This window comes from Amblyomma americanum, chromosome 3, assembly GCF_052857255.1.
Source record: "Amblyomma americanum isolate KBUSLIRL-KWMA chromosome 3, ASM5285725v1, whole genome shotgun sequence".
Lineage (NCBI taxonomy): Eukaryota > Metazoa > Arthropoda > Arachnida > Ixodida > Ixodidae > Amblyomma > Amblyomma americanum.
Window position 1 is genome coordinate 207,512,908 of NC_135499.1, and position 60,948 is coordinate 207,573,855.

The 60,948-nt window shown below is 45.8% G+C and overlaps 3 protein-coding genes across 4 annotated transcripts; all 3 read left to right on the top strand.

Moving 5' to 3' along the window:
• The first annotated feature begins 7,180 nt into the window (after positions 1–7,180).
• On the top strand, positions 7,181–26,214 carry Pex11ab (peroxisomal biogenesis factor 11ab). Its single transcript, XM_077659778.1, has 4 exons — positions 7,181–7,485; positions 7,562–7,677; positions 9,822–9,993; positions 19,275–26,214. Exons 1-4 carry the CDS (start codon positions 7,406–7,408, stop codon positions 19,615–19,617), a joined length of 711 nt encoding a protein of 236 aa, XP_077515904.1. The 5' UTR covers positions 7,181–7,405; the 3' UTR covers positions 19,618–26,214.
• A 139-nt stretch (positions 26,215–26,353) lies between these two features.
• LOC144125946 (uncharacterized) lies at positions 26,354–48,938 on the top strand. 2 transcript variants are annotated; one of them, XM_077659776.1, is made up of 7 exons: positions 26,354–27,339; positions 34,802–34,954; positions 39,107–39,178; positions 40,398–40,725; positions 44,514–44,855; positions 46,855–47,136; positions 47,378–48,938. In XM_077659776.1, the coding sequence occupies exons 2-7, from the start codon at positions 34,875–34,877 to the stop codon at positions 48,215–48,217; spliced, it is 1,944 nt and encodes a 647-aa protein (XP_077515902.1). In that variant the 5' UTR covers positions 26,354–27,339; positions 34,802–34,874; the 3' UTR covers positions 48,218–48,938. The 2 variants fall into 2 exon arrangements, with proteins under 2 accessions (XP_077515902.1, XP_077515903.1); XM_077659777.1 differs by lacking the exon at positions 26,354–27,339 and adding an exon at positions 28,258–29,129.
• Positions 48,939–51,474: 2,536 nt separating this feature from the next.
• tsu (40S ribosomal protein S12 homolog tsunagi) lies at positions 51,475–59,858 on the top strand. The gene is made up of 6 exons (XM_077659779.1): positions 51,475–51,631; positions 55,309–55,368; positions 55,459–55,536; positions 58,137–58,273; positions 59,198–59,325; positions 59,744–59,858. The coding sequence occupies exons 1-6, from the start codon at positions 51,571–51,573 to the stop codon at positions 59,793–59,795; spliced, it is 516 nt and encodes a 171-aa protein (XP_077515905.1). The 5' UTR covers positions 51,475–51,570; the 3' UTR covers positions 59,796–59,858.
• Positions 59,859–60,948: the final 1,090 nt, after the last annotated feature.

The following is a 60,948-nucleotide window of genomic DNA, read 5'->3' on the forward strand; positions in this document are numbered from 1 at the left end:
TACCACTCCTCCTCTCGCTCCTTCCTACTACAGACCACACCGCAGATCTCGGGACGTTTGTCGCTTTAGATTAGTGCAGCAGTGAAAAATAGGCTTGGAAAAGGAGCATCACCCTTCCTTTTTATTTCGAGGCCTCTCCTCCAGCACGCTTTCCCCGAGGCGGCTCAGGATGTAGGACCCGCATCGTCAGGCCTGCGCTGCGCCCTTGTCGGCAAGCAGGACGTTGACGGTGGTGTTGGCGCGTCTCCACCGGGCGTATGACGAGTAGACCACGTAGAAACGGAAGCATCCGAAGCCCACCCAGAACACGGAGAACACGAAGAGCGCGGAGGCCAGCCACGAAGTGGGCAGCCACGTACTGGAGCGGTACTCGAACAGCACGTACATCCACGCCATGCTCAGTACGCCCACGTTGCCCGCGCTGAACACCAGGTTGACGGCGAACAGCGTGGCGTCGTCCCGCGACTCCTGGTCCCAGAACCAGCGCCACAGCGGCTTAGTGCGGCGCCGCACTGGGTAGTGAGCGCCGCAAGCCGGGCACACGTCGGCACCGTCCGCCCATCGGAACAGCTGCTCCTCTACGCAGGACCGGTGCACGAAGGCGTCCGGGCAGCGGCACGGACTGCGGAACAGCGGCTCATCCACGTCGCCCCGCAGCCCGAAGCAGAGGAGGCAAGACAGGCCCGACCCGGCCTCCTCTCCCGAAGGCAATGACGACACGCTCCCGCTGCTGGTGCCTGCGCTGGTGGTACTGGCAGCGTCGATGGCAACTTCGCACTCATCGTCGACGGCGTCGCTGTGGCAGGGACCGCCTCCTGTTATTTCGGGCTGGCTCGTGGCGTGTCGCATGCCCGAAAGACCGGTTGTACCTCGACTGGCCTCGTCCGAGGAATCCTCAGCGCAGCCACTGGTTCGCATGAAGAGAGCCATCGAGATCGAGGGCGGCCGTAGCAATGCTGCGACAAGGGCTGGAGCAGGAACCTCTGCGAGGCTATGGCCAACGAACAAAAGGCTTCTTTGGCTTCTTTGGCTCGCGTTCCTTTTTCCTCGGTTCTCGGTCCTCGTGCTCAAGTGCACACGCTGCGCATCTGCAAAGTGGCTCAAGAAATCACGAGCGAGGGCAAAAAGCAAAAAAAAAAAGCGTTCATGTTACGGATCCACATTGTCTTCGTTGAGTGAATGCGCGCGTTTAATACGCGTCCAATTTAAGACGCGTCTACTTTAAGATGCGAGCGCAACGCGAGCTCAGGTCTATTGAAAATTCAGTGCATATGCTGGTGCGGATACGTGGCACCCAGACGCTGGCAAACACGCAGGAGATTCCTGCCTAGCGCTGCAATATGACGCGTTGGAGCTCTTCGACGTACTCCATTTACTTCTGGCAGACTCATTTCTTCGTCGACTGTACGCGCACTCGAGGGAAAACCTCAGCGCACCTAAAAGGTCCCCAAGTGGTGGAAATTACTCCGAAGCCCTCCACAGCAGCACCTATTACTCACTTCCCTCTTTCATTCCCTCCATCTCTCCCCTCAGGTCGCGGTTGAGGTCTCCACTGTCTCCAAGAGGTGAGACAGTTACTTCGCCCTTTCCTTTCCTGAAAACCAATGGTTTGGTTTGGTCTGTTGGAATTTAACGTTCCAAAGCAACTCAGGCTATGAGGAACGCCGTAGTTGAACCTCCGATGAAATTCGACCACCTGGGGATCTTTAACGTGCACTCACATTTAACGTTCACTCGCATTAACGTGCACTCACACAACGTACACAGGCCTCTAGAATTTCGCCTCCATCAAATTGCGACCGGCGTAGCCGGGATCGAACCCGCATCTTTCGGCTCAGTAGCCGAGCATCATGTCCACTGAGCCACCGCGGAGCCCAATGTTCGATTTCAGCTTGAGTGCAGTCAACTGCCCATCGCTAGAACATTTGTTCTCTGCGAAGCTACTGCGTAGAAAGCTTCTCGTATAGAGAATAATCTGAAAATCATGAGAGTACCACTAGATGGAGAGCCTAGCTGTGACCCTAATTAAATTGACTGGTAAGCTTGTCCAAAACAAATTATCGATGCGGTCATTGCTATATGCCGTAGAGTGCCGGCTACTGATCAGGAGTATCCGGGTTCGAACCCGACCGCGGCGGCTGCGTTTCGATGGAGGCGAAACGCGAAGGCGCCCGGCCCGTGTGCTGCGCGACGTCAGTGCACGTTAAAGATCCTCAGGTGGTCGAAATTATTCCGGAGCTCTCCACTACAGCACCACTTTTTTTCATTTCTTCTTTCACTCCCTCCTTTGTCCCTTCCCTTATGGCGTGGTTCAGGTGTCAGCCGATATGTGAAACAGATACTGCGCCATTTCCTTTCCCCAAAACCAATTTTTAATTTTCAGCCTCAATCCGACCTCGGCGGCTGCGTTTTTATGGAGGCAAAACGCTAAGGCGCCCGTGTGCTGTGCGATTTCAGTGCACGTTAAAGATCCCCAGGTGGTCGAAATTATTCCGGGGCCCTCCACATTTAATACGCGTCCAATTTAAGATGCGTCTAGTTTAAGATGCGAGCGCAAGGGGAGCTCAGGTCTATTAAAAATTCAGTGCATATGCTGGTGCAGATGCGTAGCACCCAGACGCTCCCAGGACCCAGGCCGTATGGACCCAGTAGCACCCAGGACACCTCAATCGCGCTTTCAGGTACATGGTGGTGGTTCCCACCTGCAAAAAACCGTGCTTTCATGCAATATTTCGTGCCTAGCAATGCTAAACCAGCAGCCATTTTTTGTTTTTGTATATACATGTTTATATCTGTGTTTATTGTGCGTGAGTCTGCATGACATAAAACTGTGCACTTCTGCCGTGTTGAGTGCACCTACAAATGTACTTTCTTAATTTCATCGTAATGCTGCCGAAACGATGTGCGTAAAGAAGGCCTTGTCAGGCTCGAAGCCTTTAGCTTTTCCTTCACTTTTTACTGTATGTATAATAAGCAGGAAAGAAACCAAAAAACATAGGGAGACCTAACTACATTATGTGTTGGCAGTGCAATGGCATTCGATGCTGTTGACGCCTTTACCAGAAGTGACTGGCGGGGCTTGTCAGACCCAGGCTGCTTTTTCCGAGCAATCCGGAGAATAGCTCTCGCAAACCTCCTTTTTGCACAGAAAGTTCTATATGCTGACTATTCCGCGTGTAGACCTGCTGTTGCCCGAGTCATTTTCTTGTTAGTCATTAGTCAACACCACCTGCCACGGCGGAGGCTTCACAAGGACAAACCTGGTCTGGCGACGTCACGTTGTGGGGTTTTAAATAGGAGAGATAAATACGGTCTCCCTGTTTAACCGCCGCTGACACAGTTCAAAACCGCCAGACCCCACCCATCATAAGTTACCCTGTGGTCTGTGCTTGAACACAAACATACCAGTGGTTTGCGCAGGAGAATTTTTTACTACCCGGACAGATAAATACGGAACACCCTGTATATGCCTCGTCTGTCCTGTCAACCTAGAGGTCTTGTGTTAAAATATTCCCACGTTCAGTTTCCTGGGGTAGCCGTTTAGGGTCTAGGGGTTCTGAACGCCCTCCGCTGCGTCGCAGGTCTGACCGCCGCCTTGGTCAGTTGTTCCGCTGGGGTCTGAGGGAGGGGGGGGGGTATTTTTGGAGTAGTCATGCAGGAGATTGTGGCCAAGTATGCTGCACCAGGGTGACCAAATGCTGTTCTGGTGAGGGTGCGCGTTTTCGTTGTTCCTTCAGTGAGCCTTCTAGAGTGTTGAACCTAATGGATTGACATAGTATTACTGGTCTTCGGCTCTATTCGTGAAGATCAGGCGGCAACTAAGGCCTGGTTGGTCAATTCCATAAATACTCGGACTTTTAACCGATCAAGAATGCGGCAGAAATGTGATAATAGTCATCTAAGCTTGCTGTATAACGCGTAAGGGGTCAAAGAGATTACCAGCAGTGTTTGTGCTTCATAAAATCTGGACACCAGGAAGGTTTGTCCTCCACGCTATGTATAGGAATCTGGATTGCTGGCAGTGCCTGTAATACACAGGATATGGACAGTGAGAGGTACAAAACTTCCCATTATTTCTTATAATAAGAATTCAAAATACCTTCTAAAGCGATGACACGTATCGCTGATGAATGTGTACGAGCTAAAGCAAGATTTAAAAAAAAAATCAGTAAACCTAGCAGAGTGCGGTGAGGGGCTAGTTGGTACGACAATATGAGAACAATGAATACCTGCGCAAAAAGACGGTACAAGAGAGAGAAGAATCACACGGGACAAGCGCAGACTAACGACTGATTTATTGCACCAACGCCTCCTTCCTTCAACAACAAAGCGCATGCGCACCAACCACGAAGACAAAAGACGTAATCATCTCGTCAAACCAAGAAACTCTAACTCCCTGCGGTATAAGTGTGGATGGAAGCATCGCTAACACATTTGTCAGGCCCTAATCTCGCGATTTCCAAGGCCTCGATAACTTCACGTTCTTTCCTATCCCTTGCACGTCCGATAACCTTAGTCCTGCAGAAAAGCGCAGTGCATTATTTGTCACCATACTTGCAGGTCTTTCAATGCTTAGGCAGATGCTGCCCCCGTGAATCAGCTAAGGAACTGGCATGCTCTAATAATCTAATGTTGATGCAGCGGCCAGTTTGCCTAGCGTACACCTTACCACAGCTCAGCGGAATTTGATAGATTACATTCGATTTACAGTGCACAAACTTGTTCCTGCGGTTAGTGCCACACTCAATCTTCTTTTGCATATCTGGCCTAACTAAATTGCATAAACTCGACAGCTTGCAAGGTGCAGAAAAAAAGGACCTCTACGCCGAATTTACTGGCGACTCTCGTAAGGCCGAGCGAGACCCTGTGAACATATAAGGCATAACTGCATACTTCCGCCTCTCCTGTGCATCCCCCCCCTCTTCCCGCCCGAGGCTTTGAGTTTGGGCGGAAGGACTTCAACAGGGACTCAGCGACTGCCTGAAGAAGGGCCAGCAGAAAACCAACAGACCGAAGGCGATGAACCTGAGCATCAAAGCTAACCTGAACAATATGTGGACAGGACATGGCTAACGAAGCCTTGAGGCAAGTTGACGCAATACCCCTCTTGACCAGCTTCGCATGGCACGAGTCAAAGGGAAAGAGTGCTTTTTTTGACCTAGGCATGTACTTTATTTATTTATAAACGAGTTAGCGGACCTTCCATGCACTTATACCGCAAGGTGTTGGAGTTTCTTGGTTTGACGAGATGATTATGGCTTGTCTTTGTGGTTGGTGCGCATGCGCTTTGTTGTTGAAGGAAGGAGGCGTTGGTGCAATAAACCGGTTAGTCTGCGCTTGTCCCATGTGGTCCTTCTCTCTCTCGTCCCGTCTTTTTTCGCAGTTATTCATTGTTCTCATAAAGCAGTATACACAGGATTGTCCTCGGAAATTGCTGCAACTAAGGGAAATCGATTAGCAGGAAATCTAAAGCGGCGCATGACTGCGAAAATAGCACAATATCACAGATGATCATAAATAATCAGGGCGGAGAATATAACCTGCATTGAAAGTTTTGTGAACATCGAAAAACTCCGAAGCCTCAGTAGGACGAGGTTAATCCGGAGCTCATTGACTAGGCGTTGCTTTGACACATTATTATTTTGTCATCAATGCAACCAGTGCTTCAAAGCGCTGCACTTGGTTATTTGAAATTTAGCGCCAGCCCTGCTCTTGTCTGTATTTGAGCGTGAACTAATTATTTTTTATTTAGCAGAGGAATCTCAATAAGAGTTCCTCGTGTGACGGGGTCCTGTTGCGGCTGCAAAAGACAGCGTTAATAATAGATCAGACACCGCGACGAGCAATGACTAGATTTATTCCCTCTCTGCTGAACTTGACTGAAAGCTTATTTGATCCGCCAGTTCTTGACCCAAAAGTTCGTCTATGACACCACTGAATACGCACTCGACTTCTTCAAAAACACCACTTACAATGTCACTAAAAATGTCCTTCGTAATGCAGTCAACAGCAGTCCACGGGTCGCCCATTGCGTTATCTGCAAGCAGCGGCTTCCACGTAGTCCTTCCTTCGACCTGTTTCCTGTACGATTCTAGTTCAGCAGTAAGACCAGCGGGCACACGAAGCAGCAGCGCGGGACTCTTCGAACTAGTCTTTTCCACTTTGTGCTTGTTCACGTCCACGTCACGGTATGCTTGGGAGTTTTTTTCCGTTTCACGCGTGGCATTCGAGCTTTCCCACGTAACGTGTGGACGACTGCCGTCCGACCACCTGAACACCCGCTCTTTCCTGATGACGGAGAACCGTTCGTTTGGGTCCGGATTCAGCCTCACGCGGAATCTTTCTCGGGTGTCTTCGAGCACGTTGGCCTCACGGCTCTGTGAAACACGTTCGCGAGATACATGTACGGAAACTGTCTGCGTTTGCGCGCTCACAGTCAGGACTTTTTCCTCGCCGCTTGCAAACGACTTCGAAGATTTTAGCCTGACAACAGAACCCGAGTCGTTTTGAAGCCGCTCCAGTTCGCGGTAATAGATGCCCAGCTGATCTGACAGTCGTCTCAGACAGAATGCAGGAGACGAACCGCTCACTTTGCGCGTAGGTGGCTTGCGAGGGGTTGCACCGGCTGCACCTCGATGCGTTGCTGCCGACGATCTTGCCGGGACGCTGGTAGCACGTTGCCTGCGCCACGGGTTCTCGACAATGTTGTGTCGAATGCAGTAACTTTCCCATTCCTGTTGCTCTCTGAGCCGAAGTAAGCGGTTTTTTAGCCTTTCGTGATAGTTTTGCAGAACAGTTAAGGTCTCTGGAGACACCGAATAGTTCATTTCGCTGACTGTGCATTTGCAGAACAACAAAATTTAACTCCAGTTAATGCGCGAACTTCGATACGTCTCAGCAAATGTCTTGGAACGCTTTTGATTTTTTTGAACTCTGTTGTTGCCGTGGGAACCACCCGCGTAGCCTACGTTATCATCAGACTTGGAATGCACATTTTTTACATTTGCTGCTAGACGGCAGTGGTAGCTTGTTAAAATTAGTAGGTTTTGGTTAAAATGTGCTCTTTTATGCACGAGCATAAAAAGTATAAACTAGTTGCCGCTTATTTAATTGTGCAATTTAATATACCTAAAGATAAATATTGTACTTATAATATTAATTTTCAACGGAGAGGAGGCTTGGAGGTGGCGGAGGTCTTTGGCCAACAACAAGAACCGTTTTCACAATTTTCCTTCCTGCCTGCAGCATTAGTTGGTCGATGTCTTCGGGCTGCGCATGTTTGCTCAGCAGGAAAACAGCGAGGCCCTTCATGGAGGTTTCAAATGAAAGAAGGAAAACGCGCTAAGCGGCTGGGCACTAATTGTGCAAGTCTGACTTTAAACATTTTTCCTCTGTCGACGGAGTCATGGATGCGAACGTACGTGATCTCTTGGCAGAAATATCGAAGTTTAACTCGCAAACTGCCGGCAGAGACAAATTCTTCCGGTAAGGAATCAGTTGTCAATTACTGCTACCTGGTTGGCAAGCATTACTAATTGTGTTCGTGTGTTTATGGTCTCAGGCTCTTGCAATACACTAGTCGGTTCCTGTGGTATTGGCTGCAGAAAACGTCAAACCGCAGAGACACCGTGGCACGTCTTCAGAACCTGGAGGTGACATTCAGCTCGGGACGAAGGCGTGAGTTTTCTGCCTTACTATGATCAGGTTTCGTGCAGAGATTTATTGACGGTGTACTGGAACTGCGAACTCGAAACCGGTGCCAAAAGGAACGGGACGACAAATTTGTCTGTACTTCAGACTCTGTTGCAAAGGTTACACATAGTTGAGGAGTCTGCAAAGGGGGCGACGCGCTGATTGGAGGACACAGCCGAAATAACTGCGATAGGTGGTTACGACCTTTACTGTCTTAATGTGTAGTGGCGCCCACATCACTTATCACTTATCATAAGTTATCAGCTAACATCAGCCTATAACGTATATGGGTATTAGTGTGCAATGGTTGCATCATCGTTAATTTGATTCGTTGTCAATGCCTTTTGTTGCTACCTCTGGTGCCATCAAGAACTAAGTATGGACTTCAGATTCAAGGCTCATACACAAAGATAGGACAGCAGTGTTTGCTTGTCATGACTACAGGGGTGCCTGGGAACGAAATCTATGCACTCTGCATCCACCAGCACTTAGTTGGTCGAGCAAGGATGCTGTTGTTTTTACCATGTTCAGTCTTCCTCTGCATTACTTTAACTTTCGAGTGTGTATATGATTTGGAAATTTGCTGAGAGCTTTCAACTGACTTCTGCATAACTTGTGTGTTATACATATTCGTCACAAAGGAGTGAGGGCTGAAATTTCATTGACAATTCTAAATCTGCCTGCTCTCTGTATGCCACAAAACCCAATCATTCACTGTTTGTGGATCAACATGACAGCAATACAAACAGTATAGTTGTGAGCAATGTGGGGGGGCGAACAAATTTTGAACATTTATTTATTGACTACTCCTTAGTTATATGTGACAAGCACAGTGTTTTATATTTTCTAACTAGTTTTTCTCTTGGCCCTTGACAGCCAAAAGTCATTTTCAAATTTAGTGGAAAAGTAACTAGAAAATTTGTCTTTTTGTGAAAAAAAGGTAGGGCTGCCCATATGGCCACCGTATGGCTAACCTGGGGCACAAGATTCTGCTCAGCTTTGCGCAACCTATCATGGTGGAAAAATGGGCCAATCACGTGACCTTGTCACATCATCCTAGGTTGCGTGACCTTGTGGCGTCATCACAACCTGCCCACCATGGCAGGTAGCAGTTAAATTAATGATTGCTCGCGAGAGGTTGCTCCGGAAGAGCAGCCTGGGTTGCACAAGTTCCACCGATGGCAACAGCTGCCATTGCAGGGCAGTGGCACGTACATTGCTTAACTGATGCACCGTTGTGCTAGCCATGGCAAAAGGACTCCCAAGGATCTATGAATGTTATGTATTAAATGGGACATTAACCCATTAACGCTTTTGCATTATACCCTTAAGGCAGAGTCTAAGTGTCTCCTCCAATTTTTTGGCTCTGAAATGCAAAATGCTCCAACCTGTCCATGCAACTAAAGTACAGTTCACCGTTCTAGTCATCATTAAATGCAACTGAAAATTATGGCATGAAAGTGGTGCCAGCTAATGCAATTTCACGTGCGGGGCTTTGATGTGTAGAGTGTAGCGGCCCTAAAAGCACTTTCAGGGTGAAGTTATGGAGGTGTTTACTGTTTAAATCACATTTGTCCTGACAAAATTGTAATTCTAGTGACTTCGAGTGCTTTCTAGCACTGTTCAAAGCTAGAGTTCATGGGAAAAAGAGTGAGTTAGTGTCTACAACCCTCTTTCCTAGGTGTTTGCCCATTGGAGCAAACTGGCTGTATTTCTACCCCCTCTCCCAGGCCCTGATGCATGCTAACAGCCATGTGGCTGCTGCGAGTTCACTGAAACCTTTATGCTGGCTTGTTCAGCTTTGACCGAAAAGCTATCATTTGTGACCCGCACCGGTAGCTCAGTGGTTGTGGCATTCGGCTCTTGAGCCTAAGACTGTGGGATCAAATCCTGGCCATTGGGGCCACGTTTCAAAGGAGACAAAATGCAAGAACTGCCTGGTGCCGTGCATTGTCAGGGTGCGGTAAAAAGCCCTAAATGCTCAAAATTGATCGGGGCCCTCCACATTGAAATCTCTCAAAGCCCACGCGCAGCTTTGGTGCATGAAACCTTGCATGTGCCTACCTTCTTATCCTGTTTTTGTTTCTAGCCAAATATTTCTTCATAGTGTATACATGTGTGCCTTTCAGTGCTGCGGCTTGGACGCTTCGTGGATGCCCTTCATGGTGCAACCCGCACAATCAGCATTCCTGACTTGTCACTGCGCCTCAGCCTGACCATGGCCCGTATCGGCAATGCCTTTTACATTTTGACAGACAACTTGGTGTGGCTTCACCAGGTTGGCTTGCTGTCATTGCGCAGGTGAGCTTGTGCACAAACTTACATGCTTTATTTGCAGCTGCAGCTGTACTTGTTTGAGCATGAGTAAAAATCTCTCTGCGCAGTGGTTGTAAAGTTTACTTTGCTGAGCTTTTGGATGTGTTGAAATAGGTTATTATTTGTTGGTTTTCTTAGCTTTTTATTATGCTTTGACAGTCTGTCAGCAAGCTTTCATATTTTATAGTTAAAAATACTTTCAACATCACTGCGAGTGATGCATGCACCATTGTCTTCACCCCCTTAGCAGATGTGAGTCTTTGTAAAGCTGCTTTTAGGGGACCAGACAGGTCTCTGTCCAATAGCACGAGATCAGGACTGTAGAGAAATGCTCCAGCACCTCAAAACGAAGTTTTCAATAAGTTCTAGCAATGTGAACAGTGGTGTGCATTGTCATGTAATCGCACAACACCCTCGGATAACAGCTCTTAGTTTTTAGTTCGAAGTAGAGTCGAAATTTTCATTGAACGTTTGAGTGTAATGAGCAGTTTTGACTGCTCAGGCATGCTCTTGGGAATGTCAGCAAATAGTGCATGGTAATTTTCCAACAGATGGATGCCTTTTTATCATTGGCATATTTGGTGATTGAAGGTACTTCTATACCATACTCCATGCTGCGTGATCCACTCTCAGGCTTGTAGTGATAAATCCACACCTTGCCACTGGTAATGCTCGTTTTCATGAAGCTGTCCTGTTTTCTATTCCAAGTTTTATTTGTTGACGTCTTTATCACTATGTTTTTGCTATTTGGTCAATTCTTTTCCAGTGCCTATTTTTCACAGGTTGTAAGTTTCTCTTTTATAATTGTGCAGGGAGAGTCATAGCTGGTTTGCAGGTAATTTGTGGCATCGTCATTTGTCACTCAACAGTCTCAAAGTTCAGTTCACTTTATACTCAGTGCTGTCGTCATTCATAGACTTGGACAGGCTGCATCTTCTTGGCTAAAACCTATGCAGTCTTCCTTGAACCCCTCTTCTATGCAAACTTAATCTTTAGTATAAAAAGACAGTTCATCTGTACTCTGAACAGACACACTACCATACATTCCCTTAGACTACATAAACAGAGTTACTGCTGGGGTGGCCACTATTCTCACACCATAGTAACAACTTAAACTTATGTAATCTGCTCAAAATTTTGCAGCAGGGACATGAGAGAGCTATCGTGTGTAAACAGTACTGACAAGACAGTGGTGTCAACTAGATTTTTAACATAGCTGTGTTATGGCTGATTTTTTAGTTGCCTTAGTATATGTCTCATGCCACAGTGTCGTTCCTTATTCATTGAAATGCAAGGGATACGTTGAAACTGTGCGAGATGGGCTTTCTCGGAAAGCAGTGGGCACCTGTGAGAGAGACAGTTGCAGTATGGCTCTGTAATCTGAGAAAAGATGCAGGGTTGTAAGATATGCAGTGTCTCACCTGAGTAGATGGAAACGCTTTGGAGCTGTGGGCATCCTTTATTATGCATAGGAACTGTTATATATATGATTGCTAGCTCTAGGAGAGGATTGATTGATTGAGGATCGATAGAGTTCTTGTCTGCGAATGTGATACATTTGTGCATGCCTGTGTTGTTCGTGTTGCTATGTGTACTGCCTCTCGCATCTGACAGACACATATTCAGACTTATAAACTCATCACCTTCACTTGACTTTTAAATTGCAGCTTCGCAAGGCTTGCGGTGATGCCCATTTTTTATGCTCAGAAAAAAAAAATGCAGTGCCTTCAATTGTAATCTGCACCAGATTTTCATGCTTCAATAAGCAAAATGAATCATTTCGCTCGGAACAAATAACCTTTATTGCAACCACTCTGTTGTCATGATGGAATTAAATGACACCACCACCTCAGTTGCCTTTCTAGCAGGTGCCTGTTTGCCTCCGAAGCAAAAATTTGTGCCTTGCCACAAAGTTATTAATTGAGCACCTGCTAGGTTTGAACTCCATCCGCCTTAGGCCTTTCTGCCTCCCCAGCTGCATAGCCCTAACTTCCATAGTCGCAGCCCTGTGGTATGCTCGCTGTGGTTGCACGAATCTGGCACTCTCTTCTTCATTTTCTAGACATTGGCCCTTCTGCGGCCCTCTGAAACCCTTCTAAGTCAACTTGTTGGAAAAAATCCTGTCCCTCTGCTTCTGCCAGTCATGCACATAAGTTTCAGGAATGCCAAGTGCATGTGAGGCCTTCTATTTACCACTTGTCCCCGCACACAAGATCACCTTTTTTTTTTTCAACCCAGTGGGTTATAATTGAACTCAGCGTGTCTTCGCAACCTACGTTTTCATGTTGGCTCAAATCTGGGTCGGACCCTTACTGGCAAGACACTTCAGATGCTTGCGAGGCCTATCAGTATTCGCGACTATAGTAGGCTAGGTAGATGATATTGACATGCAAAAATATCAAGCCACCAATTTGGGATGTTGAGGGTGTTGCTGGCTTAGTTCCATTTCATTACTCGATTCTAACGCACATGTCATTTTCAGGTAACATTTTATGGAAAAAAAAGATGCATGTTAAAATTGAGTTAATATGGCACTTATTCTAGCCAAACAGTCCAGATCGAGCACTGTCAGAATGTAGTTGTTTACTTTAGAGTGAGTTATGTAAATAAGCTTTCTAGTAGTTTAAGATGCATGGAAATTTAATTGTCAAGTGAGGGCAAATCAAATGAAGCATCAATATTGAAAATATGTTGTTATTTTGGCTTCTTTTGTGTCCAGGATGCATGTCTCATAAAGCAGTGAAGCAAAGGCCAGTTGCAGCTGCTGACATTTTGTGCATCACTGCAGCTATGAAGCTCTCACACATCATTGCAGTGGCCATTAGCACTGCAGAGGCCGATATGCGTCGCAAGCTTGAACAAAACACTTGTGCTGCAAAACAGTTACTACTGATATCATAGTGAGTAGTAGAAGTAGGCGCAAAAAGCTTTGGCTGGCACAAATTTCAGCCTCAAAATGAGTGAGTGTGCACATACACGCGTAAAGAGGATCGGCTTTCATGCACTTATTCATTGTGAGCTCATTTCCACCGTATTTGCCTTTCTCTCTGCGGCATCTTTGTAATTTCATCTTCCTTTGACACATGCTGCTTGCTAGACAAGGAGCTCATGGTCTGCACGCGTAGTCTGCTGGTGTGGCAGAGTTGTTTTCAAGGGAAAGGAAAATGTAGCTGGGCTTGGCTAAGAGTCAGGTTAAAAAAAGGTAAGGAAGCTTGTGGGGATGAGGTGGCCGCTGCTGCAGCAGCACAGAGATTATTGGAGAACATTGGGAGAAAGGTTTGTCCTGCAGCTTACGTAATCTGGTGGCTGATGATGATCACGACGACGATGATGGCAGTGGCTTTGGGGGCATTTGTTGCTCCGAGTAAATACTGGCACTATTTGACCTCGTGGCACATACTGTTTTGCAGCTATGTTGGTGTATATGGAATTCATGATTCAATATCAATTTCTGTCTCAGTCACTGCTACGTGCCTTTTTTACTGAATCACTTTACTGAATCACCATACTTTAATGGATCCAGAATTAGTTTCACCTCATTTTTCAACTTCTTGACATTCTCATAGCTAGTGGGCACTTATCTTCAAGAGCTTGATAAAAGTAACAGGCAACACCAGTGTGCTGCTGGCTGGATGTATGCGGTGATGCATGACCAATGGCAGGCTTCCCCTGCTTTTAGTTCCTGGGAACAGGTGTACACGGATTGCAGTAAGAAAGAAATGGAAGCCTTTCATTTTCATTTGCTGCCTCTCAGTCATGATTGACAAGCTGAAAGTTTTCTCTCAGTGCTGTCACTTGCTGTGGTCGACAAGTTGCAGCACAAAGCTTACTGATAAAATGATTTTTGCAGCTGGGCATGTTCTTTTGGCTGAGGTTGGTGAAAATGTCTATAAATAGGCATTGAGTGCTGATGGAGTGTACCCACATGTTTCTCGCCCCGCATGGTGCATGACCTTTTCAAACCTGTAACAGGTTCACAAACAGAAGGCTGTTAGCTGGGAAAGACAGCTGCTTAGTTCAGCTTTGGCATTTCGGCAGCTGACCTCTCCTAGAGGGTACATATTTCGAGGAGCATTCAAGTTTTAAGGTTGCCTAATCTTTTTCACCATAATGAAAGCAGGTACCACCGTGCAGGTTGTGTAAAAAAAAATTTGACAGTCATTAGGGTTTTAGCTAGATAGCAGCCTTAACTAGTTTGCAGAAAACACATGACCCAGTCTCATGCCAGGAGCATTTTAGATATTGAAACTATCAGGCTTTGGCTCCAAGCACAGTGTGTGCTTATCCAATCTTTCCAGTTTTATAGAGTGACACCGATTAGAATTTATTTTGTTATGCGTGTTGAACTGCATGTGCTCACCCATACTTTCCAGTTTTATGGAGTGACACTGATTAGAATCTATTTCGAAACACTTGAATGTGAAATATGGAATGATAGCATGCTTGTAGGGGGGACAGTCTAAAAAAAGTCAGACATCTTGTTTTGTTTTACTATTGTGAGTCTTATTAAAAAGAATTAAAAGTAAAAAGTAAAGCGATACAACCCGTGCCAACCAAACATCATGTGCAAGCGAACCATAGGATCTTCAAGCATGAACTAGTTGGTCGAACAACATGGTTTCTGTGCTGGAATAAATGGTCACGGTAGACCACTGACTGACAGTAGGACAGGTAATATCAGCAACGCTTCTGCCTCCATAGGATCTGTGCACACTGCCCATCATGAAGGCATAAAAATGGGGGAAGTTTCTTCCGTGTGGGTTCTGGAAACGGTAGCGAAGGAACACTGGGCTTCATGCGTCCCAATGTGCTTTGCAATGTTGACACATGATGACAGTATGAATGGTGCTTGCAATTCATCAGCTGTCACAGTGGTTGACAAATGAGTTCATATTTCCTTCCTGAAGCCTACCAGTAAACAAATCGGTGGATGCACACAAACTCACCACCACCACCGATACACTACCACCAGTAAAGAGTTATTGGCAGTGAACATTACGGGTGTCATTCTTTGGGACAGTGAAAGCATTACACTCACTGCATTCCCAGGAACACAAATGTGATGGCTGGGGTGCAGAAAGACGGCCAGGCTTGTAAACAAACTTTTTTTCGGAATTCAGAGATAAACAGCCTGGAAAGACTGCTGTTTTGTGCTTTCATCAAGGGCAGTACATGTGCCAAAGCTTTCTTATGACAAGACCTTGGTTTATCGTGCTGCTTACCTACTTGGCCTTGCGCTTAGTGATTTTTGGCTTCTTCCTTTGCAGAAAGAAAGACGCGCGGTCTAGCTGTTCCGCTCATGCATCAGTGATTTTCCAATAAGTGAAACAGACTCCATAAAGGCATTCAAAGCAGCTATACAATCACAGCATCAGTACTGCAAATTATGTGTGTCTGTCCAGGGTGATTATGTTAAAAAATGAGCTAGAATTTCCTGCAGTCAGTTTTTGTTTTCTTTGTTTCAAATAAGTTGGAGACCTTGAAACTTCAATGCACCTCGTACTCCTAGCGTTTCAGGTTCAGCATTATTACACTATTAATGTATGTGATAAAGCTGATTGGGTAACTCCTGGTACTTAAATCCCTGTATATTTCAGAGCTGGTCACAAGTAACGCCAAGAGCGAAACTGTATCTCGATGAAAGGAGAACAACTAGTATGTCTCATTGGCAGCAAAGTCGGTTTGCTATGCTCTTTACTGCAGTCAGCCTGAGCAAATTACATTTTCTCATGGGATTGCGCACGTATGTTGGCAGAAAAATACACCTCATCTAAAAGTGATGCAGGATGTAAAAAGCACCAACTTTGGTTTTGGCTTATTAATATTTTTACGTGGCGACCAGCCGAAGAATGAGCTGAGCTGAACTATGGCAGTGAGATGAAGTTAATGGCGGCTTGCCTAGCGCGAGCGCTCCGTTCTGCGCCACTGCCAGCTTCGTCGTCTTCGTGACACTACCCGGGATGCAGAGCGATCGTCCCAATCGTGAATAGTAGAAGACACTGACGAAGAGATGCGCTCGATGGTGCTGGGTTCAGAGGACGGTACAACAGAAATGGCATGGGGGAAGTGCTGGCTGCCACGATGAAAGATATATGGCCGAATGAATTCTGGTCCACGAAGATTCCGGGCCGCTGGTCGCCAGGAGCCGACGGTCGAAGCCCTTGGACGCACCGAATGGCAGGGGGGCTGTGTCCTCACGTGTGGGCAGCGTCTCGGGTTGATCGGGTCATGGGGTCGGGTCGCTGCAGCGTTGTTGTCATCGTGTCTTGTGATCAAGGCTGGGGACGGGGCTGGGGTGTGCGGTGAGGTTGGTTCGGGCTTGGAGGGCTGGGGCACGGCCGGGCGGCACAGATCAGGATCTCACGGCCGACGACCTCGGCTGACGGAGGACGCCGAAGCTCCAGAACCAGGATGCAGGATGATACCCCACACCTCCAGCCAAAGAATGAGGCGAGCTGAACGATGGCAGTGAGATGAATTTAATGGCGGCTGGCCTAGCGTGAGCGCTTCATCCCGCGCCACTGCCAGCTTCGTCGTCTTCGTGACAATATGTACATCATTTGGCCAAATTTTGTCACAGGCACTCATAAAGGCCTCTCCACGCCTTCAAACATGAACTTTGTCATGCTTGCAATGTTTGTTCTGTAGGGCCCTTAAGAGCGGAGCTAAAAATGTAGGTATGTATGTGCACGTGTGCGAAGTAACCAGTTTAGCAAACCTTTTTTTTTTTTTAGGAATGTGAAAAGACAAGGAGTTAGTTTTCATGGTCTCGCTTTAGCGATCAAATGATGATGTCATGCTTTACCGATGGGAGCTTGGCAAACACACGCACACCTAGAGAGTCATGACCATAATAGGCAAGATAACCCAGTTATCCCTACTGCCTACTCACCTTTAACTCTCGTCACTTGCTACATCTGTGGTGGATTTATTAAAGGGCCACTGGCCAGGTTTAGAAGCTCTGAGCAAACAAGCACAGCATATAAGACAGGTACTTGTAATCATTTTGGCTAGTTATAACTGGTATTCGTAGCAAGCATACGAATCCAAGTGGCATGTGTGCTCGCTGGAATGGCGCTGATCTCCCTTCTTTCTACTTGTCATGCAAGGGGGGTGGGCTCTGCCTTATTGAGAACATGCTGGCATCAGTTAGAAGTTATGTCTCAGAGCAGATAGTTCCACTTCAGCTGCGGCATGCGAGACCACGGTGGTAATGTGCCATGCTGCGAAAAAAAAAAAAAAATGCAGATGATTACGATAGCTGGCAATGTGAAATTTTAATGCAGCTCTTCACACGCCACCTGCCACCGCTGGCAGGTGGCGTGTTATGCTGCTAGCTACCTTCTTGGATATTCCCGTAGCAGCCACCTGGAAGGTGGCGTTTCGCTCAGCTACTAGGACAGCCGGTTATGGGGACTACGTCGATGACTACGACGTGGAAGCCAGGAATGGGCACCTAAGAGCTGCAGTCTAAAATTAGCATTAATGGGTTAATGCCCGTATATGCAGAATTGGTCATTCTCAACTTTACATTTATAGATCCCTGGGAGTCCTCATACCCCTTTTGGTGCAGTGGTGCAGCGGTTAAGCGATGCACTACTGCCCTGCAATGGCAGGTGCTACCACCAGTGGGGCTTGTAGTACACAGGTTGCTCTTCCTGAACGACCTCTCGCGACCAGTCATTAATTTAACTGCCACCACCTGCCATCGTGGTCAGCTTACTCACAATCCAGTGGGCAGGTTATGATGATGCCACAAGGTTACATGACCTAGGTAGCCCACCTAGATTTCTTCTCCGGGGTTGCCTGTGATTTTTCGCTCGCAACACTGATGATGCCAGATTTTCTGCAGGACGCGAGTTAACACTCTTGCGTCAAAAGCTCCTAGGTTGTTTTTTTCTTCCTCAGGGAATAGCAAGGGACAGCAGTAGTGTTGCCCTGCTCACCCCCTACCTGCCAGCTTGGGGTGCTCACTCCCAGGCTGTAATGAGCCAAGCCCTACGTCGAACACTCAAGGCAACTTGCAGCTGTCACCATAGCACACAAGAATTGGATACCTTCATAAAACGTGAATGAAGTCTCACTTGATTGAGATAGAGGCCGTTGCAGCTTGCAAGGGGATATAGCAGGAATATATAGAGACAAGCATCGGAGTTTATGTCATGTTAGGACAGTTTTATCGACTTTTGAGCGGAATGCCCACAGCAGTGGTAATGGCGATAAGTTTTATACCATGTGCTTTTATATGAGTGACCTCTGAGCACATCAACAACAAAGCATGCAGGTGTCATAAAAATCTCATTGCATTTGATGCCTTTGCATTCCCTGATGACGTATCGACTGTCAGATCACACATGTGTACAGCTTAAAACAGTGGGATAGGAGCTGGAAATGTAATGCATAAGCGTCCTAGAAATTCCGCTAGAATGGAGTGCCTGTGTTGCGATAGTTGGAAGAATGAACGTGCAATATATCAGCTGCAGCTGAAATGTACTCTTCATGACACCTCTTTTTTGAACTGTGTGTCAGTATTGGCAGGAATTTCGTTGTCAGGTTTGTTTTCGTGAAATGCTTACTCGCGACGATACTACTATGGAGTAGCTTTACAGCTAGCACTTGATTGCAGGCTGACCTCTTACATGACAGAGTGCAGAAGCATAAGTGTAGATATGAGGTAGACATTGAATCCAAGTGATGTAGAGCTATCTGGCGTCACCTTTCAGGCCGCTGCGGTAGCTCAGTGGTTGCGGTGCTCGGCTGTTGACCCTAAAGACGCGGGCTCGATCCGGGCCACGGCGGCCACATTTCGATGAGGCGAAATGCTAGAGGCCTGTGTACTGTGCGATGTCAGTGCACATGAAAGAATCCCAGGTGGTCGAAATTATTCGGAGCCCTCCGCTTTGGTGCCCCTCATAGCCTGAGTCGCTTTGGGACATTGAACCCTGTGAACCTGTCACCTTTCATTCACTCGAAAGACCTTTGAATGCCCATATGACTTCTTTTTGCTTCTTTACTATGCAATGATACACATCAACATAAGCACCCTGGTTTACATCTCTGACTGTAAATTTTTGTTACTAGAACACCTTCACTTCTCTGTCTGTAATATTTTCTGTGTTGGGAAAGCATGCATTTAAAAATTTCACCTTTGTTTCTGCATTTGGTCGATTTCAGATTGTGGAAATGCTGTGGAACAAAGCCACTGGGACGTTTGAAGTGGAAACTGGAGCAGTACGCAATAGAGCCATCCCTTTTCTTTTGTACAGGGATGCCTGGAGTCGCACGAGCAACAAGTTCTGGCTGCTGGCCATTGCCGCTGCGCTCATACGTGACCTGATCGAGCTGTACCAGATACTGCCCGTGCTGCTGGCCGCACCATCCAAGGCCCACACCCTGAGGGCCTCGTTGCGTATGCTATGGGCATCAGCAGCCTTCCACAAGCCACTCCTTCTCGACCTGGTCAAGAACTTTGCAGACCTGTGGATACCTTACACAGCACTGGGCCATGCCAGCCTTGAACCGGGAACAGTGGGACTGCTTGGGGTTATCTCCAGTGCAGCTGCCATTTTGCCCATGTTTGACACGTCTTATTCCCTCAGTCCTGCATGAAATGGTGGCTGGCGAGTGTGTCTACTACTGCAGCAGGAGATAATGGTTGTGCTTCATTATACCTCTACCATTCAATGTTCACGGCATAAGTGGCTGTCACAGGTCTTAGTTACACATCACGTCCAAAATGGTATTGCTTTCTGATGAAACGGCACAAACAGCTTGCCTAGATACAGCCAATGTGCATTGAGCAGCGAACAAACTAGTGCAAGCCAGTAGATTGGTTTGTTTTATTTATTGCAAATGGGCCCATTTCTGAGTCCTGCTATGCTATTTCTTTACCTAAAAAGGAACCAACAAACTTGAGCTTCCTAGAATTGGGAGCTGGTTCTTAGTGACATTACATTCAACAGTGGTGGGTTCACCTGCTTTTCTTGCGATACACAGCCATTGATATCGTGATGTAGCAAATCCAGTACACCTCTCTCTACATTGTTGGAACAGTCTATGAATAACCGCTGTTACGGCTGCAATACAGCGCCACCTTCCAAACTGTGAACTGAAACACCTGGCTGTCATTTGCTGTGTTTCCAATAATTGAAATCCGAGCATGCACACCTGCTGATAACAGCAGCATGTGTTATCAGGGCTGGCAGCTTTCAGGCCTATTGTCCTGATGTCTCAGAAAGCTTGCTAGATGTTGCGAATGCATTTTCATTGTCGTGATGACATGCCATAGCAATGGCGCCTCTTCTAGCAGTGTTGCTCCAAGTGACTGACATGTAGTAAACCTTCTACGATTCTACTGCACATAGATCACACTGTATACCATTTAAGGCCAGTGCTCCTGACATAGAAATGTCATCTACTGTGTAACATACACAGGCCACTATCGTCATTATAGGCAAGGCTAAGCTTGGCAACTGAGCAATGACCATAATTACAGCACTTGCATATTGACAGCTTATCACCACCTGTCTCTAAATAACTCAGAATTCCAAAACTTGCTTGATATATTTTTGAGCTGTGACAAGTAGTGGCTGCAGTAGGAAAATAAGTGAGCTTATGGTTAGCACCTTGTCTTAAACGAGCATGCCTCATTTGTCATGCGAGCTGCTGTGCTTGTTATTGTAGTGGGCTGTGTTACAATTTTGGATCAATCATGTCATTCATCTGCAGTTAGGACCACAGGAACTATGAAGTCATGGTGCCGTGGCTGTGAGAAAACAATGTTTTGGCAAAGCAAATACTTCTATTGTGCACATGCAGATGTGCTGTGGAACCAGCAAATTGTTTGTGAGATTCACCTGTATTTAGTATAGTGTGGTTGCACGGTGCCCCATGTTTCACTAGCGCACAACAGCTGCATGAAAGCTTAATGGGCAAAGTTGCATTACCCCTGGCATTATTTACTGACCACTTGATAATTTGTCACATGTAGCATTCCAGGTTTGCTTAGAGTACCATGCTACTTGCGAAGTCCATCTTTGCTGGAAATAGAAAATGGCAATGCTAAGCAACGAAGAAACATCCCAGGACACCCGTATATAGTCTTGCAGCACACAGTGTTGATGTTGTCAAACCGTACCTGGTGTTGAATTTTTTGTCTTTGGGATAAAATCTGTGCACAAGAAATCTAATACATTACAAACATGACAGGATTAGGCTGAATATGTGGCATTTATGTATTGAGTATTTATTTTGCAAAAGGATGAGCTTTTACCGTTTTTCTGAATTTGAACTAAACGTACAACAATATTCTAATTATGCACATGACTACATGGCTGATTTAGTGAAAGGTGTATCAGAAAAGGTGCTTTTTGTTTGTGTTTATTACTGAAAGGTCATAGCGCAGTAACCAATGGTTTAAGCACATAAGATCAACTTGTTTTTGTGGAATTGTGTGAACCATGGCTTCTCAGGGTGTCGGTTGGTCTGTGTTTGAAAAAAAACACTAGTTAGAGTTATTGGTTATCATGATCAAGTCAGACGTGCTGTTAGATGTTATAGTACTTTTAAAGTAGCATCCATAAGCACGAGCTGATGCCTGTTTATATTTTCATATAATGCCAACAGACAGACACATGCACAAAAAAATATGAAATTTAATGATTTGAGACATGCAGGCATGTGCTTGTGCATTTCAAGAGCAGATTTATGGGCCATCTCTTAGAGTGGCCTTATAGTGGGGGGGCACTCCTTTTTCCACATTACATTTCTTCAGTTTCATGAAAAAAATATGGGCGAAAAAATGGCTTCAGCATGTTAGATTTCTTGCTGGGGAATGGTTTATCTGTTTATGTTCATTTTTTGCTTTTTCCTTTGTACTTTTTTACTTGAAGAGTGTGCTGAAAGCAGCCATTTTATTGCTTATTTTAATAAATGAGGCAAGATTAATAGACAGCTGGCACATGTACAGTGTGTCCTACAGGTCATGACAGCTGTTGTGGTTGTGTGCTTCAGTTTGTTATTTGACTAAGTTGGGGGCCATGGTCTCGGACTCTCACTTCTGGTAGTACTTTCGCATTTGCATTTTGAAGCATACAGCACAGTGCCTTGCTGTAACAAAGGTCACCTGTCTATGTATTTCTGCTGGCTTATTCCATCTAGCTGTGTGTGCCTGGCCCACCTGATTGTGTGGGCTTAGTCTGCATTCTGCTTCAAAATCAAAATGCTTATTTAGGCAGTCAAATGAGATGTAATGGCAACTTGACTGTCACTTCTTGTCAGCAGTGTAGAAACCTACAGTGCAGGTTGGATCTAGAAACAATTATGATTTTCCAGGTGCTTTAAAAAGAATTTGCAGGAACTTATTTCATTGTTTTGCTTATGTCAGCACACTCCATGACCAGGTAATGTCAATTTGACATTGACAGGAAGGTTGTGTACCCATAAATTTTCACTTCTGGTTCCACTATTGCAGACAGTGGGCCTGCTCTGAAAGTGATATTGCCAAAAGTGATATTTTTAGGATGCTGCCTGAGAAATGTGGGGACATTGGGCCCTTCTGCAAAAGTATGTTTCACATGGCTGGCAGCAGGGCTGCCAGGGGCAAGAACAGCTTGGTGTGATGAAAAGTGGTATTTGCTGCATCCAGTAACAAAGTGTTGAGTGATGTGCAGAAGAAAATACAAAGATGAAAACGAACACCGGTTTGTGCTAGTGTGTTCGCGCTACATTCATGCTATCAACCTGTATCGGCAAGCCTGAGCCTCAAAGCTAATCTGCATCTGCTGTTTGCATTGTAGTTAAATTTGAGGTAGTCAGTGCCATGGTGATATGGAGCTCATCACATAGTTCAGTCAGTTGAGCTGAACATCTGACATTTTGTGTGGAGCTGCATGCATAATTTCTCTGTAAGCTGTCTTTTTTAAGCATCGAGTGAGCATTGCGCATATGCTACTTGCCATTGTTGTCTCGGTGATGCTTTACAGCAGTATAGCAACCCAGTGAAAATTGCTCCTAAAGCAGATGGAGCTGTTTGTTACAGAAAGGCTCAAGAGGAGCTGCTTGACTGCACAGAAAGTTTCTGCGCTGGAAGTTTGGGCTGCAACATGACCTTAGTTGTAGGTTACTTTCTTTTTTCTTGTTTTGAATTGTGTGAATGTGGAACTGCTAACATTGCCCAACATTAATGGAACAATATGTGTTTTATGTTTTGTGGCATTGAATGCATACCAAGTTACAAAGCCTGTTAGTGTGTGGAACATTGAGTGTGGCATTCTCCAACTTAGTGTACCATGGAATGTGATAAATCATTTGGCAATGTTCAAATGATGGGCTGCGCATTATTCATGATCACTTTAGTCGCATTGTACTGCAATGCTTTGCTTTTTTGTTTTACACACTTTTACCTGCAGTTGTGTTGTATTCATTCATAAGCTGAAGTAGTGGTGCTGGCTGAATGCATGAGGTAGTCAGTGCTGCAGTAATATTGAGGTCATTACAAGATCAGTCAGGTGAGCTAAACAACCCACATTCTTTGTGGAGCTGTTTGCATAATTCATCTGCAAGCTGAGCCTCTTTTATCCACTGAGTGCGCCTTGCTCGCATATGCTCGCACATACGCTCGCATGCCATTGTTGTCTCAGTGATGGAACCACACTCTCGCCATACTAAACCAGCATTAAGCTGAACTTGGCTTTCCTGTCATGAACATATAAAGTGTGATTGGTCACCTCTCTCTTATCGTAAACAACCACTGTGTGTGAAAGGTTCTGAAAATTATTTTTAAAGCTGAGCACTTTCTATGTATTGTTTTCGAAATTCTCGGTGATAGTATTTCAATGTATTTATGGGAATAGGTCCAATAAATAGGTGGAGTAGATTTCAGTTGAGAGAATAATTACTGATTAGCAGTCACCTGGGCCAGGCCTATAACTGCATAAGAAATTTGTACACCATTCCTTTGTGGCTGCTAATGAGTAAATCCCGGTGATATGCATCTCTCTACTGTGATTGTAATGTAGTTCAAAGCCCGTTTTGTTAGGTTTCTACCTCCTAAGTCTGTGGTTACAGCTAGAACCTGCCACCTGTTTGGGCATGTTGGATGAGGCAAGAAAGAAAGGAAAACACCATTTACACAGTGTAAACATTACTGTAAGGAAGGTGATCCCATTTAGATAATTTCACTGCTTTGAAGCTTTAAATGCTGCCCCATCTGAAATGTGTTTTGATCCTGTCATTCTGATGGGTAATGTTAACGTGTCTAGTGCAAGAAATTCGTTCAAGAAAAACCTGTAGTGTTTGAAGACAAATGGCTGCTTGCAGTTCACTTTCTTCTGCATGAAAGCCACAAACACAGGTGCACTCACAGATAGAGGAGTGCATGCTCACGAAATACTTTGCTGTGCATGTTAGCAACACTGAGAACTGGACAAAAATGTCTTGAATTTTAGGCAGATACACTCCGGCTTCAAGAAGGTCAAACAATGTGGCCCGCCTAACTAGGAATAGTTGATCAATATTCCTGATTGTATAAATGAGTTAGTGCGTGTTGACACTGGTATCCCCTTCCAAACTTTATTATGTGCAACAAAATAGCACTCCCTTTTGAGAGTGGCCAGGATAAGAATAAATATATGTGAGGTGAAGAATTTCAGCGGACTACAGATAGCAAAGATGCAAGACATTATTCGATAATGTGAAACAGACGAGACCTCTGTGAATATGTGCGTACAAATCCAAGTAACCATCGTCTTTGATCAATACATACATTTTTTGCCATTTATACTGAAGCTGTGTGTCATTCATTGCTTGGTCATAACAAGATACTTATCTCAAGTTTTTTTTAGCTAACATAGATGGCAGTGGCATATGTCACGTTCGTCAAGCTTCAGGAACTTCATGACAAGGCCTTTACATGATGAACTCATGCCAGAGCAAATGTCTTGGCAAATTGTCCCAGAAAACTAGAGGTGTCTCAAGGTGTTTAGGAAGAGATGGGAGATGCTACTGCTCGTACTGGCATAATCACTGTTACAAAAGCTTGCCTTTGGTGCGCTCTACACCTTACATCTATTAGCTGCATGAGGATATTAAATAGCATCATATAGCCGCCACTGTGGCTCAGTGGTTATGGCACTCGGCTGCTGACCCAAAAGACGCGTGTTTGATCCCGGCCGCGGTGGTCGAATTTCGACGGAGGCGAAATTCTAGAGGCTCGTTTACTGTGTGGTTTCAGTGCACGTTGGAGAACCCCAGATGGTCGAAATGTCCGGAGCCCTTCACTACGGTGTCGCTCACAGCCTGAATCGCTTTGGGACGTAAAAAAAATCATCATATGGTGTTGCTCAAAAGTTCCATTACTATAACTCTTCCCAGTAGTCTCATTTTCATTTTGAAATACAAGTGCTCAAATTGTGGTACTTGGCATATTGCATGCTACTGGACATTTAAGTAATGCAAATATGACTTTTCTGTGTGCTTAGTGTTTTATTTAGTGGAAACCTAAGGTATAGGATTACATATGTTCAGAAGTATGTTTAGAGTGAAGTTTTTCACCAGTACCTTTCTAATGTTGCACATACCAATGCTTTTGTGCTGCAGTCCAAACAACATGGTGTAAAATGTAAACCTGCTGTACCTGAAGCATGTTTGCAATGCATATTATGTAGTATGCAGTCTTTAAAAATGTTTGCTCCATGTATTGTGCACATTGTAGCATGCGGTAGCAGCACAAAATGTGCGTGTGTGTGAGCCTAGGTAGTGGCGAGTGTGTGTTGAGAGGTCTCAACACACACTCAATAACACACACATGGAAAAAATAATGCCATAATGGTGAGCGTACTCTGTACAGCCATGAATGCTAGTTTTTGTAAAGCACTGTGCGCAACACCAGTGCAACTTGCAGGTCCTCATGTGTCACTGTGCAGGGGCGATTGCAGGAGTCTATGTGCAGCACTAAGTTGTGCAGGTGTTGTTCACAAGAGATGACACTGCAAAGAACTAAAATTATGTGGCTCACTCTCCCAGCCATGACAACTAGCGGCAACAAAATTGACTGTGGACCTTATTCACTTCTGTATAATTTACTAAATTAAATATTTTGACATTGTTGCAAGTTCCTGTGCCTGTTTTGACTTTCAACATTGCGTGTACATTACTGAACCAGCTTCTGTATAATTTTCTAGATTAAATATGTTGATATTGTTGCAAGTTCCTGTTTCAACATTTAACATTGCTTGTACATGATTAAAGTAGTGTGCCTGATTTTTTTTTTAAGTTCGAGACATTTTGACATTTCCAAATATTTGCAGTTCTCAGTCATCGTAGCGTCGTAATTCTGGCTACAATCGGGAATTTGCTAGGCCTGTTCGTGTATTCACGTGATGGCATCCGGAGTCGGCTCAAAAAATCGAATTAATGTCGAAGGAGATGTTTGATGGTTCGCTTAGCTTATTAGAGACGCGTATTAAAATATTAAAAATACCTAACTTGGGCCGAACCCCCCCAGCTCAGGACTATCGCCAAAATAAACGTATTTGCGAGACTGGCAATGGTGGTTGAAATCTCCGCGCAAAGAATTTCCGTACCGAATATTTTATGCGGTTAATTAGCCGTCTGACAATATGCTGTCAGGTAAAATTATTCCGCAGCGCACGAATCATATCCTAGAGACCACCATTAAGGAAAAGAAATGTTAAAAGAGCCACCGCGGAGCAGTAATTTCGGAGCGCTTAATTTATGCCTACAAGGTCAAGAGCGGAGAGCACGCACGCTCGGTGCGGAACGCGCCCCCTACGAAAGGAAACAAAAAAGCCGTCCGATCCGAGACGCGGGAGCGAAAAGCCTTCCTCTCTCCAGAATCTCTTGTCGCCGTGGGCGGCGGCCATTTTGCTGGATGTTGGCCTTGTTTTTTACTGGGCTCCGGCCGCAGCGTCTGGCCGCTAACCAGCAGTAACCAGCACAAACCTAAGAAAGCGTAACCAGTGGACCGGTCACCAGGTCGGAAGACGCTGCTGTTTCGGGCATCTAGACGTGGCCACGCACGGCGCCGGGCGATTTCTTGTGTCCGTGCGGCTGAAATAGCTGTCGCGCCGGGAACTGTCCGTCAGCGTCGAATTTTCACCGGAGCCGGCGACCCGGCGCCAACGGAACGGCACTCCGGGCATCCTCACAATCAAGTGAAAGCTGTGCTTGTGCGACATCGGAGTTGGATTTGTGCTGGCGCATGTGCCGCCGACTGCGCGACAGACCACGACTCTGACCTGGGATAACCGAGGTCGGCTAAGCCTAAATGTGTTGACTTTTGATCTGGATGCCGGCGCCGAGCAGATGGAGGTAAGCGGCCACTTTCCTGACTCCGGGGTCACCGCGGTCTAACGACGGCCGCTGCGCGATGCCGTTGCATTCAACTCTGGCTGGGCATCTGCCAGCAGTTGCTGGACCTGCGATTGCCTCTGCTGTCGGCCTAATGGAATGCCGATTTCATACTCCCAGCTTTTGAAATATTGGAGCGCTGAAGAACGTGCTTTTTAGTTCTCTTTTCTGCACTGTGGTGCTCGTTTAAAACAGCTGAGCGCTACGCTTTGCGCCGGAAAAATAAAAGCGCAAGTTGTGTGCCTGTAAATGTAGGCTGCCAGTCGTCTAAAAAAAAAATGCTCGTGATAGGCGAAACAATAGTCGGATCGCCATGTTTGTCTTTACTTGTTTTTTGTGCATGTTTGCTTTTCGGGCTCGCACGTCTCGCCGGTCCTGAGGAGGCGGCGCTAGGAGTGGGGGAGGGGCGCCGGAGGGGAAATTAGTAGTCATTGCAATTGGCGACGAGGACTTCGATCGAAAAAGACTGCCGATCGAAGACTGCGCCGGCGCCGCTGGTGCTTTCGAAATCTCGAGTTTAGTGTTTCCGTCACCGGCGGATAGCTCGCGGTCACGTCTGTGGACCGATTGTCATTCCGAGAGCGTTCCTGTGCCTAGCCGTAGTTTCTGGCCGCGTGCATTGCTTCAGGACTTAGGTGACTTAGGCGCGGTTGCAGGGATGTGAAATGAGACAGAATATGGGATTGGGTTGTACGAGGAATTATTTGCGCTCCTAATCCTTTGGTTCCCCAGTTCGCTTGCGCCTCGATGGAGAGAGGAAATAGTATACCGTGCGCTGTTGGGTGGAATTAGGTGGAATGGGTAGGTGTCGCCATCTACTCGCGCGTAGAGCGGCGCCTCCGTCGTTTTCTGATAGTGATAGGCTTGTTGAATATGTTTGTATTTGACGGCTGGAGGTGCGGGGAGGAGGGAATGAACTCGCCGGCTCCATTGGCATGGCTCGGGATATGTCTGCTTGGGAAAGGAAGGATCGGCGGCAAGCGTAGCCGAGCGGCAGCATTGTTCTCTCCCCCCCCCCCCCTTTCCGCGCCGCTTATTCCCTTTCCTTCTCGTTTCTTTTTTTTTTGTCGTTTTGTGGCTCTCTCCCTTCACGGCATCTCTTTGTTCGGTGCGATCCATGTGTTCTAAACCCAGCTGTCGGAGTTGTACGACTGCATTGAGTGTCTGTGCTAAGAGGTCCAAGCCATTGTTTTAGAGCCAACGTTACGTGTCGCTGCCGAGTCGCGCCGAGGGCGCCGTCCGTTCAGCCAAGGAACCTATGCGATCGTGTTGCGAGAGATGCTATCAAGAAACGAACTTCGCAGATTCGGGGATTAATAAAGTTATTTATTAACGACGTCGTTACGCGCATGAATCTAGCGATCTTTGCGGTGCAGATACGGCCTGCGAAACGTGCGGTATGTGAAAACGATAAAGAAAAAGCAAAAATGATTGAGCAATAAAACGAAAACAAAAATGTTCTCCCGCGGCGGCGTTGTCCATCGCCGTCGTCGCAAGGCAGCTAGGTAGCAAAGAGAAAGAAGGGGCGGCAGACGAAAACCCGAGACGGTAATTAACGAAAAGTTCGCCATTTTGAAAACGACACGGCGCGTTGAGGCATGATTGGGGTCCCGAATTGTTATTTTTTGGTCTCTTCGCTTCCATCTTTTTGAAGTTACTTTTCTAATATCGTCGTTGTGAAAGATGTGTGGTCGGCGGAGACGAGTGAACCTGCACGTCCCGGAGCGTCCGGCCGACGGAGCGCCATCCAAGTAAGCCGATGGCTGCGATGCCTTTAATTGAAAGGTCGGCTCGTCGGTTAATTGTTTTGTCGCACGAATTTTATCGGTTGTGTGTCGTTTGTCGTATGCTTGGTATGCTGTGAACTAACTTCGAGTACTTGATATGCTGTTTGACAGCGCTTGAATAGTTCGAAGCGTTGAGGCCGTCCGTCCGGCCGTTTTCTACGCCAAGTGTTCTGGCGCTGATAGAAATGACCGGTCGGGTCAGCGACCGACGATGGCTCGGCGTCTACTGTCTGACGCTGTCGGCGTTAAGAGGAAGGTTCTTTTTAACCAGAGGCAGTAGCGTTAATGCAGGAACTGGGCCCGTATGTATACGTCCGATGGCACTAGGTTTGCAATACACGCGCTGTCGGTTGTATAAAAATCATACCCATTAACACATTTCGTACTAGCGGCTCGCCGGTCTTAAGATAGCTGCATGTTACGACATCAGCATTTGTGTAACTAGTGTGCATGCGTGTCACAACGGGCGGCCGATCGGGAGTCGGCGGCCTTTCATGATTGGGTTCCTGGGATGACATTCGGCGCTATTGTGTTGCATGTCCCTAGCGCTCGCGGGCCGCCTTGAGGTCGTTTTTGTGTGGACTTCCAGTTGGTTTGCGAGGCGGTCTTGCTGCTAATGCCCGTGTTGCGGCTGCAGGGTTCGCATCTTTCCCCAACTGCGAAGATAGACAGCAGTCAGCGATAGCGGCTGTAGTGTATGTAGTACAAATTTCGAAGGCAGTGACAATTGCCCGTCGCGAAGCCAGTAGTCGCTGCGCGATACCGCGCCTTGGCGTTTCCTTGGGCGACCGCATTATTTGTCCGCCCTTTTATTTCTAGGGCGCGTCGAGCTGGTAACGCGCGGACGGTGCGAAGCGAACAGTGGTGGTCGTGTTTTTGTCTCACGGGCCGTCGCATCCACCGGCGACGTTTGCCCAACACGCTTGGGCGTAGTGCGTGACCTACAATTCGCGCAGGCGGCCGATTCGTCGCAGTTTCAGCGCCGCACGGACACGGCGGAGGCCGCTTTTGCTGCTTGAGCGAGTACGGCTCGCGCTGCTGGTTGCACTTCCGCCGCGAGTGTGTTCGAGGAGCGCGATTATTGGCGGACGCATCTCGACCAGGCAGTCTGCGCACGCGACGCTCATTACCGAGTCGACGACGCTCGAGTGCAAACATGGCGGGCATACCTTTTGGCACCTCGTTGAAGGTGATGGGGCTCGTCTGCGATCGTCGCCTGGCTGCAAAAGTACGACACGGTGATCGACGGTGGTTCCTGGGGGCATGTGCTTCAGCATGTGGCTCTGTCTGCATTTTGTCAGACTGATGTGCAATGCCCCTGTGGTGTCATCGAGTGCTTAGTCTCATCGGCACTGAAATCTGGTGATGGTCTTTAAAAGCCACATGCCAGGATTGTGAAGTGACAGGATTAAGCTGTAATGCTAGTCACCAAGAAAGACTGTTCCTTACGAGCTCTCACGAGCAGTCTTTTTGGGGATGTTGTTATCGCCAGCATGGAGCTGGCTTTACATGTTTAGTAGGTTTGGTAATTATTCACAGCGGCCTGCTGTTTTCTTTTGATGTCACACGAACATTTGTGACCAGTACGAAATTGCATTTGAGCCTCTTAACATTGTTTTACTGATGTCTTTTGTAATGGACTGCAGCCTGCAGAATTTGGTGTCTGTTGCACATTTCATGTAATATTTAATTATAATTTCTTGTACTTTGTCTCTATTAAGTTGCATGGTTTGATACAGTGCTAATTTCTTCTGACACGTCAGAGCTGCATTTAATACTGCTTAATGGGCCGTAATGAGACCAAGATCTGAAGTGTTCATGCTCTTGTTGTATTTAACACCAATATTGCTGTTTTACAGTTGAAAGTGAGATCAGTCTGGAGTGGAGATAAAATCTTGGAATAAAACTTCATAACCTGTTCTAGGGCTTCATGCAAACATCGGTGTTTCTTGTTGATCCTCCAAGGTTGTTTTGCGGCTCTTAGTGGGCATGAAATTCTTCAAAATTCACTGCTGGGACATTTATTAATTGAATCATTTACTGAATCTCGTGCAGCCTTCATTGCTATAGCTATTACAGCTCTTAGTAAACAGGTAGCCACTACTGCAATTTTTTGCTTTGTTATATCTTTTGAGGTCTCATGTGCAAAGACAAGCATTGCATTGTTTGATATGCAGGTGGATGTTGAATTTGGAGCGAGAGTGATTGGCAAGCCACGGAAAGAAAATTAATGGGTGTAATGTTAAGAGACCGGAAGCGGGCAAAGTGGGTGAGGGAACAAACACTGGTTAATGACATCCTAGTAGAAATCAAGAGGAAGAAATGGGCTTGGGCAGGGCATGTAATGCGAAGGCAAGCTAACCGCTGGTCCTTAAGGGTAACGGAGTGGATTCCTTGAGAAGGCAAGCGTAGCAAGGGGCAGCAGAAGATTAGGTGGGCAGATGAGATTAAGTTTGCAGGCATAAGGTGGGCACAGCTGGCAAAGGACAGGGTTAATTGGAGAGGCATGGGAGAGGCCTTTGCCCTGCAGTGAGTGCAGGCAGGCTGATGATGATGATGATGATGATTGGCATCGGATAACTGCAGCATTTGGAAAGTAATTTGCTTAGCTTTTTTAGTGTGCCTGTAGAAATAAAAAATGATCAAGAGGAATGCGATTAACATAAGTGATTGTTTGTTGCAGTTAACACAGGAGCCAATTATTAAGGCATAATACTCAGTAATAAAGAGGGTGCTGCAAATATACGCTCTTGTTAAGTGTGATCAAAACAGTTGCATTGGTCAGTATATGTGAACTTGGCATTCTTGGTAGCAGAAAACTCCGTTTGTTAGCTCATTAACTCATTTTTGCTTTTGTCAAGCCTTGTCATCAGTTATATTGGCAGAATGTTAGTTAAGCAGCAACACTGAGCTTGTATTTTGGCTGAATTTGCACATGAAACGATTTCTTGTAGCCAGGAGATTTTTTGGGGGTGAAAAGCTGTTGACAGACTTTTAATATTAGCAACAAAATATTTGGAACCAGAGTTTGCGGCCCGCTTTATGGCTTTCTGTTGTATCGGGATGAGAGCAATGGCCTGCCACAACCTTGAATGCTTTTGTTTCCTGAGGGTAATCATTAACTGGTTTGAAGCTGCCATTCTTGAATTGGAGTTCCGATATCATAGAAAGATGGTATGAGAGTTGGTCGACACCTATAAAGGGCAGTCAGTCATTTTCAATTCTCTTCAATGAAACATGTTATGTCCCAGCTGCTTGGAGATTGGGGAAGGTACAGAACACATATATAACAGTGTTATTACCTCCTCTTATTGCCCACATCTTCCCCATTCCTTCTGGTATGTTTAGTTTTGTTTGGACTGAACGGATTACAAATGGGCCTTCCCTTTCACCAGGCCCTGATAGTGGCCTCAAATGAAGTTATGGGCTTTCTTCTAGTGCCAGCAAGGTTGTAGCTTGCACAAGTTTACCATGGTATAACATAAAGAAATAAGCACTTTTGTGAACTTCGGGGTAAGGAACTACTGCAGCCACTTCTGCTCCAGCCTTTAGTTGGTGCCCCCGATAATAATACTCTCGGTGCTTGCCAGGTGTGACGATGTAACAAAGTTAACATTCTATGTTTGTAAGATTTCCTGCAGGTAGTAAAAAGACTTGAGCTGTAATTTGTAAGATTTCCTACAGGTAGTAAAAAGACTTGAGCTGTAATGCAGGCAAACCATGAGTGTTCGACACAGTGAGATGGTGCCATATATGGGTTGAATTTTTTCTTTCTCTCAGAACATTAAATACTGTAAGATATAAAAGTTGTATCCTGTAGTTTACTTGTGGCTGTCACTGTTGACATACTAAACCTACTTTTATAGCTGACATCATTTGCTGTATAGAGGGCATCACTATAGCAAGTTTCTAGGGCATTTTTATTTTTTGGTTTGAACAGGCAGAGAGCTCTGCAGTAATTCACATTTTCTTCAGTGTTGAAGAGAGTAGCAGTGGAAGCTTGTTGGAAATTGCACTCTCAGGTGTATATTTTTGTACTCTGCTAGTAATAATTTAATTCTTGTAGTATCTGTAAAATTAAACAGCTGCTAAATCTTAAATTGATGGTTCATTTTTAGAGGTAAGCCTTGTGCTGAGTGAAATGAAGCAACCTGAAGTATTTATTCTTGGGGGACAGCCTGTATTGCTCAATTTGTGCTGTGCCTGACTTGGAGAAATCACGTTGGGACCTGTAGTGCATTGAAATTGTAGCCCTGAGAAGCTGGCCCCAGTTTGCTCATCAGACACTTTGTGCAGTCATATTCTGAGGCACTGTTTGTAGCTTGCAGCAACTCGATTGCTTTTTGCATTGCTACTGTATAGAGGTATCCAGAGGGCAGGTTGAAGTTGGTCTGATGTGATAACTACCTTGTTCTAGTCATAATGACTCCATTTTCATGAAAAAGGGAGCTGTTAAAAGCTGGAAAAGATCTGAAAAATGAAATGCAGGTATTGCCACCGTCAGCCATTTCCGCAAGCAAACAGCAGTATCACTGGGAGTTTTGCGAGGACAGATCTCAGAGGCCAGGCTATGCCACCATCCACCCTCAGGCGATGATCGTGGAGTCCCTTTGGTGTTGGTCATGAGTTTGAATTGAGCAGTGGGAAAATTTTTTGATTGTTTCCTATGCAATAAATACGTCTTTAGCTGCTGAACAGCCGCCGCGGTGGCTTGGTGGTTATGGCGCTTGGCTGCTTACCCGAAAGATGCGGGTTCGATCCCGGCCACGGCGGTCACATTTCGATGGAGGCTAAATTCTAGAGGCCCGTGTGCTGTGCGATGTCAGTGCACATTAAAGAACTTCAAGTTGTTAAAATTGTCCAGAGCCCTCCACTTTGGGCTCTACTTTGGTACTGATCAGGAGTACCCGGGTTCAAACCCGACCGCGGCGGCTGCGTTTTTATGGAGACAAAACGCTAAGGCGCCCGTGTGCTGTGCGATGTCAGTGCACGTTAAAGATCTCCAGGTAGTCGGAAATTATTCTTAAGTCCTCCACTGCGGCACTTCTTTCTTTCACACCCTCCTTTATCCCTTCCCTTACAGCATGGTTCAGGTGTCCACCAAGATGTGAGACAGATACTGTGCCATTTCCTTTCCCCAAAAAAACCAAACAACCAAAACCGACCCTCCACTTTTGTGTTCCTCATAGCTTGAGTCGCTTTGGGGCCTTATACCCTCATAAATCATAAACCATTTAGCTGCTGAACAACATCAACATAGCCAGGAAAGAGCCACAGAGTCAATTTTTACTGAGAACAAAATGGATGGAGTTGTCGGAATTCATTCAAAATGTTGTTGGTTCGCAGACAATTTTAGCTTTACTTGCAACACAGGGGTTGCAAGCTGTTGAATTGGGAGTTCTGTCAATGTGCCGCCCAGCGCTTAGTGTTATAGCCAATGTGCAACGAGCGGCAGTGTCCTACATGCTTGTGTGTGCTCCAATAGCTTAAATTGGCTTACCTGCCATCAGCTGTGAAAACGTTCTTGTATTAAGAGCCTAAAGTGGTGCAGGCAGTCAGAAGGTGTTCAATGATTGCTGCCTTGTGTCAGTCACGTGAGACTTGTAACTGCATGTGTATGGTTTTGTGTTCTGCAGAGTATCTGTGGTGGCCTGGCTACAACTGTTCACTGGTAGGAAGAGCAGCTGCGGCTTCCATTAGGCCATAACCATGGAGACCAACCCATTTTTTCGAGGCATCCTGGGCCAGGCGCTTCCCCGACCACTTTTGAGGGCACCTCCCGAGCCAAGGTGAGGCGTGCATTTTGCTGGCTTGACATCTTCCATTTGTTGTAGCGTTGTGTGTTCCTTTTCAAATTACATGTGCAGGAAGTTTTCCATAACTGAAAATTAAAGTCAGTGCTGCTTGTGTCATTGTGGCATACTTTTGCTAGAGTGCAGTTCAACATTTGTGAGAATCTGTAGTAGTTAGTTCTGTTACCTTTGTCAGATCACTGTGAAGGAAGTACTTGCAAGTGTTTTGATGCATCACCTGTGATTCCATACAAGGGCTTCCAAGTGCTTGCTTATTGGCTTTTCAGGAGCATGTGTATCAAGAGTAAAGTCAAATTAACATTTATTGTCTTCCTGATGGCTTACTCTGCTATGGCTGTAGCTCTTGCATGACTGCTGGTTGAGGTCAGTTGCATTTGTAACCAGCAGCATCTGAAATACACAGTGGGCTCTTGTCAAATAAAACTGAACAGATGCTTTGGCACCATCAACATCAAGTATATTAGTAAAAAGGCTCCCCTGAACTCAAACTCTGCATGTTTTGAACAAATTTTTGGTCGCCTTCAAGTTATAACTATCAAGAGTCGACTACTTTAGTCTTAGCTTATGTTGCAAGCAAGTGTGCATTCATGCCTATCAGCTGGAGCTGTCATCTGCAATATCTTCGAATCTTATCTTTCAGATTGTTTGTGCAGTGGAAAAAGATTGTTTCCCAGACTAGCGCCCTCAGCGCTGTTGCTGTTGTTCGCAGTGGGGATGCATCTCTATGCACAACTTATACTTGGACAGATAAACAGGAGGTGGCCACGTTAAGGAAGAAGCAGTAGTGCAGAGTAACCTGTAGCATTAATATTGCATTAAAGTTGCTATCCTCTTACTCGTTATTGTAAATTTGTTTTGTCAACCAATCCGCTTAGTCACAGAAAATTTTATGTTCAACAAGCAATGGATCAACTGTAGCATTAAATGGCATCCATGCTGGTGTCGCGAGAGGCAGCATACAATTTGCTGCTAGGTCAGCAAGGTGTTTCAAGTGTAGAAATGCGTGCATAAGCAGCATTGAAAGTTACAGCTCGTTGATGAAAGCCTGTGCTAGCAGGCTTCAGGGCAGAGTATTACAGAGGGGTTTAGGTATTGTGCACCAGAAGCAACAAAATAGCACAAAGACTTTGGAAAGATCTGCGCACAGTGCTGACGTTGAAAGAAAAAGCAACGCCGAGCAAAAGTTGTTAAAAACTTCAACAAGGCTTCTGTGCGGAAGCCGAAATGTCAACAACCTTTGGTCTGTGTTGTTTTTTCTTTTGACATGAACCTGTTACCCTACCAGACGAAACGTCGTCAAACCTTAGATTTCACAGCGCTGATGTACCATGTGTTTCAGTGAGTACATTTAAAAATTCCTAGAGATAGGGTAGTAGAAAAAAGAGATGGAAAAATCTTCAGGAACAAACCAGCAGTAGCAGCAGTGCATGTAAGTTGTTTTATTCCCAGGAATTAGCTAGTAATTAACAAAATTTAAAATGAGTTTTTAATTAGCACAGTCATGTACTTAGTGCCAATGGCGAGTTGTAGCCATGGACAGGTAGATGCTAATCATTTTTTGAAACAGAGAAAGTCATTCTTTAAAGCACTGCAGAGCAAGGAAACCCGGTGCTTTTTCCTTCTCTCAAAACGAAAACGAGCGCACGAGGCATGCAGGAAATTGTGTTCACACAGTGTCTGCTAGTGATGTGCAGCAGTGCCTGCGGTACCAAGTTCAAACTGCCTGCGCTATTGTACCACGGAATGCACATTTAATTTGGTTCATTACTTGGTTTGTTAATGGTCATCGCCAATTATATTGTCATTATTGAGAGCATCGAAGCAGAAGAAATTGGATGCTGCAGTATAATTTCTCACGGGGATCGAGTTGAGTGCCGTAGGCATTTTGTCAAGTCACCAGTGAATATTGCACTTGCACCGAACTTCCCGTATGCCTCATGGGCTTAGTTTCGGTTTTGTTTAGGAAAAAAGCTCCGGATTTCATCACGTTGCAGTGTTTTCGAGAACTGCTGTTTCCTTTAAAACTTGATCTGATGTCTTGTTTGTGGCTCTCATTATCACCATTGGCACTAACCACCAGACTGTGTTAATTAATAAGGTCATCAGTGATTTTGTTAGCTAGCTAAATATATAAATTTCTTAAAGTAGCTGACATCAGTCACAGCTGACCGTTAGTTTCTGAAAAGATTTTCTTTGTACCTTATTTCTAGGAATTTTTTTTATGTTGATTAAAGGTCCCTAAGGTGGAGAGAGTGGAATAGAGCAATCGAATTGCAGTGGAAGAGAGAAGGTAGTTGTAGTCATGTCACATGCATGCAATAAATAAATCCAGAAAGATCTTGATATTTCTTGGAATAAAGGCTTACCTTATGTCTGTGATCTATGTTAGGTGAAACATACGAAGGACAAATAAGTGATCTATAATGCATGAACTCAGGATGAAATATATTGTGAAAAAAAGCCCGTGTGCAATTTTGCGTTACGACACAAATGATGTTAGGCCAAAACTACATTTTTTAGTTGTTATACTTGATGTATACTAATATAAAAAGTAAAGCATGCTGTTTTTTTTTTTTCTGGATTATTTTTATTTGGTTAATAAGGGTTTAACACTTGTTAATAAGGGTTTAACCAGATTGATGATGCATATTCTAGCTGTGAACTTATAGTTGTGGCATTAATAGGCTTGATGTTAATTGAGCCTACATGAAAGCCAAGTTCCAGATATCTGAATATGTTAATGGCATACCAAGTGGGTGCATGTGTTCCACTTAGGGTTAGGGGTGATATCGCAGTTAACATACTAAACCTGCAAAAGGGGCCATCTATGGGAGGTGCCGTGAATGAGGGCCATACATATAAATTTCGGCCGACTGTGGTTTTGTGGCGTGTACGGGCATGGCATAGCACATTGGCTTTTTTTTTTTACCCCATCAAGATTTTGAGGCTACAGCCGGGGTTCGACCTCGCAGCCTCATACATAGCATCAGGCCCCGTGCCACTGCCACAGCTTAGAGGTGATCTGAACGCCTTATTTGTTACATAAGACTCAAGTAAGACACACTAAATGTATATGTGAGAAATTCGTTGTTTTCCACCTGTTTTCATTCAGTATGATGTACCACATTTTGCACTATGAAAAGATAGCATTTATATTGGTCTGAATGCAATCATCAGTGAGTAAACATAAATTAGTTACTTTCTACTTGCTTCACTAAGTTCCAACTAGCCTAGCAACATGCCTTACTGTACTCACTGAGTTCAAATCTGCTGTATCCTTGTTAACTTTGAATTGGAAGAGCCATGTAAATGCAAATTTTTCTGGAAAGTAAAACATTTGGTTATCCAAGCTTCTAGAATTCTGGTAAGCCCAAGGACATCGGCTCCATCCCGGCTGCAGCAGCTGCATTTTTGTGAAGGAGAAACTCAAAAGACACTCGTGTGCTCTGTGGTGTCAGTGTATGTTAAAGAGCCTCAGGTGGTTGAAATTTATCCGGAGCCCATCACTATGGTGCCTCTTTCTCTCTCTCCCTTCTTTCACTTTCTCCTTCATCCCTTGCCTCACCGCACAGTTGGGGTGTCCACCAAAAAATGACAGTTACTGCATCAATACTTTTCTCAAAGCCAATTTTCATTTTCGTTGTCTCGAATTCACTTGTAGCCGACATGGGCACTGTGAGGTTACTTGGTTCAATTTGATTTTCCACCACTGCAGTCAATCATTGCTTGCTTGAAGAGAACAACTCTTCCAGGGATTATTGTTGAACCTTGGCTCAGGCTAAAGTGAAACTCAGGCCCACACTGCAGTGCAAGAGCAGCAGAGGGCATTTGCCGGTAGTTTAGGCTGCTGCTTTTGTCGGGAAGGAGGAAAGCGGATGACATTTCAGACAAGTTGCTTCTGGGGATGTGGTTTTAGTAGTGGCAGATCACCCTGGACTTGAGGAGGAAAAGGGGCAGAATGAGAGAGGTGATGTTAAGCTGCCCGGAATTCTTGCTACGGGCTCTTATAACGTTCTCTCTAGAAATAACCTTTTCATAGAGCAGTGATATAGTCTGCATATAGTTGACGTTTTTGTGCCCACTTTCAACGGATGCTAAGACTATGTGTGACATGCTTTGTTGCTGCAGGAGACGCCATGAGCGACCTGAACCATCTTCCATTGCCTTGGACACGATGGAAGTGGAAGATCTTTCTATAAAGTAAGTTTTTGGGGCTAGGAATGCATAAGAGACACATTATATCACTTCTGTGCCCGTCATTCATTCTTTTAAGCTCTGTACCTTTTCGGTATTCAGTGATTGCTTCCACCTCCTCCTAACCAGCCCAATGTGGGGGGGGGGGAGTTTCTGTATCTGGATGGGGAAACCACCTGTGAAGATGCTGAGCTCATAGAAAGAGAATGCTCCCTAATGAGAATGGATTCTAGCCAGCATGTAAAAGTGAAAACTGCCAACATGCCACTCTCATAATAAAGAAGGGGGTTTTGGAGATGGAGGTGGTAGCAAAAAGTAGTTTTAAAAAAATGGAAATTGACCTCATGAAACTAAGCTTGAGATTGCTTTTTATTTATTCACTTGTCTGCACACTGGTGTTGAAAGTCGGTCAGTATAAGGTTAGTTGTTTCTGTTCTTTGGGCTTTCCGCTGAACCATGACCCATTGTTATTTAATCCGTATTTGTTTGGTTGTTGCGTTTCTTTAGTTTTGACCATACTGACTGCCCTTTCACAGTCAAGTTTTTTTTTTTGTGTATGCTGTTTGTTCATAAATCAATGTGTTGCTTACAGTAACTGATAGGAGGTCATGGTACAACCTCTGCTTAGGTAGTGTTCACAATGACGTCGCACAGGCGGTGGTGGCTCAGGTAGTGCTGGCAACCATGCTGGCCGCCTCGTCCATCATGTTGATGGATCAAGCGGTGTGAACTCCTTTGAATGTGAACTGAATTGGTATCCTAGACATTCAGCATGAGTCAGCCAGGCACATCATACCTTGGTGACTACACGCAAGGCTTGGATGCAGTAGCAAGGAAGCGATATGAAGGAAAGGTAGCCCTTTGTGGCGGCATTGACTCTTTTTTGCTGACGAAAGATTGAGTTGTTTTTGGTTATGAAAGATTGACTGTTCATCTTGTGCCAAAGGTTGAAATGTCTGATATCAAGGACTACTTGGTGCACACAACTAGCTATGTGAAGCATGGACAACGGAAAGCAAATAAATTCCTGGACGCACATAACTATCAATGAGTGGCTTCGTCCAAGATCCGCAGCTCAAGAGGATTGGCACAAAATGCTCACTGCGCACATTGTAGTGTGTTGTTTTTACATTGATTTTGGCTCGGTAGAGTTGCCGAAGCCATTTCGCGCGACGCTTCACTGACAGCCAAAGTGACCCTGCTGCATTATGCACAAACTACGCAGGAAGGAACCAGTGCCGGCAGTGGCCCCTGTGCCCGTGGCTCCATCGCCAGAGGTGGTGCGCAGCTCGGGGGGGAGGCGCAAGGCAGGCCTTGGTCCCCAGCGCCTTGGCCCTGATGACATCATTGTGCTGTCAGACGAGGAGAGTGGCCGCCTCAATGGGCATCGCCTGGTCAACGGGGCCACAGGCAGCAGTGGCTGGCAGCTGCAGCAACCACAGCCGCCGCAGCCGCCGCTGTCTCAGCAGGAGCTGGCTGCCCGTCGGGCTCTGGTGCGAAGCCTGCGCCAGGAGCTGCGCAACGAGGAGATGAAGCTGGTGCTGTTAAAGAAGGTCAGTTAGTGCCTGTGTCCCTCGGTGGATGATGCTCTGCATACAGTCAAACCGGGTCACTTTTAACAAGATTGAAGTGCCAAGAAAATATCATTGTTATAACCGAATCATGCCAGGAAAAAAAAGATGGAAAATTTCAAAGCATTTAATGACAGGAACGTGGTTAAACCGTTCATTTCTTCACAGGAAAAAGTCTGGTGGCTCAGTGGTTAGGGCGCTCGGCTACTGATCCGGAGTTCCTGGGTTCGAACCCGACCGTGGCGGGTGCGTTTTTATGGAGGCAAAATGCTAAGGTGCCCGTGTGCTGTGCGGTGTGAGTGCACGTTAAAGATCCCCAGGTGGTCGAAATTATTCCGGAGCCCTCCACTATGGCACCTCTTTCTTCCTTTCTTCTTTCACTCCCTCCTTTATCCCTTCCCTTAGGGCGCGGTTCAGGTGTCCAATGATATATGAGACAGATACTGCTCAATTTCCTTCCCCCCCAAAACCAATTATTAAAAGTCTGCAATCAGCTTTAACTGCTTCATAGCAATGTTATCACATCTCCCTTGGGCATCTAACTGCTGGACGTAGGCGAGGGGGGGGGGGGGGGGGGGTGGGGGGGGGGGGGGGGGTCTTTAGCAAAAATGAAGTCCTGGAGGGACTTGATATGTAAGGCCTCTTGATCCTACATGACTTGCATAGGTTCCTGTCCGTCGTCGTCATTTACTCTGGCGACAGCTGCAACTCCGGGGAGCTCTTCGTTTGTCAAAACTGCATCGTTACAGTGCAAGAATCCTAGAGTCCAACACAACCGTCATCACCGATCACCAATGGCCACGCTGTCGTAACTGCATTAGCGAGAGCTTTGTGAGCCTCCTCATCACAGGCATCACAAGCAAAGCCCCATTTCTGAAGCAGTTCTTTACAGGAAATGCGAGGATCTTGCAGGACCAAGGGAATGGTGACAGCCTGCAGGAGAGAAAATGTGCTAGCAATGCATGTACGCACTTCACTAACTGATGCTAGTATGTACGGCACATGTGGCTAATGTAGTAACGCAGCAGCTCACCTGCCGTCAGGACACATCGGGCACGTGCAATCCGCGAAGCGGGCAATGTGGCCAAGTTAGCTGAGTAGGGAATGTTGGGGCAGCACACGCACTCGCTGCCAGCCGCACATTTTCTGTGAGCAGTGCACCCTCGGAAACATTAATAATGCACTGCCTATCTATTTCTCGTAACAAAAGACCCCCCTACATTTTTCTCCTTTACCTCACTGCAAGCTACCCGTGTGACATGCGCACAAGAAATAACAATAAGGTCTCAAGTCCTTAAGTTCCTTATTTTCCGAGTTGGCGCTACTTGTCCAGTTTTAATGTCATTGTACAAGGTCATGATGACAACGCCTACAAGGCAGTCAGAAAATATAATTTAACAGTATGTTGTGTTGGGCAAGTTGGAAGTGATTCAGATTGTGGACCAGTGCAAAACGAACAACGGACTTATAAAAGAGAAGACGACACGGGCACCCGTGTCGTCTTCTTTTTTTAGGTCTGTTGTCCGTTTTGCGCTGGTCCACAATATGCAACCAGAAATTTTACCACAATATAAACAGCGCTAATGAACACAATATCTTGGCAGAGTTGTCCAAATGTAATATAAAAATTATTTTACAGACAATGCTGCTGTTCTTGCTTGACAAGTCAAGAAAGTAGCCATAAACTCGCTTGCGAGCGCATAAGCCGAGAGTATCTGTGAGAAGTGTTGTCAAAAATGGCGGCATTCGCAGCGAAAATGTAGTAGAAGTGCCTCATGTGATTGAAACTTGTGAATAAACCATTTGCTACTTGATAGGAAGTTGGGGCTGACAAAGTTGCATGCTTTTCTGCATTCAGAATTGAGACGAGAGTGTGCATTGCTTGGGCGAATGAGTTGTGGCGAACTTGGTCGAGTGGCAGTAAGGTTATTGCCACTAAATTTGTCTGTGTGGCACCACATGAATGCCATTAAAACTTCAGGCAGTAAACAGTTACTGGCATTAAGTTTGCCAATGTGCCACGAGTACATATAAGGGCCGTACCCTGTTTTCCTGAAGGAAATAGTAGAAAAAAAATTGTAGGGCTACGATAGCATTAATGGGTTAATGGCCATGTATGAAGAATTGCTCATTATTTTCTTCACATTCATAGATTGCTGGGTGTCCTGATACCACTCTTGGCATAGTGGCGCAGTGGTCAATCAATGCGCCTCTGCCATGTGGTGGCTAGTGCTGCCACCGGTGGGGCTTGTGAGACCCAGGTTGCTTTTCCTGAGCAACTTCTCTCGACCAATCATTAATTTAACTGTCACCTGCCACGGTGGTCAGCTTGATCACAATCCAGTGGCAGGTTGCAATGACGCCACAAGGTCACGTGACCTGGATGGCCCATCTAGGTTACCAGAGCGGCCATTTGCTCTGGCCTCTCCTGCGCGGCTTCTGACCAAACCTTGATGCCGCCCACGCTCGACAATTTTTCCAACATAGGGGTACGCTCTCACGTTAAAAGGGCCATTGTAAGGGCTGCACCCAACCTTTCCACGAGCCACGTGGGAAGAGACCTCGAAATGCGCGCACGCAGGAGCTGAAAATAACGCCTTGGGAACTATTTTTGAAAGCGAATGCACTTGGAACAAGCATGCAAGGCTTGCGAGTAGTGCTTTTTATTGACCTTTGAGCCATTTGTTTGAGGGCCTTCTTTGAGAAGTACCGTATTTACTACTCGCGTAATGAACCCACCGCCACAAGATTTCCTGCCGGGGTGGCGCGCTTGGTGAACTCGGCTGCGTGCCAAGGCACTGTGTGCCCTTGGCAGGAACGCCGGCGATGTTGGCTTGATAGGCGCACTGCTGCATGTCTGGCTTTGCCAGTGTATGCTTAGAAAGCCAGTGAGCGCTTGAGCATCACAGAGGAGTGTAGCAGTTCACACCGAAATGCTATAGAACATCCTTTACACTGAAATGCTATGGAATGGAAGCAGTGGGACATTGAGATCCTCGAGCAATGTGAGCTCAAGATTGCGAGCGAAAATGCCTAACCCGTCTCAAATCGTAGCTAGCACTTAAACATTTGCTTTACACACTTGTAACTGTCCTGCAATTTTCTTTAACCTCGTTTAAAAAACATGCACCTCACCTTCAGAGTCGGTGTTCTGCATGTTTGCTTTATCTTGCAGCGATTGGCCGGCGTTGTCAACTGTAAAAATCATCAGTAGCAAACATCTATCAAGGCAAAAAAAAAAATAATAAAGTCTGTCTGTAGTGAATCTTCCCCCCAAATTGATGTCAACTTTCTGGGAAAAAAATAGTGGGTTCGTTACTTGAGTAAATACGGTATTTGCTGCTTCAGTCGATTGCAACCAGCTGAAGCAATGTAGATGGCTTCACTGCCATACATGCCCTGCACATGCCCTGCCTTGAAGAGGAAACTGCGGAGTTGATGTATTCCCAAATTGGGCACCCTGAGTTGCAAGTCTACCTTCCATCTCTGATGCTGCACATGCCACTTGTTAATGCCCCTCAGACAAGTCATTTTGAAAGGACATGGTGTGTCAGTGATTCCTGCATGCTACAGTTTATGTTATGTGTGATGCAGATATATTTGCAAAAACACGCATGCACGTTGAAAATGCCCCTCAGGCAAGTGATTCTGAAAGGACACAGTGTGTCAGTGATGCCTGCACGCTACAGTTTACATTGTGTGTTATGCAGATTGATTTGCCAAAACACACCTGCATGTCGAAATCCTGACTGATGTGAATCATGGCGCAGGTGCGTCAGAGCCAGCTGCTGCAGCGAGCGGAGCCTGCACGACCTGCACCGCCAGTGCCACCTCAGAGTATGCCGTCAGCAAGAGCATCGACAGTGGTGCCAACAGCAGCGCCTCCTCTCGCTCCACCACCTCGCAGTGCACCAACTGTGGTGGCCAACCCAGGCCACAGCCTTGGAGCTTCGGGCAAGATGGCTTTGAGCAACCACCACCATCACCACCACCACCACCACCATCATCACCATCACCACCAGCAGCAGCAGCCGCCGCCTCCGCAGCCACAGCAGCCACACCAAGGGTCCAACAGCAGGGGCACACCTGACCTGGTGGGTGTCAATGCCAGGGTGAGTACAGCTGTGTGGCTTTCTCCGGTTATCTACTTCCTCCTCTACAGTCACCGACCAATTTTTCGGACTCGAAGGGACCTGAAAAATGGTCCGAATAATCGAACAGTCCGAAAAATTCGTGAAATACAAAAAAAATCACTTTATTGAGATGAAATCTGCTTAAAAATGTCGCCGATTTTACCTTGCGGAAAATTTCTCTTGCTGGCGACGATTTGCACCTGTATTTGGGCCAAAGTCGCGCTTTCACTACACGCTAGACAGCAAGGTTACCGCATTTAGTTGGAATACTTCCCACGCTTCTTTGACGGACCCGGGGGGGTTATGTTGTCCACAACCCGAGTGTGCACCACACCGCTCGTCAAACACATGCAAAGATAAGGCACTTTTCGTTCAAAGCAGCGGAACCGCCGGATGCAATCACAAAACGGCGAACGGATGTAACTTCGTGAAGACTGAGCGCCACTCGATTGACGCGGTCAGAGAAACCCATGTGACGAAGCGACGAATGTATGAGACCCGCCGCGGTGGCTCAGTGGTTAGGTCTTTCGGCTACTGATCCGGAGTACCCGGGTTGGAACCCGACCGCGGTGGCCGCATTTCGATGGAGGCGAAACGCAAAGGCGCCCGTGTGCTGTGCGATGTCAGTGCACGTTAAAGATCCCCAGGTGGCCGAAATTATTCCGGAGCCCTCCACTGCGGCACCTCTTTCTTCTCTCTCCCTATTTTATCCCTTCCCGCTGAGATGTGAGATAGCTCCTTAACAATTTCCTTCCCCCTACAACCAATTAATTTTCAACGTATGGGACAAGCGATAACTGTCCGCGACAACTTCGGCGACAAAAGCAATTTGACAGCCATGACAATCCGGCTGCCACCAGAGATCGCAGGGACCTCTACTGGCAACTATGAGGTACCGAAAGTAGTTCAAGCCAATCCAACTGCAGCGTAAATCCACCTCAATTCAAGACGGCGCCTTTTGCGCCGGCGAAAAGACGATAAGGTGGCCAATTTTGGCCCACAGGCGACTGAAATTAGTCCGAAAAGTCGAACATTCGGACTTTTGAAGTCCGAAATATCCGTCGCGAATATGTATGCGCTTCTATGGGGTGACTGACAGTGCCTCATGGAGGTCCGAAATATCGTTGAACTGTTATGGGTATACAGCAGATCTTTGTGCAGCTCTTGATTGCTCTAACCTCTGCTGGGACGTGAAGGGCAAGGAAAGCCAGTAGCTGGAGAGCAGCTTTTTTGCGCAGATATTTCCTACTGAACGAGAATGTTTTGAATTGCTCCGGTCATGAAGAGCTCATTCGGTTCTGCTTTGCATTGGTGCAAAGAACAAGACTCATGTATACACAGAGCATTTTGTTGCAGCAATGAGACTTATTGCTATTATTTTTTTACATTGCCTATTCTAGTTGTGTCCTCTACATTGCTGTGGTGCTGTTTATTTTTGTAGCAAGAAAGGGAGAAAAAATAATTGTGAGCATTAAAATAGAACCCCGCTGTTATTTTCCCTGGTGCTGCATTTTCCTGGCTGGTAGGTTTTCATGAGCAGTTCCCGTTTAAGCTCCTATTGAAACCCATGCAATACAGACTCAGCCGTACGAAGCAGCTGTGACATGCGAACCTTGATGGTGTTAACAACGGCACCAAAAGCCAAGAATGGCGGCCGTCCTAGTGGCGCCACTTGTCGTGGACAGAGCAAACTACTCTTTGTAAACTGTCTAAAAAGATGAAATTGCATGTGTTTGTCAAAAATATGTCGGCACATTTCGATATAGCCGATAATTCTTAATATCCGTGTTCGATATATCGAAGTTTGACTGTACTGCATTCAGTGATTGCATTTATCACAGGCTTTGTTTCCAGTGGCTTTGATGACACTTAACTACTGATGCAGTGGCCATATTATTATTTGCTCATTGAATGTGGTTGGAACTTTGCATTGAAACCAAGCAATACCTACTGCAACCAAGTGTATTATTGTTTGCAGCTTCGCAACCAGGGCCCATCTCCAAGTGGTGTACTCCAAGGGAGTCTCAGTTCGGGAGCTGCACTGCGGGCCAGCAGCAACGCTGCAGCGAATCTGGGGCAGCTGCAGCAGAATGTGCTCAGATTGCCTGCCAGCGCAGCCACTGCTGCAGGCATCAACAACTTAGCTGGCTCGCTGTCTCGAACAGGCCCTCATGGCTCGCAGCACTTCACCAGCAACCACTCAGCACCAGGTGCTGCCCATCAGGTTGCCAGCACAGCCAGCCAGCCCCCCCAGTCTCAGGTATGATATTGCTGATTTCAATCATCCTCTTTGCCCTGGTGTCTGAAGTGTGGGAGGAATTTCTTTGACCAGAATTATCGGCAAGGAAAAAGGCATTGCAGTGCACCATTAGGGTGGCTTTTCATGTGCCAAATACAGGCCCCGCGAGTAGAGTATACTGAATGTTCAAAAATGAGCGTCAGGGATTCTGTTTGGTGCCTTTGTTGGGGATGAAAAATTAAGACAACTGTTCTGCTTGCAGGGAACACCACCCAGCTTGACTCCTGCCACTGATAACCAGAGCCCTGCACAACGCCAAGCTGCAGCAAAGTTGGCTCTTCGCAAGCAGCTAGAAAAGACATTGCTCCAGATTCCACCGCCCAAGCCTCCTCCACCGGAGATGCACTTCGTGCCCAACGCCAGCAGCCCCGAGTTCGTATATCTGCTGGGACTGGAGACCGTTGTGGGTTTCCTAACGGACGGAGAAGCCAGCTCCCGTGCTGCGCCCCCGGAGCCATTTGCCTGCAGTCAGTGCGGCCTGGACTTCACACCTGTGTGGAAGTGGCAAGACACTCGACGCGCTGGGAGACCATCGGTCATCTGCGAGGCCTGCGTCACTTCCAACCTGAAGAAGGCACTCAAAGCAGAGCACACGCACCGTCTCAAGACTGCCTTTGTCAAAGCCCTCCAACAGGAGCAGGAGATCGAGCAGCGTCTGGCGAGCGGTGCCGCGCCGTCGCCACCTCCATCTTCGACTCCACCACCTGCTGCGCACTCGCCACGCCTGGGCTCAGCAGCTGGTGCCGGTGGCTTCCTTCCTAAGCTTAGTGCCCAGCAACTGCTCCAGGCACAGCAGCTACAGCAACAGCTGGCTGCACTGCCTGGGGCCCAACACCAGGCGGGTGGCGGGGGCCCTCAGCCAGCCCATGTGCTGCCCTTTGGACCCCTTCTGGCCGCCTACTCGTATCAGATGCTGAGCGCTGCCAGTGCGGCAGGAGCGCCGGGAAAGCTGCCGCCCGCGCCTGATCTCCACCGGCAGTACCTGCTAGACATGATCCCACCACGCTCGATGGCTCAGGGCTCGCTCAACTGGAAGACGTGATGACTCTGCCCCTGCAGTTAATGGGAAATGACGTTACCTGTCTGGCAGCACCTCTGAAACATGTCGGTGGCGCTCTTTTTGAGGCACTGCGTGGTAGCTGCAGCAGTAGATCAGTAGAGATGTTGCAGCAGCGGTGGGTCAGAGGTGCACAGACTGTAGTACTGCGGTTGTGCCCCTTCTGTAGTCTGCTGCCTAACTGGGCCCACAGTGCGGAGTTTTTCTGTGCGCCGGGCAAGGCAGCCCTGGTGTGTGTTGCCAGAACAGGAACACTTTTCACACATGTTCACTGGAAAGACTGGAGCAAGGAGGACCTCTTGCATATTTGTCAGTGCAAGCATGCACGCGTTGAGGACTTTTATTGCCTGGTTTCTTATTGTCCGTGAAGGCAGTATTTAAGCTCTCTAAGTTTTTTTCCCCCCCTTTCTCTTCCGACCTTCCCTCTCTTCACATTTCTTTCTCCATATGTGTGCGAGTATATATGTGTGTGTGTGTGTGCGTGCGTGCTTGGGCACGCACGTGCGTTGCAGTCTTCATGTCCGCACTTGCAGTGATGGGACGCTACAGTGCTGCGAGTGTTGCTTTGTTTTTGTTGTCACCACGCAAAATACCCGGAGTTGGGGCTGTGGAAACCAGTTAGCCTGGGACTAAGGATTTTGTAAACGGAGATTCTGGATAACAGCTTCAATAAAGGGTGATCCAGTGGAGGGTAACCCTCCAAAAATTTTGTGGTTGCATGTCTCATTGCTTATATTACAGAAGAGTTGAATATTGTTGTTTTGCTAGTGATTGACTGCACATCATAACATTTTTAAAGAGTTACGAGAAAAACATTTTGGTTCTTGGTTCAAGTTATTCCTGTTGTAGTGGTGCAAGTGCATTCAGCTGGCACATGGTGCAAAAAATTTCTAGTGGTAACATCAGAATTGCTTAAGGATGTGATTACTCATTAGCATCCGTCCTCGTGCAGCCATACGGCTTCAAAGGAAACGTTCACAGAAACTTCGTAGTTTAAGAAATAATTTTCTTGTTCTGGTGTTCGAACCAGAGATCACCACCTCACCGGAGCAGTCATTCTATCAACTGAGCCAACCAGGATGGCTAGCATATTAGTATATACTCCACCTTGGGGGGATTCCCACAAAAACATTGCATTAAAGCTGCTTAGTGTGAAAAAAAATCAAATTTTACGAATTGAATTTTACTCTATAAATATATTCAGTGTAGTGCATTTGTCAAAACTAAGCAGTCTGACAGGTTTGCTTCTGGGCATTGCAGCATGATTCGTTTCGCATTGCCAACTTTCCGAACCCCTTGATGATAGGGGGAGCCCTCACCCTTTCTGAAGCTTGGGACTCCAAGGGGTACTGGAGTCTCACTACTACACTGCTTAGAAACAGACCCCGTGAACTCTTTATTTTTCGAGTCTACCAGTAATAATTCAATAATTGATGCAGTTTTCCCAGCCTATATTTGTTGGGGATATTTTAGAAATCATGGCCATTCACTGTCACTGTTAAAAAGCCAGCTTTTATTTGTCTTTTGAAAGATAAGTATTGCGTTTACGGTTACATTATCAAGGGCATTTCTACCGTCCTTTGACTCAGGACGCAGGCAATGTCAACATTATATGGTTGCCATCATACCAGTGTTGGAACTTCCATTGAAAGCCTTTGGTAGCAAAAAAATTGAGACCACGCCGACAGTTGTTGCTGGCACCACTTGTGTTTAGTTATTCTTGCGGTGGTGGAAAAATTTGTAGTTGTGTAGGGCAGTTCGGCATGTTGTGAGGATAGCCAAGATTATTTATACACTGCGGTGGCTTCGATCTACCATAGCAGGAGCCAACAGTAAAGAAAAATATGAGTATGAGCTTTTTATTTTTACGGAATTAAAGATTGCACAATGTGGTGATGGCACCTCTGGTACGGTCTTGGAATGTGCAGGAATAAAATTTCCAGCACCATGGACATGCAGCAAAACAGCACCTCGCAGCAGGGTTTTTGTTTGCAGCCACTAAAACCATGTGCCCAAGCCCTTACCGGTGGATGCTCGAAATTATATCTTGCAAGGGCATGCAAATGTCCCGATGTTAACAGCGCAGAACGTTGTTGTTAGCCTAACAAAAGGTGGCACATACCCACACTGGGGGATCGGCCAAGAATCGGGTGACTGTTCACCTGAACGCAGAGACTGGACACGAGAAGCTCAAGCCCAAGCTGCTGTTCTGGCATGCACATATGCCGCTGCCGCCCTTTGTGTGGCCGGATGCCAGCTTTGCTCTTAAAAGCAACGGGATGCTACTGCAGCTCGGCTGTAAAAAGAAAAATCGAGCCGGGTTTTTAAAAGTCGCGACCGAGTACAATATTCTTGCCCTTTGGTTCGCCGATTTCCGAGGTTTCTTGCACGGACAGTGTCGCCGCCACGCGGCTGCTACTGGTACTGCCCGAGAGATAATACCGGCGAGGTGTTCGGTTTTGTCTGGTGCGTTTACTGAATGGTTGCTCAACCTTTCCAATCTCGACGATTTATTTGCTGTGCACGATCAAGTCTACAAAGCGCATGGCTAAGGGCGCAGCCGTGCGGCCGAATTAAGAAGCGCGGGCACTGGCATTGAGTTTCGGCCCGTGGAGTACCATTGTGCGAAATTTAGTCGATTTGTACATTATCCTTCAGCAACCGCAGACCACAAGATGATAGCGATGGTATGTAGGGTTCTCGGAAATAATTCTAGGACAGTGCATAGTACTAGTACCGAAATTTTGCGCTTTGAGCACTACTGTTCTTTCAGTATCGCCGAATATGGTGTGAAATTTACAACTTTTATTCTATTACGAGATTTTTGGATACTTGCGCTGCACGTGCATATACATTTTCAAGCGGGTAAGCCAACCTAGCGCGCGTTATGTGCAGATTTTTTCTGTATGCAAAAAAGGCAGGGACCCAGCGAGCCGGCAACGGCGAGCGGAGACCCGCGCCGAGTAACGGCAACCTCGTAGACGACGAAGGCCCTCGTCGCAGGCGCGCCCAACCAACGTTTATAGCGCCCAACTGCAGGCACAAATGAAGTTTGCTCCAATCCAATCCAGTCTGTGTATGCGCTGCATGCCGAAAATTACGGTATCTATAGCACGTGATCATGCAATGCCTTCAAAAATCCGGAGTACCTGGAGTAATTTGGATGTTTTTTACACTAAATTCCAAAAAGCTAAATTTGTTTTATTAGTTTTGGTTAGGTTTATTGCAGTTATGACCGCTTCAAAAAGTTGTCAGTTACGAAAAGTGCGCACGCCATCGCTAGCGGCCGCAGTGCCGCGTCGCGGTTTGTTTTCGTTGCATTTCGCACTCGTGCAAAGATGGCGGACGTATTAGATCTTGACGGCGGAGAAGACTTCGAAGTTGATGAGGAGGGAGACCGTGAGTGTGTTTTAGTATGGAACGGCATTCTGTATGCAGTTCAGCTTAGTGCACTGTGTGGCGCTTTTCGGTTCATTGCTCGTTGAGCCGGTGTAGTCTAACAGTTTAGCACCAACTCGCGGTCGCTGCTGGTGACTGCTTTTTCGTTACCTTGGCGCGATTTCGGTGTATTTTATTGCTTAGTTATATTTCACAGTTCATGTTCACCGAATGCTGTCAGTGTATTTTGCGGAGGTATATTTGTAAGCACGCATTTCCTTTTGACGTGGAAGTCCGCGCATTTAAAGCCCCTCAAACGCGCATTGGCAATGACCTGACACCTGGCGGCAGCATTTAAAGCTCGATAAACGCGACGATAAGAAATATTCCTCGGCACGCTCATATCCCGCTCGCCGCCTCGGGACAATAAACTCCGTACAGAGCACATAACGTAACCTTTATTAATATATATTTGTATTTGAGACCCGTAGGGATTCTATTTAGTTTCAGTGTATAACCGCTGCTTTGGCTGCCAAGGGTTGGATGACATGCGTTGTGCTCACAGGCCAAGCGTTTGTCGTCGTCGGTTACGACAGATCGTAGTGGATTTGACAGTTCAGATAGAACCACAGCCGACCAATTCGTGCGTAGACTAACAGGACGTGCATAGCTTTTTACCTTAATTCAGCACTGTTGATCAGTTTTCGGTTAGCAGCATTAAACGCTCGAGTTCAGGGCAAATTCTGCACATAAAAACGCAGACCGCAGCGGCTGCGTTTTTATGGAGGAAAAACGCTAAGGCTTTGCTGTGCGATGTCAGTGCACGTTAAAGATCCCCAGGTGGTCGAAGTTAATCCGGAGCCCTCCACACGACACCCCTCTCTCCCTTTCTTCTTTCACTCCCTCCTTTATCCCTTCCCTTACGGCGCGGTTCACGTGTCCAATGATATATGAGACAGACCATAGACCGCGCCATTTCCTTTCCACAAAAAAACCAATTATACCATTAGGTAGAGCCTTAAAGGGGCTGCGAAACACCGCTTGAACGCTTGAACGGAGGCCGGTTACACTTCAGATGGATTCTTTATGTCACACAGATGCTGACTCAAAAAGAATTACGAGAATCGATGCATAGGAACCGGAGTTATTCAATGAAGAAATTTCAAAATACAAGCAAACAAAATGCTGCCCTCAATTCGATTTTCGTGCAGCTTTCCATTCCCATTTCACTCTCCCAATGACTACACTTAGGGCGACCAATCAAAACAGCATATCTGAACACGTGGCGGAAATTTGCACTCCATGGTGGCCTGTTCTGTGTAACTCGTTCATGCCAAGGCTGGCAGCACCGTTTGCATGGTTACAACAACCATTTGAACGCCCAGCTGACCCAGCGATGCTTCATCGTCACGTCAATGGCGCAGAAGGCAACACTGATCAGTGACGTTCCCTTACTTATGGATTCGAACTCGAGCGCGAGATACTGCGATGGTGTGAAAGCCTGCGCAAGGTATCAGACACATTTAGCATAGTGTGTACCGCTACTGCTTACCGCCTACCGTCGCTTCTAGCGTGCTGGTTGGTCACCGCGAGCAAGGAGCGCGCGCTGTTGACGGGAACGTTTTGCCATCTGGCGCCGCCGCCCGGTGATCTTCCACAAGCTGACGATGCACACTGCCTGCTAAATGTGAAACGAACGCATCCTTCCTTGGGACCGAAACGAACGCCTATAGTGTGCAATGGCTCGATCGGATCGATTCCGCAAAGCCGCTCTCAGATACATAGAGAGTTGAGTGCTAGGTCATAGGATGTTTACAGAGAGGCGCAAAGTCCTTCGATGAAAAAAGTAGTCGGAGCCTCTGCTGGTGTATTTTTGTTTTACTGGCTTTACAGTGCTTTTATCTAAGGCAAACAAGTTGGTTTTGTTAATGTAATATAAAACACAAAAACTTGACAAAACGTACCTCTAGTTTTTAACACAATTTGCAGTATATTTACTCTTTGACCAATCATCAAGCTCCCACTAAGTGATGTCATATCTGCTGCTAAAAACCGCCACTGTATGGTGACACTGCCAGGGCCACGAATTTGTTTTTGCGAGCTACTTAAAATATTAAAAACCGCAGTATACGCAGTACGACTGATGCTAATAGCATCACTTTAACTTATTCTATGCAACCAGCAGGCAAAACAATGCACTGAAATTGTGTTTCGGGGCTTTTTTAATAGCTCATGGCTCCGGGAAGCCCTGGAAAGAGAATGATAGGATTAAACTAATTATGGCCATACAGAATATTCAGCCTTATGACTAGAAAAGGTACTCATTTAACAGAGCAAAGTTGTTTGGAACATGAGATTTGTCAGAAGTTATATCTGAAATTGTTATTGAACGCGAGCCATATTATTGATTGTTTGAAATTATTGATTATCTGTCTAAACTGACAAATGAATGACCACTGGTCAGAAGCATTTCTTTATTATGCTCAATAATATATTGCCAGGCACAGGTAAGGAATGCACTAAGTGCATTTCCTGCGTGTTTTTAGTGGACTTCTGGTAGTGGCACTGTGTTCCTAATGCTTTAAACCTACGAGTAATTTTCAGAGCCTATGCTATGCATGCAGATTTGGTGGCATTGTATGTGGTCGCCATTTTGGTGTACACTCAGCACGGCAAGAGGTCACACGCATGTCTGATTGACTTAGCGCCACCTGCTTAAGCCTGCACTGTGGAAGCTGCATGCTGTAACCTATCATGGTGGCCATCACTTCATGTGCAAGCTCCCAGTAATTCAAGCTGTAAAGGCATGTTTAAGGCTGCCGATTTGTTATGTGAACTTGCAGAAAATGCAGTTTTTTGCCTGGTAGTATCATGGTCCTTCGCAATATTTCTGAAGGACTCTGGTAGCTTTCTGGATACAAGATTATACATTTCATGGGTGTATGTGCAGTGGTGATCTCATTATGTTGCAAATTAAATTTTGTATATATGACACTACATGAATGGCATTAAAAATTGGGGTATTGAGTGCTTAATTACAATTTTTTTACACCTGTGGCATGGGTATTGACTGTGTGCATTTGTCTCAGCACACATCAGATATTTTTTCTCATACATTGTTAGTTCATTTGCATGCTGATTTCATAGTGAGGTAATCTTTGTGTAGTAGAATAGTAAAACTCATCGTTATCAACCCCTGGAGAAACGAGCTGATTTGGCTCACGCAGTTCAGTGCACTGGTTTGGCCACTTTATGAGAAAACAGTATGAGTGACTCCTCTTGATGGTCATTCTGGGCTTAGTAGTTGGTGGGACCATTCCACTTGGCTTGCTGGCACCAGCAGTTTTTCATTTCAGTGGCTTGAGCCATGCAAGCGCTGATTCCAGACTTGTTACTACGTGGAGGGACCTCAGAGCAAATCTCCACGTGAATTTCGAATTTGAATGAACCAGTAGAGAAGGGAGAGAATATTCTACAGCCATTGAGAGAAAGTAAAAGTTTCTATAGGAATGAATTTTATGGCTCTCTGCTCAAATGCTAGATTTTAGCATATTTGCAAACCTTTGTTTTGTATACGTTCCTTGCTTAATTTTTTTTTATTACTGCTCCTTTCTATAGTGGTCGCTATGCTCTGATGATACTCTGAATAAGTGTGCTGTGCTTATGGCACCCTTTTTTTTTTGTGATCGCTGTTTCAGAGAGTGTCCAGAAACTTAAAGAACGGGCACGTAAAAGGAAAGGACGTGGTTTTGGGTCAGGTATGTATTGTTCACAAACCACTTGCTTGCACTGCGCATTGAAGTTTCACTTCTAACATGCTAGGTTTGTTCACCTACTGTATCTTATAGAGGGTACTGCGAGAGAAGAGATTAGAGAATATGAAGCCATGGACGTTGATGAAAACGACGAGCCGGGCCCACAAAGGTGTAAGTGTCTACAATGAAAGAACTTTCAGGACTTTCTCAAGCTGCATGTGCGCATGTGATAGTGTTAAATGCTGTGGCGGTTTCTGCTATCGTATGCTGTGTGCCCTATTTGTGTTTATTTTCTGGCTCTAATTGCACTTGCTGTGTGTCATGTTAAAAGTAAATCAGTGTCAGGCATTGCAACACATCATGCTGTTATTGTTGCCTGAGTGCATTGGGAGTAACGTGGGCCAAGAAATTAATCGGACATTTCGTTTTATTACTTGGAAAAGTAGCCCATAGAATAACCTTCAGCAAGAGGGTCATTATAGTGCACTCAAGGAGTGTACAACAAGAAAGAGGATTGGGAAAGAAAAAATTAACAACCACAGTAAACAGTATGCACTTGTTAAACCAGAATGACATTGATAGTATCGGCACTCAGTTAAGCCTCATGGGAGCTAATTCTGTTCTGTTATTGTGCACAGGAGAAATGAAAGGCAGGTTAGTTCAAGTGTTATATGCAGTTAGTGGCACTGCACAACACTGCCTTGTTAAAGGGGGCCTTTAAACACCTTTGAGAATAGCGCATAAACTCACTGAATCGCTGTGTTGTGTTGTCATGAGTCCCTGTGCCAAATAATACACTTTACACTCAGCTGAGAACCCACAACCATTGCAAAGAAGTTGACGAGCCCTTTCCGGCGACTTTTTCATACTCGCGCCTTCCTCCATTTCACGCAGCTAACATTAATGACACAGCCACAGCCAGTCAGTCGCTCTGCTAGCGAATAACGAAGCTCTGCCCCCTGGGGGATTCCTGCCGCATGTCGGCAGCCAGCATTGGCCAAGCAGATGCGGCCGCAGAGGAGCACTGACTTTTCAGCGTGCGAAAAGTGACGAGAAGAGAGGGAAAGACGTGGGAATGCAGAAGTTCATAATGTGACTACAACTCAGCTTCTAACAAACGCATTCAAAGAAATCTTGCCGGAAGATATTTGTGAAGCGGCGTCCTTTTAACGCCTCAGGCATACCATAACTTTATTGAGAGCCCCTTTCAGAGCCTTTTTAATTATGATGTCGGTAGTTGCTTATAGCTCTGGTTTGAATCAGGAGAGGCCATATCTTAGCTGAAATATAAACCTGAGTATGAAACTTCTACAATGAGGGAGGTTGACTTTAGTGTTTTTCATTAAAGTGACACTGACGGCACCTCCATCCATTATTGTTCTTGGTGAAAATTGACTCTTGGCCTTTTTATGGCCATGTTGATGTTTGTTCGGCAGCAGAAGATGCATTTATTGACTAAAACATTAGAATGAATAATATGCGCACCAGCTGATCCGAACTTATGACATACTTACCGAAAGGGACGAGTAACCATCGTTTTGAAGTGAATGGCAGTGAAGTGTAGCCTCTGGGGTGTCCACGCCTAAAAATCTGTGTTGATGCACACATTTTATTTGTGAAATTGGCCGGTAATGGCAACATCTGTATATTAGTTGTATGTTTTATTTGATATTGAAGTCCCAAGTGACAGATGTGTATTCAAGTGTTCATGTGATGATGGTTGTATAAATTTCACCTATGGCTTACATTTCATAAGCGATCGGTAGTTCTCAAAAAGTTCTCAGAAAGAACAAGTTCTGAGTTGGTTAGTGAGATATTAAGTAAGCATTAAATGACCACCTAATTATGAGATTGGGGAGACCTGTGCTCCCAAGGTTTTGACAAAGCCAAATGACTTTTAAAATCTAGCCAAATGGCAACAGCATGGCCTAGCTATATAAAGGAAGAGGCAGAAATGTGAAACATGGAGGTTAGCTGTATGAAAGGAATGTTTTTCTGAAACCATGCTGGCATGGAGAAGCAACTTTGTTGTATGATTAGCAACAGTGTGTGTGTGTGGGAAGTTTGCTCAATGTGAAGTGAGAGACATTTCCGTATAGTAATTAGCACAGCAGAGTTGACCTTTTGCAGCCCGAGCACAATGCTCACTGCTTTTTATTCTTATATCTCATGATTGACATTGGAATGGTAATTGCAGCTGCTGCCAACCAATAAAGGGCATGATATGCCCTGACATTGAACTCCTATACAGTGTGTCCATTCATGGCAGGGTGTGGTCAGGCATGGAAACCTGCTCAGTTGGGTTAACATGAGTCAGTAAGACTTTCGTGTTTGTGTTAATAGTGCTGTGCTAACTAAAACATATCAGAGAGCTGATTGGAAAACAGTAGAGACAGTTTGGCACATGTTTTTTTACGCTGGCATTACAATGATGCTGGCATTATAATAGTTGAATTAAGGTGACGGACCGCAGAGTGATGTGCAGCAATTCAAATCACTTTGTGGCATGGCAAAAGACTTCTATGGAATAACTGCACTCTGTGCTAACAGTGGTTTCATTATTAGTAATAAGGGAACCAGAAAGCATTAAATTAACTTTCAGCATGCATCCTTTATCAAGTATCCCATCTGCAGTGTCAGTCCAAATAACTGAAGTATATGAATTTTTGCGTCCAAAAAATTGGTTGGAAACTGTACTGCTGAGCATTCAGAGGCTGCCATTATTGTGACTCACTTCGTTGCCATGCTGTTGTATCTTTGGAACACTGCAGCGGTTGAAGGCTGGATTCTATTTGTGACTGGGGTTCATGAAGAAGCACAGGAAGATGACATTTATGAGAAGTTTGCTGAGTACGGTGAGATAAAGAATCTGCACCTGAACCTTGATCGGAGGACAGGTTTCCTCAAGGTATGCATGCGGTTTCATTGACATTTTCATCCTGCATCTTTTCACTCTGGTTCCCCCTATAAGTTAATTGGTGCAGAAGCTGCATGCATTTTGACACATACATAGTAACAACATAGGGTTGAGTGGGCCCCTTCAAGCTTGCAAAAGTCTGTTTTCATAGCTGGGCCTTTTTATGCTCATTTGTCAGTTTGTTTTCATGTGGCTGCACTGGGCAGAGTCATTGTATGCCATGCGAAAGTATGTAGACAGCTTTTGAGAGTGTTCATGTGGCATTGTTTGTTCCTGCCTCCATCTTTGCAATCTCGTCACACATGCATGGCAGTGTTATTTCTGAGCGTCCACTGTTGAAAGCCCAGTATTCCTAGTGGCACGGGTGGGGACTTTTTATTTTGTTTTGTTAGTCCCCACGCAGTATTTGTCCACCATTCAGTGCGACATTCACTGAGTGACTTGACATATAAGAGGAGGTCACTGACTGCATTGCTCATTGCAGCTGCAGTGTTCAACCAGTGTGTTTAAAATGAGTTATTGTTAGTTAGGTTAGCTAGGTTAGGTACTCTTCTAATAGCTGGGAACAGTCCATCTGTTCAGCAGCAAAGCTCCAGAGCTCTGCTTGGAAATGCGAGATGCGTAACTGCAAGCTGTTATATGTGTTGAGTAGTTGTGCAATGCAAAGATGCATCTGTGCGTGTTGTTTTGTATCTTAATGCAGTGTTCACTAGTTATGTAGTGTTTTGTTTGCGAATAGCGTGTTGGTTTGTATCTTAATGCAGAGTTCACTAGTTATGTAGTGTTTTGTTTACGAATAGCATCTGTTGCAAACAAAATACTGTTACAGCTCAGGGCTGCAAATTGTCATTTGAAGTAGAGCAAATAGTTGGGACTTTTCTACTGAAATACCTGTGCATTCTTTTCCTGACTTAGGGTTATGCCCTTGTGGAGTATGAGACATTCAAGGAAGCCCAAGCAGCCATAGATGCTTTGAATGGGGCAAAGATTTTGGACCAGGTCATCAACGTGGACTGGTGTTTTGTCAAAGGGCCAACAAAAAAGTAAGCATCACCTTGAATTTTACTCTAACCAGGTTAAAACAAAGCTTGAGTCCACCTTTGGAGCTGCTCTAATGATATACAGATCTGTACCCAAATTCACTTGACAGGATAATTTGTTTAAAGTGTGATGTGCGAAAGAAACCAAAACTTTATTTGAATATGCTGCACCTCTCGTCTCGTTTATCGCTCTTTTGATGGTAAACTCTATGTGCATGTTCCATGATGCCTCCCTCAAAACCCACTGTAGTCCATTTAAGGCACTGCTGGTAAATTCTTGATATTCACTCTTTAGCAGCCAGGAGTATACTGCTGGAAATAGGGAGTGCGTGCCATTGAGCTCATTTATTTTGTTAGTGGGACGTTATTTGTTGTTTTCACTGTGGCATGCCCTTGATTGTTGCTATGTTTGTTTTTGCAGGAAAAGAAGCCATCGCCGAAGGGACCGGTCCTCTGACAGGAGGTGCCGTTGAGTCATTTTCAAAGACCATTTCATGTGTATTTTGTGCTGAATAAAACATCGGTTATGTCTGTCATTTTTTATCGAGGATATTTTTCCAGATAATTCCAGTATGGGTTAGAATGGGAAGTGCCCGATATGTTTTATTTAATGAGTAGAAATTAAAGAATCCTACCTCAAAAAGTATCGATTGAATTTGGCCTGATATTACAGGCTAAAACAAGGAATTCAAATTTATTATCAGTAAAGAAAATACTATAAAACCTAGTGAAGTGGTTTGGTGGCGAAGCTTTCGTATGAATGGTATACCCCATTATGCGACTACATGATGTAATGTAGCTGTTCAATGCATTCTGGTTGTTTAGCAGTATTTGTGACATTTTATTAGCTTTTCAACATGTATCTCGACACAAAAAAAAAAAGTTTTTACTGCCTTCACATTGATGAGAAGAGTGACAATAGCCCTTGTAGCATGGTGGTGTGCACAAGTAGATTTGTACATGATTGTGTTAAGGGTGCACAAGCATGTGCATATTAGTGCAGAGTTTATGTAGCCGCCTCTAAGTGTCGAAATGACAGTTGTGCTATTCACCTCAAAGTGGCATTCTTGCTGGTGGGGCTACATCTGTTTTGTCACCTGAATCGATGCTCGCTTGCTTTTGTGCCCAGTATTTCCTTTATAGGGGCACTAAAAGACTGATTAGTTTACAGGTTCAAGAATTCATTGCCGAGCTTAGCAACTGTTGTGGAATTTTGCACTTATTATAAGCTTTCCATTGCACTAAAAAATATAATTGTTAGTCTCGGCGACTTCTATCCAGTTGTGACAAATTCAGAGCATTTGGATTGAGTGAGTCATAAGTGCGATTGAAACCGCATAGGCACTGCTGTTGTCGGACATTTTCCAAAAGGTGGCACTGAAAAGGTAAAATAAATAAGCAATAAGTGCTTTCGTGGACGAAGCAGTAAGAGCAGCCTTGCTTGCAAAATTCAGTAGTAGTGGTCAGCTGGACTCCTGCTACACAGACTGTAAAATGTAAATTTGCCTGAACAAGAAGTCCAGTTGATTTTCTTGCATGGAAAATTGAGTTACACTGCTTGGAAACGAGGACTATAAAAATTCTGGAAATTATATTTTTTGGCACTTGTTGCTTTTTCATGACAGT

Excerpts from the sequence above, each read along its gene's own strand:
- Pex11ab (XM_077659778.1), top strand. The coding sequence starts at position 7,406 with ATGGATGCGAACGTACGTGATCTCTTGGCAGAAATATCGAAGTTTAAC. Across the intron at positions 7,486-7,561 it reads GGCAGAGACAAATTCTTCCG|GCTCTTGCAATACACTAGTC; the intron begins GTAAGGAATCAG and ends TTATGGTCTCAG. Across the intron at positions 9,994-19,274 it reads GGCTTGCTGTCATTGCGCAG|GGATGCCTGGAGTCGCACGA; the intron begins GTGAGCTTGTGC and ends TCTTTTGTACAG.
- LOC144125946 (XM_077659776.1), top strand. The coding sequence starts at position 34,875 with ATGGAGACCAACCCATTTTTTCGAGGCATCCTGGGCCAGGCGCTTCCC. Across the intron at positions 40,726-44,513 it reads AGCTGGTGCTGTTAAAGAAG|GTGCGTCAGAGCCAGCTGCT; the intron begins GTCAGTTAGTGC and ends ATCATGGCGCAG. Across the intron at positions 47,137-47,377 it reads GCCAGCCCCCCCAGTCTCAG|GGAACACCACCCAGCTTGAC; the intron begins GTATGATATTGC and ends TTCTGCTTGCAG.
- tsu (XM_077659779.1), top strand. The coding sequence starts at position 51,571 with ATGGCGGACGTATTAGATCTTGACGGCGGAGAAGACTTCGAAGTTGAT. Across the intron at positions 55,369-55,458 it reads AGGACGTGGTTTTGGGTCAG|AGGGTACTGCGAGAGAAGAG; the intron begins GTATGTATTGTT and ends TGTATCTTATAG. Across the intron at positions 59,326-59,743 it reads GTCAAAGGGCCAACAAAAAA|GAAAAGAAGCCATCGCCGAA; the intron begins GTAAGCATCACC and ends TTGTTTTTGCAG.